Source organism: Ipomoea nil, unplaced genomic scaffold (genome assembly GCF_001879475.1).
Source record: "Ipomoea nil cultivar Tokyo-kokei standard unplaced genomic scaffold, Asagao_1.1 scaffold2165, whole genome shotgun sequence".
NCBI classification, from domain to species: domain Eukaryota; kingdom Viridiplantae; phylum Streptophyta; class Magnoliopsida; order Solanales; family Convolvulaceae; genus Ipomoea; species Ipomoea nil.
Window position 1 is genome coordinate 1,610,207 of NW_017618593.1, and position 72,089 is coordinate 1,682,295.

Consider the following 72,089-nt stretch of genomic DNA (forward strand, 5'->3'; position numbering starts at 1 on the left):
AAGATTGCAACACAAATCATAAAACCAAACATAAATATATTAAGAAATTAACGAACTAGGCACATAGGTTCATAAACAAATTCACCCAAAAATCCCTAAGGAATTTAGCCGAGCATGGCTAAATTATACATAGCAAATATGAATAAAGGATTACAAATCATCAGAAGAGTACAAGAATTAACCAAGCGATTCTCCCAAATCTCCCTGGCTTCCTCCTTGCTTCCAAAGACGACTTGAGCCTCTCGATTTCTCTCTTTCTTGTCTACAAAGAACTCTCAAAATCTCTCGGTGTCTCTTATTAGGGTTGAGGAAGGAGGGATTTTATAGTGGGTACAAAGTTGAGATGAAATAGGAATCTTGTACCAAATTGGACTCAAATTCTAATTCCTATATTTAAATAAAGAAATTGTCGTCTTTAATGATATTTAGAATTTGGAAGATTCCTTGAATTGCTAACTTTTAATATGGAGATATGAGCCTTGAAATCCGCGCAATTGATATTAGGAAAAGAGATCTCGCGCTTGTATTGAATTTTGCCCAGCTGCGCCACTTTAAGCGTCTGTTTTTTTTATCCGCGCCACTTTAGGCGTCTATTTTTATCCCAGAAACAGACGCATATTCGACGCGTCGAGAATTTTCTCGACGCGTCGAGACTTCCTGTGCGCGAATTAATTAGCTACTGGAAAATTTCGACGTGTCGAGCCCTTGGCTCGACGCGTCGAGTCCACTGGGCCCCGAACTCATCCAAAATTGCTCCAAACTCATCCTTGAACTCCCCTTGGTCATATCTTTGACCTAAAATGGTTCAAAAACACTAACAAACACCGTAAAATATTCAAAATAAGTGCGAACCATAATTAAATGATAATAGCAAGGAAAACATGTATTAAATAAGCAAAATTAAAGAGCTTAATTACTGTGATGATTCAAAATAACCATAAAAACAAGCACAGATGTGATAACATCAAATATGATGAAATTTAGCTCACATGCAATTTTGTTATATTTGTATGGTTAATCAGGATAAAAATACCAAACTATGATCATAATTTAGCCCACAGGCAATTATGCATCGGCATATAGTATTTGGTAGTTTTATCGTTGAGAATAGAAATTCAACCTTGTTCCCATCCCATTTCTATTCTAAAATTTTCTAAGGTCCCTTTTGCGTAAAAATTTAGCCCACAGGCAATTTTTATGGCATTTGGATCTTTGACATGCATCATATACATTGGTAATGTATGCGATTCAGTTAATTTTTATGCCTCAAAATTCTAATCCAAACATTTACCTTTACAGCATCTCAATCCGTTACTCATACTGATTTGAACATCGAAGTTCCCGAACTTAGGGGCGACAACTACAAAATTTGGAAAGAAAGGATTCTTCTAAGTTTAGGGTGGAGAGACTTGGACTTCGCTATCCATAATGTGCAACCACCGGTCCCCACTGAAAAGAGTACCCAAGATGACATTGCACTATATGAGCGATGGTATAAGTCCAATCGGCTCAGTACAATGTACATCAAGGCGAAAATATCTGATGGGATTCGGGGCTCCGTTAGTGAAACGGATGACGATGTCCAAGCATTGCTCAAGTCTATTGACGACCAGTTCATCACTTCAGAAAAGGCTTTAGCAAGCATCCTCATCATGAGATTCTCCTCTCTCCGTCTCACTTCTGTCAAAGGTGTGCGTGCGCACATCATGGAATTGCGGGACATTGTGGCTCAACTTAAGACTCTTGGGGTAGATATGTCGAATGACTTCATTTTGTACTATGCTTTGTACACCCTACCATCACCATATGGACCTTTTAAAATTTCTTATAGCACACATAAGGAAAAATGGTCCATAAATGATTTAATGACCATGTGTGTTCAAGAAGAAGGAAGATTGGTGATGGAAATGGGAGAAAGTGCCATGCTGGCTACGGCACACGAGAAGTCCAAGTCTGGCAAATCTCGAGGTTCCACTTCTAAGGCTAAGGGGAAAGGAAAGCTTTCGCCTCAAGCAGACATAAAGAAGGTGCATAAGTGTTTCTTCTGTAAAAAGAAGGGGCACATGAAGAAAGATTGCATCAAGTACAAAAAGTGGATCGAGAAGAAAGGTATTCTATACTCATTCGTTTGTTATGAATCTAATATGTCTGAAGTTAACACTAATACTTGGTGGATTGATTCTGGTTCAACAATCCACATTGCAAACTCTTTACAGGGAATGCAGGATCTAAGGAAGCCGGTGGGAAGTGAACGAACCATCTTATCAGGAAACAAGATGGGGTCACAAGTGGAAGCCATTGGAACATGCAAGCTTATTTTAAGTAGTGGCTTTGTTTTGATTTTGAATAAGACATTTTATGTACCAAGTTTCTCCCGAAACTTGATATCTGTTTCTAGACTTGTGCCGTTGGGTTTCTCTTTTAATTTCCAAGACAAGCATCTTGATATTTTCAATAAATCAACATGTGTTGGATACGGTACATTGTCTGATGGTCTTTATCGTTTAAATTTACAAAACAATGCCACTTATAGCTCATTGCATGTTCAATCCGGTTCCAAAAGATCGAGTGTTGGTGAGAACTCCTCTATGTTATGGCATCGGAGATTAGGTCATATCTCCCTTGAACGTATAAAGAGATTAGTGAATGATGGAGTACTTAGTACTCTTTATTATACTGATTTCGAGACTTGTATAGACTGCATTAAGGGAAAGCAGACGAACAAGTCTAAGAAAGGTGCCAAAAGGAGTTCAAGCATATTGGAAATCATACATACTGACATTTGCTGTCCAGATATGGATATGCCAGGTCAAAAGTATTTCATCACCTTCATTGATGATTACTCGCGATTTACCTATGTGTATTTGATTCATAATAAGAATGAAGCGTTGGATGCCTTCAAGTCTTTTAAGGCTGAAGTTGAGAACCAATGTGGGAAACGAATACAGATAGTAAGATCCGACAGAGGTGGTGAATACTATGGTAGGTACACTGAAAGTGGACAAGCACCTGGTCCGTTTGCTAAGTTTCTTCAAGAATATGGGATTGTTGCCCAATACACCATGCCTGGTTCTCTAGACCAAAATGGTGTTGCTGAAAGAAGAAACCGCACGCTTATTGATATGGTGCGGAGTATGCTTAGCAACTCAAAACTTCCTAAGTTTTTGTGGGCCGAAGCACTTAAGACGGCTACGTATATATTAAACCGTGTTCCAACCAAGGTTGTCCCAAAGACGCCATTTGAGTTATTTAAAGGTTGGAAACCGAGTTTGCAACATATGCGTGTTTGGGGATGCCCGTCTGAGGTGCGGATATATAACCCACAAGAAAAGAAGTTGGACCCGAGGACTATTAGTGGTTTCTTTATTAGATACGCACAGTCCTCCAAGGGATACAGATTTTATTGTCCATCTAATTCAACTAGGATTGTGGAACCAAGAAATGCTAAGTTTCTTGAAGATGACATGATTAGTGGGAGGGATCGGTTAAATGATTTGATTTCTAATCATGATCATATTGAATCATGTCCTTCTACGTCATCATATAGGTTGATAATAGTTTCAAACACCCCTCAAGTTGAAACGGGTATTGAACGACCTATTGAAGAAGTTCCACAAAATGCTGATATTATTCCAATTGATCAACCAATTCAGGAAATTCCTGAAGTGGTAATTGAACCGCTAACTTCTCAAGAAGACGGTAGTTCAACTTTAAGGCGATCTACTCGTGGGAAAAGACCAGCAATTCCTAGTGATTATATAGTGTATCTGTAAGAGTCTGATGTTGGAGCTGAGAATGATCTTGAAACGTTTTCACAAGCCATAAACTGTAAAGAATCAGATTTATGGTATGAAGCCATGAAGGAAGAAATGAGTTCCATGCGAAGCAATAGGGTTTGGGACCTTGTTGAGTTGCCTAATGGGGCCAAGGCCATTGGCTGTAAATGGTTCTATAAGACTAAAAAGGACTCATTAGGCAACATCGAGCGATACAAGGCTGGGCTCGTGGCTAAAGGAATTACTCAAAAGGAAGGAATCGACTACACGGAGACATTTTCTCCTGTGTCAAAGAAAGATTCACTTCGTATAACTCTGGCTTTGGTTGCACATTTCAATCTTGAACTGCAACAAATGGATGTGAAACATTAGAAGAAGAGGTTTATATGAAACAACCTGAAGGATTCTCTTCTAGTGAAGGTGAACATTTAGTTTGCAAGTTAAAAAAGTCCATCTATGGTTTAAAACAAGCTTCCCGCCAATGGTATATAAAGTTTAATTGGGTCATTTCTTCATATGGATTTATTGAAAGTCCCTTAGATCATTGCATATACCAAAAGACAAGTGGGAGTAAAATTTGTTTTCTTGTTTTATATGTGGATGATATTCTACTTGCAACTAATGATAAGGGAATGCTGCACGAGGTTAAGCAATTCCTTTCTAAGAACTTTGATATGAAAGATATGGGTGAGGCATCTTATGTCATTGGCATAAAGATCCATAGGGATAGATCCCGGGGTATTCTCGGACTATCGCAGGAAACCTATATCAACAAAGTCTTAGAAAGATTTCGGATGAAGGATTGTTCACCAAGTCCAGCTCCTATAGTGAGAGGAGATAAATTCAGTTTGGACCAATGTCCAAAGAATGATTTTGAAAGAGAATCCATGAAGAATATTCCTTATGCTTCAGTTGTCGGATGTCTCGGGTATGTTCAAGTCTGTACTAGGCCGGACATCGCCTTTGCTGTTGGAATGCTGGGACGATATCAAAGTGATCCGGGTTTAGACCACTGGAGAGCTGCAAAGAAGGTTTTAAGGTATCTCAAGGGTACCAAGGATTACAAGCTTGTGTTCAAACAGATGGATGTTTTGGACATTGTTGGATATTCTGACTCGGACTTTGTCGGTTGTGTTGATTCTCAGAAATCAACTTCGGGGAACATTTTTATCATGGCCGGTGGAGTTGTTTCATGGAGAAGTGTTAAACAAACTCTTGTCACCACTTCAACCATGGAAGCCGAGTTCGTTTCATGTTTTGAGGCTACATCTCATTTCGGGGCTTAGAGTTATGGACTCTATTTCTAAGCCATTAAAGGTTTATTGTGACAACTCAGCTGCAGTCTTCCTGGCTAAGAACAATAAATGTGGGAGTTGAAGTAAGCATATCGACACCAAGTACTTAGCTATCAGGGAGCGTGTTAAAGATAAGAAAGTGGTCATTGAGCATATAAGCACTGAGTTGATGATTGCTGATCCCTTAACAAAAGGCATGCCACCATTCAAGTTTAGGGATTTTGTTGAGAAAATGGGACTTGCGCCCACTTTGTAAAGTTTGTATACATACAATTATTTTTATGCAATTCTTAAAGCATTCAGATATTTTCTCATTATTATATTGTGCACATATTGTTGAGAAAATATATATCTTATGGACCTAGAATTAACATAAGGTTTATCCATTAAGTTTTGGTTAAAGCACATAAAGTACTTAGAGAACAAGTTACATTGTGATTATAGTAAATATTGCTCGTATTAAGAGGACATTTCTCTATGGTTCATGTATTTTGTTTCTTTTAAGTTTGTTCTTGCACCAAGTGGGAGAATGTAACATCTTACCATGATTGGTGCAAGATTTGTTATGGCCTTAATAGCCATTAAAGAGTGCTAATGGTAACAGTTGTAACGGTTACCGTTACAACTGTTACAAAGCCTATATTGATGGTTAGATAGGCTATATAAGTGAGGTCCTCCCACTACTCAAGTACTGTCAATATACTGACAAAATATACACCATCCTATTATACTTGAGACAAGTGGGAGTCACTCTGCCCAAATCACTGTAGAAATTCAACTAAGGCATTATACAACAACACAAAGGCAAAACAAGCAAACAACTATGGCTGGAGGTTAGTCCTTATTATCACATATACAATGTCATATAAATGTATATGTGCCTATTATTTCTTACATCTGACCCATCCATAGAACATCGCCTCACGGTTTCAATCCTCGACCACCTAGGACTTTCAAGCCAACGACCCCCCACCCCACGACTGGGACAGGACAACCCAACAGTTAAACAATCGCGATGGAAAACAAGGCTCAACCCTCAACGACGAGCGAGAGCCGCTCAAATGGCATTCCTCCGCGTGCAAGAATCACAAGGGGAGAAGCGTAATAGAGAAAGTTCTCTAGATAGTCTGCTAGAAAGTTGTGGTGAGACCCCCGACCTCCAGATGGAGACTAAGGGTAGAAAGGACCGCCCGGCCACTCGGTCTCCGCTGTCCACCAACCCGTTCACTATAGAAAATCAAGAATATCACGCACCAAGAGATTTTGAATGCCCTGCAATGCCCACGTTCGATGGGACGGGCAACCCCGATGACCACTTGATCGACTTTCGAACAGGAATGAGGATCATAGGAGCAGATGGTCCTATGTACTGCCATGCCTTCTTCTCAACACTAAGTGGGGTAGCGCAGCAATGGTCCACGTCACTACCACCCCAATTTATCAATTGTTTCGAGACCCTGGCAAAGCAATTTTTAACGCACTTCGCTGGAAACGTAAGAGACAAAAAATACTCTATGGCCTTAACTTCAGTACAACAAGAAGAGTCAGAGACATTGAAAAAATTTCTAAAGCGATGGCAAGAACAAATGCAGATAGCAGAGGACTTGGACGATCAAACAGCGCTAACATTGTTCATTGAAACATTAAGGTCCGGGGATCTACTCACTAGCCTGCGAAGAAAAAACCCGAGACCTATGCCCAAGCCATCCAGTGGGCCCATAAATACGCAGATGCAGAGGACGCCTTGCGATAGAAAAGGAAGAGGAAAGAAGAACGACCTTACGAAGATATAAGAACACATTTGGGTGATCGATCGTCAGAAAAGAAAAATAAATTAAGTGTCCACAAGGAACCTATCAACCACTGTTACAGAGCGGTCCCCGAACTAGGGTCCCGACCAGCGTACAATGCAAAATTACCTCGCCATACATCGGCCACGAACCAACCACTACCACCCCTCTCACAACCAATCCATTGGTCGCTGTATATGAAACCTGCCGCTAGAGGACCTAAATATTGTCGCTACCACCGGAAGGCAGGTCACACCACCGAAGAATGCACCACTCTACAAAAGGAAATCGGAAAGCTCATCCATAGAGGAAGACAGGCCACTTGCCCCAACCAGTGGTCACGACAACCGACAGAACCAGCCGAGGATCCCGTCCATAGAGAAAAACAGGCCACTCGCCCCAACCAGTGGTCACGACAACCGACGGAACCAGCCGAGGATCCCGTCCATAGAGAAAGACAGGCCACTCGCCCCAACTACTGGTCACGGTGACCCACGCAACCAGCTGAGGATCCCATCCATATAAGGAGACCGGTCACTCGCCCCAACCAATGGTCACTACTACCCACGCAACTAGCAGGGGACATTATCCCTACTGAACAAAAAATAGAACCCTCACCGGAAAGTCCCAGTTGGCCAGACGACGACTGTGAGGAACAGGAAGATCGAAATTGGAAACACAAGCCCATAATTCGCTAGGAAAGCAAGACTGACAAATTCAAACCAAGAAGACACATTTGGAATTCAAGGCGGTTCAAGAAACACCATCAATGGTTGGGAAAATAATCTCGCATAGTTAGTTACTATGTACAATAGACTACCATATCATAGAATTTTAATAAAGTCATCAGTTCGATCTGAAAGGATTCCCGCACCTACCCTTTACATGAAGTAAATGCATTCAAAAGCCACGACAAGGAGGAAGGATTGCTGGTCAGTCGCACCCTGGTAGTCCTGCCACTCTCTAGGACAAGCACCACATAAAGACAATAGGGAGCGTCACACGACGATGACCTCCAATATACATAAAATCATCCAGAGTAAAACAATCAAACTAATAGAGACAACCTACCTCAAATATCAACAAACCACCTCAAATGCCCTCTGAATTCTGGCAGTTAGTTTGGGCAAACTGCGCGGGTGGGTTGGTCACCAACTAGTCATCCTAGCTGGTCACCCCGACTGGTCATCTAGGCGAACCAGTCATCCTGACTGGTCATCCCACCACTCAATGGTCGACTGACCTTCCTACCTCCCAGTGGTCGACTCGTCTTCCCACCACTCATTGGTCGACTCGCCTTCCGACCACTCAGTGGTCGACGGACCTTCCCACTTCCTAGTGGACGACTCGTTTTCCCACTACTTAGTGGTCGGCTCGTCTTCCCACAACTCGGTAGTCGACGGACTTCCCACCCCTCAGTGGTTGTCATGCATGGAGTAGTAGTCAGATTATAGTGAAGCAAATGCATATAACTGCAGGAGTAAAGAACCTAACAATATCATATGACGGGGAATCTAATAGATAACAGGGAGTTACGGGTGAAGGGTTTACTGTAGAGTCTAAGGGTTATAGGAGAGAAGTCTAGTCGTATAGAGTCTAGGGCGGAGTCTAGGACACAGTAGGGTATAAAGCATGATCGACAAGAAGTGGTCAAAAGGAGTATGGGATATCATAAATCTGAGAACGGGAGACGTTCTCAGATAATATTTGGTGGATGGGAATACTAGCTGAGAACGGGAGACGATCTTAGATAATATTTGGCGGATAGGCATACTGGCTGAGAACGGGAGACGTTCTCAGGAAAGTCATTGGCGGAGTGGCATACTGCTGAGAACGGGAGACGTTCTTAGGAAAGTCATTGGCGGAGTGGCATACTGCAGAGGACGGGCGACGTTCTCAAAAATCTTTGGCGATTGGCGTACTGGCTAAGAACGGGTGACGTTCTCAAAAGCCATGGGCGGATGAAAATATTGACTGAGAATGGGAGACATTCTCAAAAATCTTTGGCATATGGGCATACTGGCTAAGAACGGGAGACGTTCTCAAAAATATTTGGCGGATAGGCATACTGGCTGAGAACGGGAGACGTTCTCAGGAAAGCCATTGGCGGAGTGGCATACTGGTATAGAACGGGCGACGCTCTCAAAAATCTTTGGCGGTTGGGCGTTCTGGATAAGAACGAGTGACGTTCTCAAAAGCCATGGGTGGATGAATATATTGACTGAGAACGGGAGACGTTCTCAAATATCTTTGACGTATGGGCATACGGGTTAAGAACGGGAGACGTTCTCAAAAATATTTGGCGGATAGGCATACTGGCTGAGAACGGGAGACGTTCACAGGAAAGCCATTGGCGGAGTGGCATACTGCTATAGAATGGGCGACGCTCTCAAAAATCTTCGGCGGTTAGGCGTTCTGGCTAAGAACGGGTGACGTTCTCAAAAGCCATGGGCGGATGAATATATTGACTGAAAACGGGGGACGTTCTCAAAAATCTTTGACGCGTGGGCATACTAGCTAATAACGGGTGACGTTCTTAGAAATATTTGGCGGACGGGCATACTGGCTAAGAATAGGAGACGTTCTGAAGAATCACTAAAGATCAGAACTATCAAACGCGCAACCATGAAATGCTAAGAACGAAGGCACAAAACAAATGAAGGAGCAAACAATGAACAGAAAAAATAGAATGAGCATGTTAGAAATCGTCATTACAACACCCAAGTGGTCCAGTTCAAAAAAAAATGTTACATATCATCTAGAAAGAAGAATCATAGTTGGAAGCATCCCTTTGTTCAGCTCCATCCTGACAACAAAGATCATCAGCTCTTGGACTTGCATCATCCATTTTCCCAAGGACACATCGATATTAGAAACATCAACCATCACATGAAGGTTGGCAGTCAAGTCCATATAATTATGGTCCAGAGGAACCTTTCATCGCTTATTCAAGCACTGCGACAATCCGGAACCTGAAAAAAGAAGGGTCAGAAGTAAGTTACGACTTAGAAAGAGGAGTAAATTGCCCTAGGCATAGGACTGCCTTGAAGAAAACAACAAAAAGATGAACGAGTGGGGAACTAACCACAAAATGACCAACGCAAGAGCCGCGGAACCACAACTCCACAAGCAAACCTGAAAGAGATAGCAAAACACATCAAATTGCACTGGCATATTCTCTCCCTCTCTCTCTCTCTCTCTCTCTCTCTATATATATATATATATATATATATATATATATATATATATATATATATATATATATATATATATATATATAAATTTACTGGACCCCATTCTTTATTGGAACGGCCCTGACCACAAGCAAACCTGAAAGAGATAGCAAAACACATCAAATTGCACTGGTATATTCTCAAAATATATATATATATATATATATATATATATATATATATATATATATATATATATTTAAATTTACATAAATATATTTCATATATATATAACAAAAAAAAAGGCCGAAACATTTTCCAGAATATATACATATATATAACATATTCAATAATAATAATAAATAAATAAAAAAAGAAAAAAAAAAAAAAAACAAAAAAAGACGTCGTGTTACAGCTGGATTTGGCCAGCTGTAAACAAGACCTGGTCGGTCGCAGCGACCTACTGGCGTTGTTACGGCTGGCTAAATTGGCTAGCCGCAAATAAGGCCTGGTCGGTCGCAACGACCGACAGGCATTGTTACGAACACCTCGGAGGAAAGGAGACGACGCACCGACCTATTTGGAGAAGAAGAGTCGCACGGGAAGTCTCCGTTGTCATTGCTAAGGTCGCGTTTTGCCGTCAAAAATGGAGGAGGAATGAGTTGAGAGATGCAGAATTACAAAGTACGGGTATGGAAGATGAAAATGGCTTTGGCCTGAACAGCAACTTGAAGAAAGAAGTAAGAAGATATGCCTTGCTTGCTTGCATCTATTTCTCAAACATATTTGGTGGATGGACTGGGTTCCTATCTTCCGTTCTAAGCAGATAGTGTGGAATGGGTTCCCTCCCTACTTTCTTGCATCTATTTCTTCTGCCAGAAACTGCCTTTGCGAGAGGGTGTTTGGATATATAGAGTACATAGGCGAAGACCATCGGTTACTTCACAGCTGCTATGTATGCATTTAATACTTTCTCTGCAGTCCTATATGTTTATTCTGTTATTAACAGTCTCATGTATGTCATTTGTCAGCACATGGAGAAGCACACATAATCTTCTAGTTAGTCTTTACACTTTGGATATACAGAGTACATGCAAGAACCAAGGGTTATTTCGCCGGTGCCGTGCACATGGAAGCACACATAACCCTCTAATTTGTCATATATATATATATATATATATATATATATATATATATATATATATATATATATAAAAGAAGAGTTACAGTAACGTGAACCTTCACATCCTTTCCTGTTCATAATTTTGCTATTGTCATATTATTATTATTATTAGCAATCAACCTCAACCTTGCGATCGAGGCTTGGTCGGCCGGAGGCATCAGATACGCAGAAAGGGAAGTGCGAAATTGTGCAATCATTTCCCCGTGCTCGTCCAAAATGCATGCTTCAGAACCCCCAAATCAAGCAGCAAAGGAATATAATCCAACAACAGCATATTGTTTTGGTTTCCGCAATATCAATTTTGTTTTCAAGAGGAGAGCTGTAACAACAAAGATTTAGGAAATAATTACAAAAGCTTATCGGACTGGAAGAATCACTTGAGATTCAGCCAAAAGGAGTTAATGGCATGAAAGAAGACTCTTTATAGTCCTAAAGATTGTACTCATAGTTGTACTCTTTTTTCCTTAGCTAAGTTTTTTCCCTACTGGGTTTTTCATAGTCTAAGGTTTTTAACGAGGCAACTACCGTAATCTGGACCCCCTACATTCAGCTTTGGCTTAGGGGATCACTATGGACTGCTCAGTTTAACGGTTGCATTCAAAATGACCACCACCTAGAAGACTTGACTTTTAGCAGCAGAGAACGGATCAGAGAATATTTTTTAGATACTTTCCTAAGACATCGACTTCGCGAAATCTCAAAAAAGTGAGGAACTAGATGATGGATGGTATACTAGGCCTGGGCCACATGGACCGGCCTATGAAAGCAAATGGATCAAAGAAGCCCAAGAAAGATATATGATACGAAACAACCCAAGAGTTTGTCAAAGATTAGGCCTGTTATTCCCAATATAATTAGAATTGGACTTATTATTTCTAGTATAATAGAATTAGGTTTTATTATGTAACTAAGACTCCCAATATGAGGCAGTCTAGAATTCTTATTCCTTGTAGGGCTCTAGGCCCAAAATATGTATAAATAGAACTCTCACACAGAGAGGAGGGGAGGACTATCATTATTCACCAGCAATACTCATCAATACAAAATTCCTATATTTTCTCCATATATTTTTCCTATATTTTGCTTACATTCTCGTTATTCTAGCGGTAATGTTGGTCTGCCGTTGACTACCCAAAAGTCATAAAACCAACACTATTAAATATTTAAAAGTGGATTCATGCACATCAACACCCTGTGGTGGGTGACATTTACGTTTATATATACGGAGTAATATATATGCTTAATCGGACCTTGATAATATGACACTCGGTTGTGGCATCAACTATTCACACCAATTTGTAGCACATTTTGGAAGACATTGTGATAAAGGACATTTGTTTTAGAGTTTAATACAAAATGCATACAAAAGGATTTCCAAATCTAATGCTTCTGGCTTACAAAATGGACAAAATATAGAGGGTTAATACTAATGAGTAATGATAGAGCAAAAGCATCAATTGGTAAAATTTGGAAATTGCAAAAAGATGCTAGAAAAATGAAAATACACCAATACAAAATGGGGATGAGATTATTGCAAACATACCCATACCCATTAAACAAGAATAATTTCTGCTTCTGCGAAGGCACGAGGAAAATGCAAAAGCTCTTGAATAATTTTAACCTCATCACATGTGAGAAATAACATTTGATGATGACGAACGATAACAACCTTTTCTAGTGCTGAAAAATTAGCAAGTAGCCCCTTAATGAAAAGGATTTCACACGGTAACCCTCTAAATGAGTCAAGCTTCAAGGTATGAAGCATCTCATTTGTTTGATTTGCATGAAGATATGACAAGAGCTCCGACAAGGCGTCTTCATGTTTCGGCATCTAAAGACAAGACAAGACAAGACAAACAACTAAAATATCAATGAATCAATAAAACAATGAACAGTTTATGCATGAAAATAAAGATTACCGGTAATAAATCGATATCAAGTTTGCATAACTTGGGACATTTTCGTAGCAAATGAACAAATGAGGAACTTGGGAAACACGACAGCTTAAGGTATTCCACATTTAGTTCTGGAAATTCCATCCTAGCAAATTCGTCAACAATTTTCTTGGAGATCAAATAGAAAGAAAGTCAGATTAATTCCTTAAAACAATATAATTATAAACCATTAAAAAAACAGGAAAAAAAGAGTTGGTAATATTACCCAGAGAGGACCTTCTAAATCAAGAGTACAAATAGATCTCAAGTTCAAGTTAATGGGGAGAAACTTGCCGTGCACATCAGACGAGCTAGATTTGATTGTTAAACTACACAGCTTTGGAGCAATAATGTTAAAATGACACATGTTTCGGCAGTTGAGAAATGACAAAGTCTCAAATAAGGGAACATTAGGAGCATAATCTTGAAGATTTGTAGCAACAAACTCAACAAACACTCAAAACAAAGTGAAAGAACATTTGGAAATATGCAACGATTGCGAGGGAAATTGATTTCATCAACAACGGCACCATAAAGATGCAATCTCTTGATTGTTGAACAAGAGAATATGCAACTTGGCAACTTTTTATAACCATTTAGCAAGAAACTAATGTAGATTTCAACAACACCTTTCTGTGTGGCTAAAAGTATCACTTGGTCAACGTCATGAGACTGGGGCCTATTTATATCCTTTGTGTTGGAGAAGAACTTTGTTAATTACATCAAAAGCCATAGATTCCTGGGACAAATGTTTCTTATTAAGATAATGAAAGAAGTGATAATCAAAGCTGAGTTGTGTAAGATTGGACCAAACATCTCTCCAGATGGTGGATAAAAGAGCAACTTTAGCAGCTTCTTCAATTCGAAAGAATCCCAATATGTGGTCAAGTATACTGGCGGGAAGCCGACTAATAATATCTCCCCCAGATGCCATAATCCAATAACCTTAACATATGCAAATTAAATAACAAATGAATCAAAAATTAAAATGAACTTGGGGATATCAATTAAATTGCAAGTGCTAAACACAGACATAGGAGTCTGCCAAGTAAGAACATGAACATCGTACCTGTAGTATGCAGAGTAAACAACGAACGATTCAAAACAAACAATCAACTTGCCCAACAAAAATTGAATCCACAAAATATATATGTCAGCCAATCGAGAGTGACAGGATAATAGGAGCTGGCACCCGACCCGGATCATAAGTGGGCATCTGACCCGGCGCCATATTTGACCCAACACCACATGGAGACCCAACGGGCAAAACTCCAACGGACAGAATTCCAACAGGTGTCACCTTTATTGCAATTGAAGCCACCATCGATGAGAGAGAATTAAAGGCTTGGCTCTCCATTTATGTCCCATCTTGTTACCGTTGGCACCTTTGTGTAAGTAGATGCTCCCTCAGCTTGAGGGGACACGTTGAATACTCTGGACAAAGACACGTTGTACTTTCTATACTAAGACACTAAGGCAATACAACTATTGTCACTCTTTCCCACAAAGTTATTCTAATATTATTATTATCGGTAACATTATTACCGTCATTGGTGCTTTCATTGAGAGCCTGAGTCCAACACCCAAGCAGGCGACTATACACACAACTCTTTTCCTCTTTCAACAGCAAGCTTGAAGGAATGGTGTCCCGCAGCTCCCACGGTTTTCACAACGTGAACAATGGCAGTGCCTCAAGTGACCTCCAGGACCAACTCACCAACAATCGCGGAGGGGACGTCCGAGAACAGCTCAACAACGGGAGGCCCGGGGACCTTCGAGACCAACTCAACAATGGAGGGGTGAACCAAGCCGTGAACCTCCAGGCGACCGCCGATGTCATTCAGCAAGCAGTGACGGCGGCGCTGAATCATGTGGCGATGGGACTGCAAGGCCAAGTGCCCCCGCGGCCCCAGGAAATAGGGGTGGAGACCCAAAGAAGTGGACCGGCCAGACGACAACCAGGCCCTTCCCAATCTGCACCAGAACGATTGGGACAGAGGGCGCCCGTGCGGCAAAGATTAGGATCACGGGCCGAGGGGTCCTCTACCAGAGGCCCTCGCCAACACGAAAACAGAGAAGCCGAGAGATCACCCGCAGAGGAGGTGGGCGAGTCTCGGGAGCCGACCCCACGCCAACACGTTGATGAGTCGGCTTTACGTCGACACTTTGAGGAGCGACGCGTCGAAGAGCCGGCTCCGCGTCGGCACTCGGCGGGGAAGCGACGCGTTGATGACCGGGTTCCACACCGATACTTGGAGGAACAGCAGCCGGCCCTGCGCCGGCACCCTGACGAGTCGGCCCTGGTCGAGAGGCTGCAGAGAAGAATCGAGGAGTTAGCAAGAAGGATGGAGGCACGGGAGCAGTCGCCGGAACCCGAGGTACGGATGACAGCACCATTCTCCCCAAGCATCATGGACGTACCTTTGTCGAGGGACTTTAGGTTTCCCGCCATCAAGGAGTACACGGGGGTCACTGACCCACGTGTCCACATGACGAGGTACAAGGCTGCTATGGTAATGATCGGGGCAGGGGACGCCATCATGTGCCGAGCGTTCTTGTCCACCCTGGATGGAGCGGCCCAAGACTGGTTCAACACCATCCCGGATGGGTCGATCCAAAACTTTTGGGAGTTGTCCAAGAGCTTCCTGACATACTTCTCCGGTAGCATACAGCGTAAGAAACCCTTCTCTCACCTCTGTGTAGTGAAGCAAGATAGAGGCGAGAGCCTCAAAGACTTCCTGATAAAATGGAAAAAGGAAGTTAATAATGTCTACGACTTCGACTCCAAGGCGGCGATCCCGATATTTATCCATGCCTTAAGATCAGGGTATTTCCACAAGCAGCTGAACGCCCACCACCCCCGCTCTTACGAAGATCTGATAAGGACGACTAGCCGCTATGCCGAAGCAGTGGACATCGACAGGAAGAAGAAGGACGAAGAGGATGGTAGGAAAGGTGGGAAGCCTGGGAAAGCGGGTCCGCCCAGCCAGGTACCACTCTCGAACCACCCGACCGCAGGGAAAGGCCGAGACCACGAACGACCTTGCCTGGCCCCCTTGCATAATTTAACTCCTCTTACCCATCCCGTCAGTGTCATTCTAAAGCAAGCTGAGGAGATGAGAATGGTAGAATTCCCCGAGGAGTGCATGAAGGTCTCCCCAAAGGCGGACCAAACAAAGTACTGCAGGTTTCATAGGCAAACCGGCCACGATACGGATGAGTGTCACGTTTTGAAGAGACAAATAGAAGAACTCATCCAGCAGGGCTACTTCTGACATTTCGTCAAGCGATCCAAGCAGCAGCAGCAACAGCCGCAACACAATCCACCAAAAAATGTCTGGAGGAATGAGGATGGCACAGAGCCGTCCACCTCGAACGCCAAAAAAAAGAGAACACGGCCAAATATCTGAGCAGAATGATAGCGAGAAAGAAATCTAGGTGGCGCCCAGACGACAAAAGAAGCACACCATACACTTTATCTACGGTGGGCCCGCAGGGGATGACATGCCCGCGGAAAGAAAGAAGTGGAGTCGGCAGCTATACGTGGGAGAAGTGGTGAGTCTTCCTAGAGAAGAGAAACAGAGACATGAGGCCATCACCTTCTCTAATGATGACCTCCCAGAGGGCCCGTTACCCCATCATGACACCCTGGTGATTGAGATGGACGTCAACAATGTCATTGTTCGCCGCATCTTAGTCAACACGGCAAACTCAGTCAATGTGATGTATAACAATGCCTTCACCAAGTTAGGGATACCTAGGAACCAGCTCAAAGAAGTACGTATCCCACTCTCGTGATTTACGGGTGATTCAGTGGAGACGGAGGGGTTAGTGGTCTTACCAGTACATACCCCACTCTCGCAAACTTGACGTGGAATTCATCGTGGTAAGACTCACTTGTGTGCACAACATCATTTTGGGGAGACCGGCGCTGGAGGACCTCAAGGCCATAGTGTCGGTGGAACACTTGTGTATGAAGTTCCCTACTCCGAGTGGGATAGGTGTCGTCAGAAGAGACCAGCGAGCAGCACGCAGTTGTTACGTAAAAGCATGCAAAAAGATTGGCGAAAAGGACCTACAAGTTCACAGCATATGCAAGGATGATCGATCGGGTATGGAACTCAGAACATTTAATTAGATAATATAGGTAATACTTTGTAGTCATGGTCCGCCCAGACCTGTAACACAATATTTTGTAATCATGGTCTGCCCAGGTTACTCAAATAAAAGGTTCTCATCACCACCTTCGATCAACCAAAAGCCGGCCGACGCCGCATTGTAAAAATAAAAATAAATAAATAAATAAATAAATAAACCAAGGCCGAGGCGCACGCCTCGGCCCAGCGCGGGCTGAGGCGACGCCTTGGCCCAAGGCACGACTGAGGAGGCGCCTCAAGCCGAGCCGCAAAAAGGCCTGAAGAGTGCGCCTCGGCCAGCGCCCACGGATGAGGCGACGCCTCGGCCAAACCCGGCTAAGGCGACGCCTCAGCTGAAAAAAAAAAAAAAAAAAAGGCCGCCAGGCTCACGATTCGGCCAACGACTGAGGCAGCACCTCGGCCGGTGGCCTGAGGCGCACGCCTCGGCCAGGCCGAGGCCCGCGTCTCGGCCACTGGCCGGGGCGGCACCTCAACTTGTCCGTAAAAAAAATATAAAAAAAAAAAAGAAAAAAAAAACCGGAGCTCGCCTCGGCCACGATCGATCGAGGCGACGCTTCGACCACGATCGGCCAAGGCGCACGCCTCGGCTACGATCGGCCGAGGTGCATGCCTCGGCCACGGTCGGTCGAGGCGACGCCTCAACCACGATCGGCCAAGGCGACGCCTCGGCCACTATCGACCGAGGCGCACGCCTCGGCCACGAACGATTGGCCGGGGTGCACGCCTCGGCCACGATCGGTCGAGGCGACGCCTCGGCCGCGATCGGCAGGAGGCACGCACCTCGGCCAGCCTAGGCCGCAGCCCGTCTCGGCCAGCATACAAATAAAAAAAAAAGGTCGAGGCGCATGCCTCGGCCAAATGCGCCTCGGCCAGATGGCTGAGGCGCATGCCTCAGCCATCTGGCCGAGGCACACGCCTCCACTGTGGCCGAAGCGCAATGCCTCGGCCACTGGGCGGGGCACTCGCCTCGGCTAGCTGTGGCGGTGCCCCAGCCCGAAGCCGGCCCACGCCGCAAAAAAAAAATGGAAAAAAATGATAACGATAAACCGCAGAAACCGATAGATGGTGACAAGAGCTGATAGAGAGGTGCTCAAACCGTTCGGGCAGGAACGGATTTGGAAAGCACAAATCATGAGGAATTTGGAAAACAGAATCGCATATCCTAAATCACTTAGGATTCTGCGCAGTCTCAAGATAGATTCAACCTTACTCCCAAGTCAACTCAAACACATCCGTAGACTCAGGAGTAGGGGGAACTAGTGACAGGATAATAGGGGCTGGCACCCAACCCGGATCATAAGTGGGCATCTGACCCGGCGTCATATTTGACCCGGCACCACATGGAGACCCAACGGGAAAAACTCAAACGGACAGAATTCCAACAGGTGTCACCTTTATTGCAATTGAAGCCACCATTGATGCCACCATTGATGAGAGAGAATTAAAGGCTTGGCTCCCCATTTATGTCCCATGTTGTTACCGTTGGCACCTTTGTATAGCTTGAGGGGACACGTTGAATACTCTGGACAAAGACACATTGTACTTTCTATGCTAAGACACTAAGGCAATACAACTATTGTCACTCTTTCACACAACGCTATTCTAATATTATTATTATCGGTAACATTATTACCGTCAGAGAGTATATATATTTACAAAAAGGAGTGCAAGACATGAGATAAACAAATGAGATGGAGAGAGGGAAACATGAAGATGGAGATAAACAAAAAATGGAACGGAGAATGCGAGAGGAGGAGATAAACAAAAATCTATGGGCGTCTGCGGTATCGTACAAGATGGAGAGAGGGAGTGTGGCAACGTCGAGTGTTTACCGAGAAACGGAAGAGAGATGGAATCAGAATTGAAATTACAAAATTAACCCTATATTTAACACTAACTTAACGGATTAACAAACGGAGGACGATAGTGAGTTAAAAAACAAAAGTCTAGGACTATATTAGGTCATCAAAGTCATTTAGGACGAAATTGAGAAAACCCACTATAGTCTAGGACTATTTTGGGTATTAACTTTGCATAATTAGACATCATTAATTAGTAGAAGGGAATTATGTATAATCATTACCTTGTGTAGTTAGTATAATTTGAGTAGGTTAATTATTATATGTACTAGTAATTTAGTATAAACTAGTGTTTTATCCGTGTGATGCATGAAAAAAAAAATTGTTATTATTAATCTATATTTATACTTCTATACTTATAATTAAAAAAAAATACTATTTACTTGATTTTCTGCCCAAACAATAATAAATAGTAAAGGTAAATTAAAAAGGAACGAAAATTAAAAAATGGATAGAAATATTTCACAATAATATTCTACATCATCAAATAAAAATGGAACAAAAATTAGGTAAATTGGAGAAGAAAATGAATATTAATAATTGACTGAAAATTAAAAATTAAAAAAAAAGAACGGAAATTAGGTTAATTGAAAAAGGAAATAAATATTAATAATTGGCTGAAAAAAATGATTCATAATTGACTAAAATGGAAAAGAAAATGGTCGATCATTGCTTTTTAAATTTTCACAACAATATTACATAGTAGAATAAATCAAATCACAATTATATCAAAAATCTATCACAATTTTAAATAATGAAAAGGAAATTAAAAATCTATACCATAATTAAAAACAAAATCCTATTTACTTGATTTCCCGCCCAAACAATTGTAAATAATATCGGGCCGTTTGATTGGAGGAAGCGAATTAGGTGGGAAAAGAATTGCAATTCCATGGGGGTGGAATAATGTGGGAATAAAGTGGTAATTTAAATTCCAGTGTTTGGTTTGCATGAATAGAACTACATGAAATTTCAATTCCCGTGTTTGGTATACATGGAATTGAAAGAGAATTAGTAGTATAAAGTTTAAAATGCGCATACTTATTATTATTATTATTATTATTATTATTATTATTATTATTATTATTATTATTATTATTATTATTATTATTATTATTATTATTATTATTGAGTTAATTCCAGCAATGGTCCTCTAACTATGTTGATTTTCCACAATTGGTCCTTGACTTTTAATTTGGACAATTTAGACACTTGACTTTCGAATTCTTTCCAATGTTAGTCCTTCCGTCAAATGAAGGTTAAGTGGATGTTAGTTTTAGGGGTAAAATAGTCATTTCACTTTGCTTACTTTATAATTATCTCTTTCAAGGCATTCTCTGATCTGCACGTCCTCCATGTTCAACTTCTCGAATTTGAGCATTTCCATCTGCTCGGAATAACAGTTTCCTTCCTTTTTGGGATATATATGAATCTTATGAAGCTAAGAATAGGTCTGTACCGACATTCTTTCCGGCGTTGTAAACAAGTCCAATCCGCAGGCAATCTCGGACGTCCATGGAAGTAACAGAGAAGAAGACGATGAGCATAATAATAGAGTGAGTGATTGGAGGGCTCTTGATAAGCTGGTTGCTTCCCAGTTGAACCACGACGATCGTAATGATGATCAAAGGAGATACAACGGGTCCGGCGAGCAAAGATTTAAAAATCAGAACGACCGCTTCTCCGGCATAAATTGAGTCCAAGGTTTCTTCCGCAGGAGAGTGTCGGAAGTGAGCACTCTTTTAAAATATTAATACACAGGCAAAGTGGGATCTCTATCTGTGATTTTCAAACTCATGGAATTCGCCACATCATTTATGTTCTTCATGAGAGCCACACTGGTTTTCTTGATGTACCTGAAACTCTTGCTAATATAAGAGTTCATGTTTATCTTACTGTCTGATCTCCCATGTGCTCTGTGCATTAGCTCCTTAACCATCCAGGAGTACCATGGTTAGTTGCTTCCCAGTCTGGAGATCACTCAGCTTGTTCCACATTCCCTTTTCGTTGCACTCTTTCACGATGAACTCCTTCCCCGTGTCCAGATTCTTTATCAAGAAAAAGGAATCAAAACACTCATATGTCATATTAGTCGTCTGGTCCCTCTCTTTTTGTGTTTCTTTCGTTTCTGTGCTCCCGATTCTCTCGACCTCATAAAACATGCAGATTTTCTTGTGTCTGCCTTTTTATTAATTTGAATATGCAATTCAGTTAAAATGAATACCCAGTTAAAAAGGCCACACACACACACACACACACACACACACACACACACACATATATATATATATATATATATATATATATGGCGCAAATGCACGGCACAGACCTATTCTTAGCTTCGATCATCATATTCATATATATCCCTAAAAGGAAGGAAGCTGTTATTCCGAGTAGATGAAAACGCTCAAATTTAAGAAATTGAACACGGGACGTGCAGATCAGAGAATGCCTTGAAAGAGATAATTATAAAGTAAGCAAAGTGAAATGACTATTTTACACCTAAAACTAACATCCATTTAACCTTCATTTGACGGAAGAACTAACATTGGAAAGAATTCGAAAGTCAAGTGTCTAAATTGTCTAAATTAAAAGTCAAGGACCAATTATGGAAAATCAACATAGTCGGAGGACCATTGCTGGAATTAACTCTATTATTATTATATAAATCCTAAATGGCCAAATTATAATTTTGCTTTTGAAATTTTATAAAACACGCTGTAAATAAACCCTCGAATTGCAACAAAAGCAATAAAAATAGATAAAAGTGTTTTGAGAAAACATATTTGATTGAGGTTTGACTACTAATTGACGTTCTGTGTTGAGAGTATAAGAAGAAGAAACGCTATAATCGAAAGAGTGATGTCAAACATCAATTTTAAATTAAAAATTAAAAGAGAGGAAGGGAACTGGGTGGGAAAAGAATTGCAATTCAATGGGAGAGAAATAATGTGGGAATAAAGTGTTAATTTAAATTCCAGTGTTTGGTTTGTAGGAATAGAATTACTGGGACCGTGTTTGGTATACATGGAACTTGAAAGGGAATAAACAGTATAAAGTCTAAAATGCTCATACTTATTATTATTATTATTATTATTATTATTATTATTATTATTATTATTATTATTATTATGTCACCCCTGTAATGCACATACTAAATATTTGAAATATTAAAATCATGTTATGTAATTAAAAATATTAATGTTATTAAATTGTATATTTAAAAAGAGCGAATATGAGATTTATTTTGTTAGACTATGACTTTATGTTTTACAGTAAAAGTAACATATTTTGAACTATTAATACAAACTAGTAATTTACCCGCGCGATGCACGGGGAAAAATTATGTTATTATAAATATAAATAAAAAAATAGAAAAAATAAAAATATTTTAAATTGTTTAATCTAATAATATTTTTGAGATTCCATTGGTCAAGTATTTATTATTTTTATAGAATACAAAATTATAATTATAATTTTGTATGGTTAATATAATCTCTATTCTCTAATTATGTACATATTCAAATAAACTTATAGAGAGAATTTACATAATTACATTGATTTATTCTTAATTGTATTTAATCTATATTATAATTTTCACAATATGAATAATAACTAAGATAATTACATTTAGAAAGCAAATTTCAAATTTTGTATGAGTAAATTTAAATTCTAATTGAACACATTTTTTTTATATGATTATATAATATATTCTTTATGCACATGGCATTCCATAAACTCAAATGTCATTTTATAAGTCCAAGACCACTTTTTGTAGAGATAATTCAAATATATTTTTTTTCTTTTAAAAGTCCTAAGTTTAGACATCCAGTCAAACATTAAAGACCCATAGGATATATACATTTATATATATTTAAATTTTTATTTATGGCTTAAATGATTTTTTTTTATTCTGAAGTCCAATAATTGACCCACGGCCCGCAACATTTGCTTTCTTCATCCCTTCTCGCTTCTGCCATTTCTTTGAAGAATTTGAGATGGAGAAAAATTATATGTAGAGGCTTGCATTAATTGCACTGTTTCAGATATCGAGTAGGCTTTCAACAAAAATTTAATTAATATTGTAATCCCAAGAACCACCATAAATAACAAAAGCATATCAAATATACTTTCATTTTTAAGCCAGAGATTTAATTAATATTGCATCGTTTCATATTTTCTATTAATCGGGAATCGGAATCCTTAATCCTAATATCATAACATTTAATAACTCCATTAATTCAATAAATGTAATCCTTTGTTATGGGCGAGGAAAAAAATAGCTATTTTATTTTTCATATGTTGTGCTTTTTTTTTTTTTAATAGTAAAAGATGTTGTGGCTAATTTAATTTATAGCTAGTAATAATAATAATGTTGGTAATTAATTGTAAAATCAATACTTTTTAGTGGATCTAGATGAACCCAAAACTAAAGATGCTTATGAAATAAGTATTTTCTTTAATAAAGTCGGTGGTATTAAAAAAAAATATATTTTCTTTAAAGCTTAGTCACTTGCACGCTGCACTAATAGGCATGATTGCGGTTCGGCTAGATTCGGTTCCGGTTTCGATTTCGAACTGCGGATTCGAACTTTTTTTTTTTTCTAAATTCTATTCCTTATTTTTAAAATAGTCCAAATTCAACAAATATTTTTATTTTTTAGAATTTTTTCATTCTTTTTTTTTAAAGGAATAATGTCAAATAGGCCATCGAACTACACAAGAAAATTCAATTAGGCTATTGAACTCAAAAAAATGCAATTGGATCCCTAAACAACACAAAATGATGCAATTGAACCAAAAATGACTTGTTTACTTGTTAACTTGCTGATGTGGAGGTTATCATGTTAAAATAATAATTTTTTTTTTTATTATAATAATTTAAAATAACAAAAAAATAAAAATAAATAAAACAGGTTCGCCGCTTCATATCGTGGCTGCCGGAGACGAAGAACCACTCTTCGTCTCCGGCATGGTCGTCTCCGGCTACGGACGAAGAGCTCTTCGTCCCCGGTCGGAGACGAAGAAGGATATATATATACATATATATATACATATATATATATATATATATATATATATATATATATATATATATATATATATATATATATATATATATATCCGGACGAAGAGCTCTTCGTCCCCGGTCGGAGACGAAGAATATATATATATATATATATATATATATATATATATATGTTACTATAATATAGTTATGTAAAGATATATATTTAAAAATGAAAAATGGACTTTCAAAAAATAAAAAAAAAAATGAAAAATGGAATAGAATCATTTTAGTATCCGCAATTTATAAGGAAAATTTTGTAATTAAAGATAGAAAATGTTTTGCAATACGAGATGGAAATATAAGGTTTAGTTGAGATGGAAAGAATATTAATCGATATGGAAATTAATAATTTTTACACCAAATGTTATTTTATACTAAAACTATAAGGATTGTGTAATTATAAGGTTTAGCCGAGTATGTAAAAAAGTAAAGGTTTAGTCGAGATGGAAAAAATATTAAATCTCAGTTATATATTTTATAAAATGTAAAGTGAATGGAGAATTTTTTTTAAAAATTGTATATATTGTTGGTACCGTTGGTAGAAAAACAAATAATAATCAAATAAAATTGACTATTATTTTCTGGAAAGGAGGGAAGAAAAGATGAAGAAATTTGGCTAGTGTTTGGTGTTGGGTTTTTGCAAGAGTCAAGTGAGCACTCTTTCCTTAAAACCTTATTTGCCACCTCCCAAAGATGCTAGGAGCGTTGTGGCCTAGGCTTCCCAGGATAAAACTTGCTATGGTTCAATGTTTGAGTATTCACACAAAGAATCCGGCGAGCAAGACAATGGCTATGAACACAATATAGCTAAAGAAGGAGTAGAAGCAGAGAGGTTTTGAAGCTGGAAAAATATAATTTCGTGTTGTGTAATTCAATGTGTAAAACTCTACTGCCCAAATCCTCTTTATATAGGGGTGAAGGATTTAATAGCTTTTAATTAGGCACTTAAGGGAACCCCTTCCACCTTCCTGTAACAGCACCATTAACATGGCCTTCAATTCAAAATTAAAAATTGGAATTAACTCAAAGAATTAATTCCGTAACAGTAGAATTGAACAGCCAACGGTCACAAAACTGCACAGGTTCAGCGTAGGCCGAAACTTCCAGTTTCGACCCCAGGCCGAAACTTCCAGTTTCGACCTTAGTGCCTTTTATCGTCTCGGCCTCTCGGGCCGAGAGCACAGTTTCGGCGAAACTACAAGTTTCGGCCAAGTGTAGCCGAAACTTACATGGAAGTGTTGGAAAACAATTCCAAAGTTTGGCATAACTTATGCCCGCAAGGCCAACCAATTTCCTGGACGACATTCGTGCCCGCAGGTGCCGGCGCATACGAGCTCAAGCAGGCTTGATTGCTAGTTGGAATTTGATTTGCACCCACCCCCCCTCCCCCCGCGCGAGAGAGCCTCTATGCTATACAATTCTACAAGCTTCAAAAGAGCTCTTGTATATATGGGGGGAAAATCTTCATTCCAAAGCAATGTGGGACAAAAGCCACTTTTTCCCTTCATTTTCCAACTCAAATGGGTCTACTTTGAGAATCAATATCTCATTCACCCATTATCCGTTTTGAGCGTACAATATATCGATCTCTTCGTCTCACTACGAAGAATTCGAATCCACTTTGACCCGACCCAAATCGGAAGTGGACCCCACTGATAATTGTACCACAAAATAGCCACTTAACATGCCATTTTATGCCATTTTAAGCTATTTTTTTTTCCAACAATCCCCCACATGAATGAAAAATTGATTTTCGGGGTATTTTGAAATTGGAAACAACTGTGTTCAAACGGTCGATCCCTGCATAGGATAGGTAGGGAGTCACTATACCCTTTGAACCTTCCCTAGTGAAGACATGTTTACTCTACTGGCTGTACGGTAGAACGCGATGTCTTTGAACCGACTGCCGTTTGTGTAGACGATGACATATCTCACACAGGAATCTCCCAACCATGCTCTTGTTCTCATGAGTGTGCCCGTTTTGGTCGTGGGTCACCGTTCCTGGTTCTGCGAGAGTTTCTAAAGAATTGTGCCCAACAATTCTCCTTTGAAGCGACCCTCACTTCTCTCTAACATAAGTGATTCTTTCTCGAGTATCCCGCATACTCAAGAATCATTAAAGCATTAACATGCTAGCCTCTTGCGGGAGTCACTGTTTTAACGAGGAGTGGTAGGGAGTCCGAGACCCCCACAGTGACGCGCTCCGTTCCATAATTTAGTTGTCCCATTGAACCTAGGTGCCAGCTAGGTTGGGTATCCACTATAGAACATTTTAGTCCAAGGGCTTAGACCCATTCCTCGTGTCAACTTCTCCACAACTTCTCTTTCTAACCCTTTGGTTAGCGGATCCGCTATATTGTCTTTTGACTTTACGTAGTCAATCGAGACAACACCAGTTGTGAGTAGTTGTCTAATGGTATTATGTCTACGACGCACATGTCTAGACTTACCATTATACATATGACTCTGTACTCTCCCGATTGTGGCTTGACTATCGCAATGCACACATATTGGAGGTACCGGTCTTTCCCAATTAGGAATATCCTCTATAAAATGGCGTAGCCATTCAGCCTCTTCACAACCTTTGTCCAAGGCTATTAGCTCAGATTCCATCGTGGATCTAGCTATCACAGTTTGCTTAGAGGATTTCCACGGAACGGCTACACCGGCTAGTGTAAACACGTAGCCACTCGTAGACTTAGAATCCTTAATGTCAGATATCCAATTCGCGTCACTATACCCTTCAAGTACAGCGGGATATCTCCCGTAGTGCAGTCCAAGATCACGAGTATACCTCAAGTATCTCATAACCTTTACTATTGCCTTCCAGTGCATAGCACCGGGGTTACTCGTATATCTACTGAGTTTACTAACCGCATAGGCAATATCCGACCTAGTACAGCTCATAAGATACATCAAACTACCAATAACCCGAGCATATTCCACTTGTGAAATACCTTCTCCGTGGTTCTTGGTTAGATGAATATTTGTATCAAATGGTGTCCTAGCCACTTGACTATCATCCTTGTTAAATTTCTCAAGGATTTTGTAAATATAATGTGATTGGCTCAACACGAGTCCATCAGGTCTTCTAATGATTCTAATCCTGAGGATTAAATCAGCCAAACCCATATCCTTCATGTCAAATCTCGCATTTAACATGTTCTTGGTAGACTTGATCATCCGATCATTACTACCAACGATGAGAATATCATCGACATATAAACAAAGAATGACGTAGCCATCTATCGTTTCCTTAACGTAGACACATTTGTCACTTTCGTTTATTTTAAACCCGTTAGTTAACATCGCATGGTCAAATTTTTCATGCCACTGCTTAGGCGCTTGTTTTAAACCATAGAGCGATATAACCAATTTACACACTTTCCTTTCTTGGCTCGGAACCACGAACCCTTCGGGTTGTTCCATATATATTTCCTCATCTAATTCGCCATTTAGGAAAGCAGTTTTTACATCCATTTGATGAACTTCCAAGTTCCGCAGCGCGGCTATGGCAAGTATCATCCTAATGGAGTTTATTCTCGTCACGGGAGAATACGTGTCGAAGTAATTAAGGCCCTCGCGTTGCCTGTAACCCTTGATTACAAGCCTAGCCTTATACTTCTCGATGGAACCATCCGGTTTCATCTTCCTTTTAAAGACCCACTTGGATCCTATGGGTCTACTACCCGTAGGAAGATCAACGAGTTCCCAAGTGTGATTATGTAGGATAGAATCCACTTCACTTTTTATAGCCTCTTTCCACATTGGTCCTTCCGTAGAAGTCACGGCTTCTACATACGTTCGAGGCTCGTTCTCTATCAAACAAGATAGAAAATCGGGTTCATTTTCTAATAAACAAGTTAGAGTACCCGAATCGTACTCTAACAAGTAAGTTAGAAAATCAGGACCGAATGATTTTCCAACTCTCGCCCGCTTACTGCGTCTCGGCTCGAGCTCGGGTTCTTTCTCAGATTCCCCACTATCATTATCCATAGTTTCGTCAAATGTTCATTTTGACGTACTTGGTCCCTCGTTGGACCTACAAGGAAATATATTCTCGAAGAAATATGCATTCCTTGATTCTATTATCGTGTTCTCGTGTACATCCAGATTATTGGACTCGTGTACTAAGAACCGATAAGCACTACTATTCTGTGCATAGCCAATAAAGATACAGTCCACCGTCTTAGGACCTATCTTTACTTTCTTAGGTGTTGGCACCAAGACTTTGGCAAGACACCCCCACACTTTCAGGTACTGGTAGGAAGGTTTCCTACCTTTCCACAGCTCATAAGGAGTCTTATCGAGCTTTTTGCGGGGTACCTTATTCAAAAGGTAATTACTTGTCAAAATCGCCTCACCCCACGCATCTTGAGGTAGGCCCGAACTTATAAGCATCGCATTCATCATATCTTTCAATGTACGATTTTTTCATTCGACAACACCGTTCGATTGAGGTGAGTAAGGTGTCGTACGTTCGTGTATTATACCTACACTTGCACAGAAGTCACCAATAGGTGCTTCGTACTCACCACCTCTATCGCTTCTAACCTTCTTAATTCTCCGATTAAGTTGGTTTTCCACTTCATTCTTATAAAGAACGAATTTATCAACGGCTTCATCTTTGCTTTTAAGCAAATACACATAGCAGTATTGTGTGCTATCGTCGATAAATGTGATAAAATACTTATTACCACCTCTCGTTTGTATCGATCTAAAATCGCACAAATCACTATGGATTAATTCTAGTGGTTCAGTTTCCCTTTCAACCGATTTGAAAGGTACTTTCGTTAGTTTTGCCTCAACACAGATTTCACACTTGTTATTTGTGTCAATTTGAAAGTTAGGAATATGGTCCATGCTAATTAATCTATGCATAGAATTAAAATTAACATGACCTAGTCTACCATGCCACAAACTGGAAGACTCAAGCAAGTAACAGAATTAACTTTGCTTTTATTGATAACAGGAATTACATTGAGCTTAAAGAGCCCATCAGTTACATATCATTTACCAACAAACATCCCTAACTTGGACAAAACTACTTTGTCGGACTCGAACACCATGCGAAAGCCATGCTTGTTCAACAGAGAGCCAGACACAAGATTCTTCCTCAGCTCAGGAACATACAGCACGTTGTTCAACGTCAGTTCCTTCTCGGAAGTCATCTTCAGAACCACCTTGCCCATGCCTTCCACAGCAGACTGAGCAGAGTTTCCCATCCACACCTTTTCACCCTCAATGGTCTCAAAGGTGTTGAACATCTCTCGGTTGCAACACAAGTGCCTGGTTGCACCGGTATCAATGAACCATTCACGAGGGTTTGAGCCCACGAGGTTCACCTTGGTCACCATAGCCGAAAGGCTAATCTCGACCTCCTTCTGACTGCTATCTCCAACAATATTGGCTTCAGAACTCCTGTTCTTCTTCCTTGGAGCTTGCATTCAGATGCTCTGTGGCCATGCTTGCCACAATTGTAGCATTCACCAGGAAACTTGTTCTTGGTAACGCCACCTTTTGGACCTAGCTTTCGCTTGTCCTTCTTGTTCCTCTTGGAGCTCTTACCGTGCTCCACAACATTGGCTTTAGCGCCAACAACGATAGGAACCTTCCTATCATTCGTCCTGTTCCCTTCCTCAATCCTGAGTCGCTGGATCAGGTCCTCCAGATTCATCTCCTTTCGCTTATGCTTAAGGTAGTTCTTGAAGTCCTTCCAACCTGGAGGCAACAAATGGATCACAGATCCCACTTGGAAGGCTTCACTTAGCACCATGCCCTCGTCACGGATCTCATCAAAGATTAATTGCAAATATTCTACCTTACTTAGCACGGTCTTTGAGTAAACCATTTTGAAGTCGAGGAATCGGCCAACCACAAGTTTCTTTGAGCCGGCATCCTCACTTCGGTATTTATGATCCAAAGCTTCCCACAACGCTTTTGATGTGCTTATCTTTCGATATACATCATATAGCGTGTCACACAATCCATTTAGGATGTAGTTTCGGCAAAGGAAGTCCGAATCCTTCCAATAGCTAACCGCCATCACGGATTGTGCATCTTGTTCCTTCAACTCGGGAACCTTCTCGGACAAGAACCTCGCCAAGCCGAGAGTTGCTAGGTAGAACAACATTTTCTGTTGCCACCTCTTGAAGTTCGAACCAACACTGGTGAACTTCTCCGGCTTTTCAGCCGAACCACTCAGTACCGAAGGTACCCGAGACATGGGAATATAACCCTTAGTGCTCCCACCATCTTGTGAACCAATGTTCACTGGTGTAGCTTGGGAATTAGCAACATTGTTTCCATTTCCTCCACTATTATCCGCAACAACATTATTGTTGCCGTTTCTTCCATTGTTGTCCACAACAACATTATCCTCCCCATCGATTGGCAGTACGGGATGCTCCATTTTTCTTCAAGGAAATTCGGAGAAGACCACCAACGGAAAAACAAATAATAAGGTTTTAAGACTGTTGGTACCGTTGGTAGAAAAACAAATAATAATCAAATAAAATTGACTATTATTTTCTGGAAAGAAGGGAAGAAAATATGAAGAAATTTGGCTAGTGTTTGGTGTTGGGTTTTTGCAAGAGTCAAGTGAGCACTCTTTCCTTAAAACCTTATTTGCCACCTCCCAAAGATGCTAGGAGTGTTGTGGCCTAGGCTTCCCAGGATAAAACTTGCTATGATTCAATGTTTGAGCATTCAAACAAAGAATCCGGCGAGCAAGACAATGGCTATGAACACAATATAGCTAAAGAAGGAGTAGAAGCAGAGAGGTTTTGAAGCTGGAAAAATATACTTTCGTGTTGTGTAATTCTATGTGTAAAACTCTACTGCCCAACTCCTCTTTATATAGGGGTGAAGGATTTAATAGCTTTTAATTAGGCACTTAAGAGCACCCCTTCCACCTTCCTGTAACAGCACCATTAACATGGCCTTCAATTCAAAATTAAAAATTGGAATTAACTCAAAGAATTAATTCCGTATCAGTAGAATTGAACAACCAACGGCCACAAAACTGCACAGGTTCAGCGTAGGCCGAAACTTCCAGTTTCGACCCCAGGCCGAAGAGTTTCGGCCTTAGTGCATTTTCTCGTCTCGGCCTCTCGGGCCGAGAGCACAGTTTCGGCCCACTTGGCCGAAACTTACATGGCAGTGTGGCCGAAACTATTCCAGTTTCGGCCACATCCAGTGGCATGTGTTAGAAAACAATTCCGAAGTTTGGCATAACTTAGCCCGCAAGGCCAGCCAATTTCCAGACTACATTCGTGCCCGCAGGTGCCACATCCAGTGGCATGTGTTGGAAAACAATTTCGAAGTTTGGCCAGGCCTTGCGGGCACACGAGCTCGGGCTTGAATCAAGCCTTTTTCAATCTCTGCTAGTTGGAATTTGATTTGCACCACCCCCCCCCCCCCCCCCCGCGAGAGAGCCTCTATGCTATACACTCTTGTATATAAGGGGGGAAAATCTTCATTCCAAAGCTATGTGGGACAAAAGCCACTTTTTCCCTTCATTTTCCAACTCAAATGGGTTTACTTTGAGAATCAATATCTCATTCACCTATTATCCGTTTTGAGCGTACAATATATCGATCTCTTCGTCTCACTACAAAGAATCCGAATCCACTTTGACCTGACCCAAATCGGAAGTGGACCCCACTGATAATTGTACCACAAAATAGCCACTTAAAATGTCATTTTAAGCTATTTTTTTCCAACATATATATATATATATATATATATATATATATATATATATATATATATATATATATATATATATATATATATATATATATATATATATATATATATATATATCTGGAAATATAGTTATGTAAAGATATATATATATACAAATGGAAAAATGAATAGAATCGTTAAGTATCCACAATTTATAAGAAAATTTGTGTAATTAAAGATGGAAATGTGCTTGCAATACGTATGAATGATTCAAAAGAAATTAATTATGACTGCTTTTGTAGCACATCTTTATTCAAAATTATGGGACCTCATTACAATACTGTTGGGTTGGGCTTCCCTCCTATGTGGTAAATAGCTCATGTTTGGACCAAGCCAATTTGTATCCACTATATTTTGGTTGGACCTCTATTCATCTTGAGCCTTAATTATTATTATTATTATTATTATTATTATTATTATTATTATTATTATTATTATTATTATATATATATATATTATATATATATATATATATATATATATATATATATATAAACATTGGCAGAGGGCTAAAACCTATGGTGACAAAAAGCGGCGAAACCTTTTTTGCTTCAATTCGGCAGCGCTACTTTGTCGTGAGGTGTGCTGGTTCTTGGGTATTTTCTTCATCAAATATTTAAAGAGGTCAGCTTGTTTGTTCCAGGCATCTTTTTGGGTAATCTCATAATGTTTGTATTCTTTTCATCTCTTGTAGTGATTGAATACTTTGAGTATGAGATATTATTCCTTTTAGGCCGGTGAACGTGATAGAATGTATTTGGCCTAGAATTGTTGTATTTGATGATTGTTGGATGTTTGGCTCGTGTGGTAGCCTGAAACTTTGTACCCAAGATTTATTATAGTGGATTATTTGGTTGGTGGTGGTTCCGTGGTTTTTTCCCCGATTTGGGGTTTTCCACGTAAATCTTCTGTCCCTTGTATTCATATTTATTTTTGGCTGTTTTGTATCCTCTCGTATTTGTGCACTATGTCGGGTCTGTGAGTTTTCATTGTCACAGGATGTGGGATTTCCCAACAAAGTGGTATTAGAGCCCTGGTTGTTGATTGGGTACATTTGACATGGAGACAAATATGAGTAATATGGTACGATTGAATGGTAGAAATTATCACATTTGGAAGGCCAAGATGAAGGATCTTCTATTTGTGAAGAAATTACATCTACCTGTGTTTGCAACTGCAAAGCCAGAAAGCATGTCAAACGAAGAGTGAGACTTTGAGCACCAACAAGTTTGTGGTTATATTCGCCAATGGGTTGAAGATAATGTTATGAATCACATTATCAACGAGACACATGCCAGAAGCCTGTGGGATAAACTTGAGACCCTGTATGCTTCCAAGACAGGAAATAACAAATTGTTTTTGCTAAAACAATTGATGAATCTAAGATTCAGGGAAGGTACATTGATCAATGATCATGTCAATGATTTTCAGGGTGTTCTTGATCAGTTGTCTAGCATGGGCATTAAATTTGAGGATGAGGTACTTGGTCTCTGGTTGCGTAACACTCTACCTGATTCTTGGGAAACACTTCGGGTTTCTTTGACCAATTCTGCTCCGAATGGTGTTGTGACCATGGAGTATGTCAAGAGTGGTATCTTGAATGAAGAGTCAAGAAGAAGATCTCAAGACATCTCCACTTCTCAGTCAAATATTTTGGTTACAAATGATAGGGGGAGAAACAAACAAAGGGGTCAGAAGGGTAGAGATAAAAGCAGAAGTAAGTCAAGGTCATGGCACAAGGATGTTGAATGTTATCATTGTGGCAAGAAGGGTCACATCAAGAAAAATTGCTTCAAGTTGAAAAGGGAACAGAAGCAAGACAAGAAAGATGATCACACAGAGAACCAGGTTGCAATAGTTAGAGCAGATTTACTTCTTTCTTGTGATGAGAACGTCGTCAACGTTGCATGCCATGAGACAACTTGGATTGTAGATTCAGGCGCATCTTTCCATGTTACACCAAGGAAGGAATTCTTTACTTCATATACTCCAGGTGACTTTGGAGAGGTAAGAATGGGTGATGATGGTCAGGTGAAGGTGATTGGTACCGGTACAGTTTGTCTTCAGACCAGCAATGGCACAAAGCTGGAACTTAAAAATGTAAAGCATGCACCGGGTATCAGACTGAATCTCATTTCTACAGGAAAACTCGATGATGATGGTTTCTGTTGTTTCTTTGCTGATGGACATTGGAAAATCACTAAAGGCTCGCTGGTTATTGCACAAGGTAACAAGTCTTCTAACTTGTACTCTTTACAAAGCTCTATTTCTGGTGATTCAGTGAATGTAGCAGCAAAAGAATGTGCATCAGAATTGTGGCATAAACGACTTGGCCACATGAGTGTGAAGGGGATTGATTACCTTGCCAAGAAGAAGAAGCTTTCAGGAGTAAAGGAAGCTAGATTGGACAAATGTGTTCATTGCCTGGCAGGGAAACAGAAAAGAGTTTCTTTTATGAGCAATTCTCTTTCGAAGAAGCCGGAGCCACTTGAGTTGATACATTCTGATGTGTGTGGACCAATGAAGGTTAGATCACTTGGAGGTGCATCTTACTTTGTGACCTTCATTGATGATTATTCTAGGAAACTCTGGGTTTACACTTTGAAGCACAAAAGTGATGTGCTTTGTGTGTTTAAAGAGTTTCATGCCCTTGTTGAGAGACAGACTGGGAAGAAATTGAAGTGCATCCGTACTGATAATGGCGGTGAGTACCGTGGCCCATTTGATGAGTATTGCAGAATGCACGGTATTAAACATCAGAATACTCCTCCTAAAACTCCTCAATTAAATGGCTTAGCAGAGAGGATGAACCGGAAAATTATGGAGAGAGTCAGATGTATGCTTGATGACGCAAAGTTGCCTAGTTCTTTTTGGGCAGAGGCAGTTTCCGTAGCTGTTCATGTTATCAACTTATCTCCCGTTATTGGTTTGAATAATGAAGTTCCTGATAAGGTTTGGTGTGGAAAGGAAGTTTCTTATGATCACCTCAGAGTCTTCGGTTGTAAGGCATTTGTGCATGTCCCAAGAGATGAAAGATCTAAGTTGGATTCGAAGACTAGACAGTGCATTTTCATTGGTTATGGTCTTGATGAATTTGGCTACAAGCTGTATGATCCAGTTGAGAAGAAGCTTGTGAGAAGCCGTGATGTAGTGTTCTTTGAAGATCAAACCATTGAAGATGTTGACAAAGTGAGAAAGCCAGAATCTCAAGACAGCGGAAGTTTGGTTGACTGTGAGCCAGTTTCCAGCAAAGATACACATGATGCTGATGAGGTTCAAGAGAATGGCCAGAACGGTGATCTTGTACCAGACAATCAGGATGATACAGCTGATGTGGATGGTCATGTTGATGATGTTGTGCACCAGGAACAAGAAGTTCCTTCGCAGGTTCCAGTTGATCATCCTAGAAGGTCTAACAGGGACCGGAGACCATCTACTCGTTACTCTTCCAGTCAGTATGTGCTATTGACTGATGGGGGAGAACCTGAGTTCTATGAAGAAGCTATGGAGAGTGAGCAAAAGAGACAATGGCTTGAGGCTATGCAGGATGAGATGAATTCCCTATATGCAAATGATACCTTTGAGTTGGTAAGGGCACCAAAGAACAGGAAAGCTTTGAAGAACAGGTGGGTCTACAGATTGAAACATGAAGAGGGCACTTCAGTTCCATGATTCAAAGCTCGACTGGTGGTGAAAGGTTTTAGCTAGAAGAAAGGTATTGATTTTGATGAAATTTTCTCTCCTGTTGTGAAATTTTCATCCATTAGAGTTGTGTTGGGTCTAGCAGCTCGTTTGGATTTAGAAATTGAGCAGATGGATGTAAAGACAGCTTTTCTCCATGGTGATTTGGATGAGGAGATATATATGGAGCAACCTGAGGGATTCGAAGTCAAAGGGAAAGAGGATTATGTTTGCAGGTTAAAGAAGAGTTTGTATGGATTGAAGCAAGCTCCGAGGCAGTGGTATAAAAAGTTTACTTCCGTTATGAGTAAGCATGGGTACAAGAAGACTTCTTCAGACCACAGTGTTTTTGTAAACAGATTCTCTGATGATGACTTTGTTATATTGTTGCTTTATGTTGATGATATGTTGATTGTTGGTCGCAATGTTTCAAGAATTCAACAGTTGAAACAAGAGTTGAGTAAGTCATTTTCTATGAAGGACATGGGACCAGCAAAGCAAATTCTTGGGATGAAGATCATTCGTGACAGGCAAAACAAGAAGTTGTGGTTATCTCAAGAGAAGTATATAGAGAAAGTACTTGAGAGATTTAGTATGGATAAAGCTAAGCCAGTGAATACACCTCTTGGTATGCATTTCAAGTTAAGTAAGAAGCAATGCGCCTCTAGTGAGAAAGAGAATGAAGAAATGCAAAGAGTTCCAGATTCTTCAGCTGTTGGTAGTTTATAGAAAATCTACATTTTTAAAAATATCTACGTGAGATCACTCTCCAATCCAATGGGATTAGAGAATGTATTTAATTCCATCAGTTCCCCATATGGAACATTGAGCCCACGAACCCATACATATTCTCTAGGTATTTATTTCGAAGGAAAAAGAACGAAAGGTCATCAGACCTTATATATATAGCACATATACAGCACAAACTTATTTAACAGAAAGCTACTTAATAAATTTCAATCTCTATATACACTGGCCTCTCTCATTCTTCTTCCCTACAACAAGATGTTTATCCTTGCTAGCCAAATATCTCCAATGAACACCAGGCAGGCTCTTAGGCTACGGGTGGTGAGAGCATATCAGATTCCTGAGAGAAGTGATCCATCGAAGATTAGATCAAAAGAAATCATTTTTCATGATGATGAGGTAAGTGCTATTTAAAAATATATTCAAATAGATAGAGATTATGCAGTGCAGTTTAGGGTTTAGTACACAGGTTTTTATTTTTACAGTTCCTATTTTTGTTATCTATACATATTTATGAGATATATTTATACAATTCCTATTTATGTTATTTACACATACACAGGGTTCCTTCCTGCATGCTCATGTACCCAAAGAATATGTGGAAAAGTACCTAAGTTGTTTTATTGAAGGTTCAGTATACGCTATAAAGAATTTTTGTGTGATCAACAATTTTTACTCATACAAAACCAGCCCACAGAAGTACATGATAAACTTTAACTATCAGACTATGGTAAAGGATTTAAAGAATGCGAAATTTCCTATGAAAATGTATCGTCTGAAGTCCTTTAGAGAGATCAAGTCTAATGAAGGCCTTGATGAGAAACACCTATTTGGTAATCAATTGCTCTCTTTCAATCTAATCTTCTAATTAATTGATATTGTTACTACTATTTTATATTCTAATGCACTATTTTGTAGATGTGATTGGTCGAGTTATTGAAATACATTGCCCACAGGAGAAATTAATTAATGGGAAGAACTCCAGGCTGATTGACTTCACCATTGAAGACACTGAGTATTTTTTTTATTCGGTTCCTTTCTATTTCTATTATATTTTTAAATTTTCTGTTCTTCTAATCTCTTATCTAACATTTTGTAGTGGAATACAATTGATGTGTACTTTGTGGGATGAACACGTAAGCAAGATCGAGGCATTCTACAATTCTACTTCACAAGAGCCATTATTGGTGTTGATACAATTTTGTAGGGCTAGGGTGTGTTTAAAAAGTAAGTGGATTAAAAATGTTAGTTTGTGCGTAACTTATATTACCAATTCCATATTTACCAATAATGGTTTGTCTAATGTGTACTACCATCATGTCTAAAGGTGAGGATGTTAAGATTTGTAGTTCCTATGATGTAACACAACTGCTGTTCAACCAGGAATCTCCACCATTTGAGGAGTTCAGAAAAAGGTTAGTCAATGCTTATTCTTGCACTACCTATGTCAATTGTTTCCTAATTCTTAGTGTATTTTTAATTTCACAGTATCAGCCATGAACAGACTCCAGTGCGCAGTATTATTTCGCAATCAAGTTTTAAGGAATGTAGCTCCTATTCAGCTTCCCTATCTGGTGATATGGAAATCCGTACTATCAATGAAATCTACAGAGACAAGGAGGTAATATATAGTTAAAACCTATTAGGTATTACCTTAGGAGATATACTGTGATCTCTACAGCAATAATCTTGTGAGATATCAATGCCAACTGCTTGATTTGTAATCTGCAGTTAATAATATGCATGAGATTTGAAATAAATATAATATTTTACACATTAAAAGGTAATAGACTAATACTGTGAAGTCTACCGTACCATTGAATGCTTACTTGATTGAGTAAATAATGTTGTGAGATATCAATGTCAACTGCTTGATTTGTAATCTGCAGTTAATAATATGCATGAGATTTGAAACAAATATAATATTTTACACATTAAAAGGTAATAGACTAATACTGTGAAGTCTACCATTGGATGCTTACCTGATTGAGTAAATATATAGTCTTTAAATCTATATTTTTTTTTGAATGCCTTTAAATCTATATAATTGTCCATTATTATATGTTTGTGCAACCCATGCTCTGTAGGCATCTCAAACCTACACAATGAGAGGTAATATAGAACTTAGCAGGCCTATATAACTCATTAAAAGTTAATAGAGTAAGAAATTAGAGAGACTGTTAGTGGGTGCTTATCTCAGTGGGTAAATAACATTGTAGTCACTAACTGTGAGATTTGTGTGAGTATGATTATGCAACCCATAATCTGTTTTTGACCCAAAACTGCACAAACAGCTCAAAGCTGCACAATGAGTGCCAACCCATATGCATCTGTGTTTTGTGGTTATTATTATGCAACCCATACTCTGTGTTTGACCCAAACCTGCACACACAACTTATTCTTTGTTAGTTATATAATCATAGTATGTGTTCTTTTCTGTTAGCAAAAATAGAGCAACTGATACATAGTATGCATCTCAAACCTTCACAATGAACAGAATATTTTTTACATTTATACTCACACAGGTAGGGATTGGGGCTCATAATGTACCTTGCTAATTGTCTATGTGTGTGTGCAGTTTGGAGATTTTTGGGTGGCAGCAAGGATTGTGTTCATTGATGACCCTGAGTGGTACTATGCTTCGTGTAGAACAAAGGGTTGCAACAAAAAGCTGAAACTGAAAGGAAAGTGGCTGTGGTGTAGTACGTGTGACAGGAATTGGGGTGATGGAACCCTGAGGTACAAGGTTAAAGTTAGGGTGGTGGACTTGGATTGGAATGCTCCTTTCCTTCTATGGGACAGGGAGTGCCTTGATCTACTTGGTATTAGCGCAGATGATTTGAAGGATACCCATACTAAGGTACTAAAGGGTATTTAATTCTTAACTATTATATTAACTTAGGAATAGTACCTAAGGTAATAAAGTATATATAATTGTTAACTAATATACCAATTGTATAAATTTCCTATGTACACAAAGTTTAAAAAATAAATGAATTACGTGCAGGGCCGAAAGGGGCTACCTAAGGAGCTTGAGACTCTCATTGGATTGAATCTGCTATTTCGAATTGCTGTTCGCAAAGAACAGTTCCAAAACTATCTTAATGCTTTCCCTGTTATGAGGATCATCACTGATGAAAAGATTGTAGAAAAGCATGCAGCAGAGCTAATTCAAGTTAGGGACAGGGATCTTAGTTCAAAGTTGAAGTTGGAGCTTACAGATGAGGATCTATGGGATCTAGAGGTATAATTGGGGATACCGAGTATCATATTATACCAATTACTTTATAAATGCAGATTACTTAGTACTTTTTCAACTTATGATTTTGTAGGAAAATGACCAAGCAAATGAAGCTGAAAGTCCTCTACAAGTTGTTGCACAGAGGCTGAGTGCAGAGAACAACATTGAGAATGGAACAGTAAAGAGATCACTGATTGACGAATTTTCCAGCACACAAAGTTCTAAAAAAAGCAAGGAAGTTGTGGTCAAAATTGAGAAATAAGCAGATGTGTAATGAGTTAAATGACTGGGATGTGCTCTATTGAACTTTTTTTTTTTTTTTTTTTTTTTGTTATGAATGCTTTTATGAGGACAAACTTGCGGTTTTCCTAAAACATATTGACATAACATTTTGGATACTCATGGTGGATTTAATTGGTTTCAATTGGTTTTTAAATCATGTTATTAGTAAGGAAAATGTGATATCCCTTCTGCAAAATGGATTTTTTTTTTTTTTTTTTTTGTAGGTACTAAAGAAGACAGTGATGCCACATAAAGGGGAAGAAGATGAACATCACATGATGGAAAAAGAGCATGCAAATAGTATATGTTAGCATACAGATATAGTTTCAATTGTAATTTGTTAAGGTAAAACATTAGATGGACGATTAATGTAAGTTTTTTTTTTTTTTTTTTTTTTTTGAAAACAAGATTAATGTAAGCTAAATCTTAGTGATTACATATAATTTTACCTGCTCTATTCCTAATAATGTAAACATTGTAAATATTTTTTATATTTTTTTGATCTAATCCTAAAAGCACTTATCCATTACTTCTATTAAGATTACATCCTATCAATAACTCTACACTGATTACTAAACTATAGATAAAAAGATTACAAAACTGTATTATTTAGTAAAAGAGATATCTCACCCTATCTATTGGTTACTGTCAATCACTTCTCCAGTTTGGTAATCACTAACAGCAAAGCATGTTGGCATCCAATTTTGACCACCCTAAATAATGTAAACAGGATATTAACATTGTACTTAATATAAGGTAGCAAAATTATTATGAAACTAACTTATACATTATAATGTAGGCAGAATAGAAAATGTTGTTATACATCAAGTTTCAAATGTAAATAATCAGGTATCTTCAGAGTTTACAATGTACAAGGCCGGATTTTAGGCTGTGCAAGCAGGGCTACCGCACAGGGACCCCAGTTTTAGAGGGGCCCCAAATTTTAGAGGTCCAATATTTAATATTTACTGATCTAGTTTTGATATAAAAATTAAAAGTTTTCAATTAAACTTAAAAGGTTCTATGAAGAGATGATAGTAATGTGTATTCATTGTATTTTTACTGGGAGGTTAAAGGTTCGAAACTTGCATATTAAAAATTATGATTTTGGAAGGCCTCAGTTATTTACCAGAACAGGGCCCCAAAAACCTAAAATCCGGCCCTGACAATGTATTAGGATTCAAACAAAACGGCTTAACATCTTTGTTACTCAAAACTGTTTTAAGTTTGATCAAGTAACACACTTAATTCTACTTTAGAATGGAGTCAAAAACACAATTGTGAGTAAAACTGTAATCTAACTTAATCATAGAGGTATTTCAAATAAGTGTAACATAACAAAAAAAAAAATCAAAGGCACATGTTGAGCTGCTTAATATTTTCAGTAAACTTGAATGTCTAAACATGAGTAGACTAATACTCGATTAAGTAAAACGATACTTCAATTAGTTTTCAATTACTATATGAAAATAAAAAGACAAGGCGAATTCAGGTGAGTTCAGCAAGAATAGGATAATGCCGATCAAAATGCGAACCTGAAATATTATATATAGTACATTACGAACAATGAAATAATATAGAATGAGTAGCAAACACATGTGTAATGAAGTATAGTGATAGCTAATTATGGAATTAAAACTTATCTTTGATAATGCAAGTACAACTGAAATTCCCAACGTGCATAATTAGATGTCATTATGGACACCGACATGTTGACAACAATTTACAATATAAGCTCTCTTCAATATCCTTTGAACCATCATAGATTGTGTAGCAGCTTGCCTTCAGTTTAGTCAATAATTATTAAATTAAGATACGACTGGCAGGCAAATGATGCTTATAATAAGCACGGGATTAGAAAGTACATGATTAGGGACTTAGTACTGATTAGGGACTTACCATGTGTTGACACCAACTTTGTACTTAAGAAGCCTCTTCAAATGCTTTAAGAACTATACAGATTGTCATACAGATTCCACAAGCAAATTATCTGGATGAAGGGAGTATAAAAACAATATATTTTAGAAACAATGAAATAATATTATTATGGGTAACTAACAATGTATATCACAGTAGATTCTACACTATTTAGCGTCTTAAAACTTATCTTTGAGCCTTGCTAAGCAACTGTAAGTACCAAAATCTATAACATTGGTACTTACTTAGCTAAAACATGTCACAACATGTTCACAACCACAGCTCTTTTCATATTCAGGCTACCTGTAAAACAACATAGTAGCTTAATCAGAAACCTTATTATATTTCAGACTAATTTGATAAATCGATGTAATTATGAGAAGGAAATAGTAATAATATGCAACTAGCACGTATATTGATATCACTATGCATTAAGTAGCACAACTAAAACTTTTAATATTCCAACTTGAATTATAATCACCATTTTCCAATGTTGTCTCCCAATCTTGGTTGGGAATGCTCTACTACTATATAATCAACACAGAGATATTCTTAATCTCTCTGAAGCACCACCTAAACAAAATTGGAATTTAGCCAATTCATCTCCCGACGAACACATGAAGAAAATTACATCTTCAACCACCATTGGTTCGAAGCGGAAGCATCCCAGCAACAACCAAGGTAATACTATATACTGTTAAAGTAATTATACTATTCTGTGTTAGAGTATAGACCTAAAGACTATCTCAAACCATATAAACTATGTGTATGTGTTCTTGGCCCAAAAAATTAATGGCACAAATTAAATTTCAGTATATAGATGTTGTGATAAACAAAATCCACATGCATGTGTTCTATAGTAAGATGAGTTCTAAAAATTAGTTCTATAAGCTAGCTGCCATTTTAGATAGATATATATACACCATACTTAGATCTGAAAACGTAGTAGAGATAGGGTTAGAAATCCTTACCCAACTTGGTATAAATCCTAGAAATCGTGTAAGAGAACACCCATTTCTGCCTTGGTCCACCGTTGATCATCACACACATTTATTACTACCAAGCTTCGATCTCTGTTTACCCATGACCTCTGGCGAAGTATAGTGTTCATCTTTAGAGGACGATAGACCCGGTGATAACTCCGACTCGGGGTTTTGACTATGGAGTGAACACTCAGATTGGGAGTATTGTGGATACGTATGCGTCAGTTGATACTTCACAGAAACATCATCTTCATCGTGAATCCATAGTATAGAGGGTTCGAGACTGACAAATCGAACCCTAACCGGAGTAATCAACTCCATTTGTAGTGAGAGAACCCACAATAGGATGAGTGAAATGAGCTCAGAATGGAGCCTTCTAGGTGTGTTGGAAAGGGAAGGCCAACTGTAAACATCACCGTCTCAGGCCAGCTGTGAACATCACCGCAATTATAATAATAATTATTATTAATATTGATATTAAAGTACATGTACTGTTATTTAGTCATAAAATTGTTTAATTGTGCATCGCATAAATATTATTATTATTTAGTCATAACATCACCGCATCGCATTGCGCATAAATATTATTATTATTATTCATTTTATAGTTTAATTGTTTATGTATTACAACTTCATGTACTAAATTGTTTATTATAATTGTTGGTAATTAATATTAATTTTACTTATTACTATATTTTTATTATTTTTTTATTCTTATAGTAATATTAGTATTGTTATTATTTGATAATAATATTAATCATTATTATTTGTATCATTACACTTTTAAATGTTATTATTAATATTTAGGCAATTATGAAAGTAATATTATTAACGTTCTACTAAAAAATGAGATTAAGCTGTGTAAAGATTTTTAATGTTATTATGATTATGATATGATTATATTATATTATGATACGATATAATAATATTATGACTAAATATTAAAGTATTAGTATTACTTTAACATTATAATTGTGATTATACAATATAATAACGTCATTATTGACAACCTATTATTGAATAATTAAAGTAGATCTCGGTATGAGTAACAAAAATGGGTATACCAAAAAATACATGTGTAGTGATAACATTGTTTTTTTTTTTTTTTTTTTTGTACAGAGAATGAAAATATCACTGTCAATGGTTCAACGTACATGCCGTCCTTTGAATCTACCAAGAATACAAAAATGGGTACACCGCTAATTGGTGTTTTCCAAAGTTCGCTAAGTACGCCTTTAAGTATTCATACAAATGGTAAGTGTTTTCTTTTGGAACAATTCACTCCCTTAATGAATTGTTGTTAATATTAGTTGTCACTGCAATCGACAGGTGAACCTGCGGTTCGGACGACAATACGGACTACCCCAATGCAAGATTTTAGTAGCAGAATGCCATTAAGCAACATATCAAATAGTATGAAGCTCAACCAATATTATAATAATATTTGTATAAATTCTCTAACAATCAAATGGGATAATTAATATTATAACGTGTGTTTTGTACGCCTGTTCTATAATTAAAGCAAATTTCGCTCGAGCTACCGGGGACCGTGATAAATCACCGAGAACCAAGCGCCATAATCATTCGTTCGACTTAAATAGATCACCAGTCTCGCAAGGTAATAATTTATAGTCATATGTGTTTACTGTTACTTGATAATAATCTTTGTTACTGTAATTCACAGCTTCTTCTCCGGTACGAACGACAATACAGACTACCTCAACGCAAGATTTTTGTAGCAGAATGCCATTTAGCAACATATCAAATAGTAATAATCTCAACAAGTATATTGTAATAAGATTACTATAAATTTATATATGTAGTCAAATGGAATACTTAATAGTCTAACAAGTCTTTGTATAATATCTTTTTAATTAAAGCAAATTGTGATACAGTTAATGGGGACCGCGACAGACCAACTACATCCAACTACCAGAATCGTTGCTTCGACTTAAATCGAACCCCAGATTCGCAACTAGGTATAAATATATTACGAGGACGAGTTGCTTATTGCATAGTCAATAGTAAATTATAATGTTTAAGTAAATATTTAATAATCATGTAATATATTTTGTAATCGTTTGTGTAGGATTTGAAAGTAATTGTTGTATTACAAATGACAATAACCGGCAAATAGTCGTGGTAGAGCCGGAGACTAAACCCATCGAGCATTGTCGAAATTTGATGTCAGATTTTCAGGAAGTTGTTGAACAATTACATGACAATATGCCCTCAAAAAATGGTGAGTTCATATTAAATGTTGTCGGACGAATACATACTATCTTTGGACGACAATGAACTATATTATTTTGTTAAATATGAACTAATATTAATTTTTTTTTCTTTTTAGACTATTATTTTGATAGTGGTAATCCAGAGTATGTTTGCGAGCATTGTAATTCATTTTTTTGGTACAATGAACGGTCAAGCAATTCAAGGTCATGTGACGGGCCTAAATACTCCGCATGTTGTGTGAATGGTAAGATAAAGTTGCCATTCATGACAAAGCCTCCTCAAAAGTTGTATGATCTATTCTTTATATCAAGTGATAAAAACAAATGTTTTTTGAAGAATATAAGGTCCTATAACAACATGTTTTGCTTCACGTCGATGGGTGGAAAAATTGATAGAACTATTAACAACGGAACATCGCCGCCTATATTCCGTATAAATGGTCAAAATTTCCATCGCATTGGAAGTTTATTGCCTTCACTTGGCACTCAACCTAAATTTTCACAATTATACATTCATGATACAGAGAATGAGATAGAAAATCGCTTCAACTCTTTGAGGTATAATATTCTGTGTTAGTAAACTCTTTTGGGCCTCTCATTGGTTAATACTTAAAATCTTATATTATATATTCTTATTTTTTTAGGGCGGAAAACAATGGTTCTACATTGCATCTTGATGTAGTTCATGACATTAAGCAAAACCCAGATGAGCACAATGTTTTGGTTAAGTCATTCCGAATGGCCAAGTCATTTATGGAATCTAATCCTAAAAGTGAAATTAGAATGAGATTAATAGGGAAGAGGTCTAAAGATGCCAGAACGTATGCGCTACCAACTACTTCCGAGGTTGCTGCTCTCATTGTTGGAGATTTAGACCCTTGCATGGGTGAACGTGATATTGTGGTCGAGTCTAAATCTGGAATCCTGAAACGAATAAGTGAATTAAACCCAGCGTATCTACCATTGCAATACCCAATTTTATTTCTATATGGAGAGTATGGTTTTAGGGAAGATATACACTTTGCAACACATTGTACTAAACAAAATTTTGCACGAAAGAGTGTTTCACAAAGAAAGTACTTCGCGTTCCGTATTCACGAAAGATCAAATGAGATCTCAACTATAATGTACCCTAAAAGGTTATTCCAACAATTCTTGGTTGATGCGTATACTATGGTTGAATCTTAGAGGTTACTATATACTAGGTCAAATCAAAAAGCTTTGAGGTGTGAGGCGTACAAAGGTCTCTCTGATGCGTTGACACGAGGTGAAGTTCAACCTAGCTCTCAAGGTAAAAGAATAATATTACCTTCAAGTTTCACGGGAGGAGCAAGATACTTGATACAAAACTACCAAGACGCCATGGCAACTCCAATTTGCAGATTTATAGGTTATCCAAATCTGTTTATTACTTTTACATGTAATCCTAAATGGCCCGAGATTCAACGCTTTTTGGAGAAAAGAAATTTGAAAGCTGAAGATCGACCGGACATTGTTTGCCGAGTTTTCAAGATGAAGCTAGACTGCTTAATAAAAGAAATAAAAAAATGGGAAACTGTTTGGTGCGGTAAGGGCAGGTGCGCTCCGCATTTCCTTATAACTGCCGTTTTTCATAAAATACTTAAGAATACGAATCTTAGAACTCACATCATCTAATTGTTTTTTGGACAGTAATATACACAATTGAGTTTCAGAAACGAGGTCTTGCATATGCTCACATATTACTGTTCCTACAAGGGACGAGCTGCTTTGCCAATCCTACTTTTATGGACACGATCATTTCTGCCGAGATCCCAGACAAGCTGAGGGACATTGAGTATACAAAGCTGTCGAAGAATTCATGTTGCACGGCCCGTGTGGTGTTGCCAGGAGTAATTCACCGTGCACGGTAAATGGCAAGTGTTCGAAGTATTTTCCAAAAAGATACATTGATGCATCCCATTTTGACTAGGATGGTTACCCGTTGTATCGAAGAAGGGATGATAAGAGGACAATAAAAAAAAATGGAATAGAGTTGGACAATAGGTATGTTGTACCACATAATCGGTACTTGCTCTTGAAATACAAAGTAGCCCACATTAATGTAGAGTGGTGTAACCAATCTAGGTCAATCAAGTACCTATTCAAGTATGTCAACAAGGGTAACGACCGTGTAACGGCTGAGCTTTATAAGACTACGATGGATGAAGCTGGTAATGAGATGGTGGATGAAATAAACATGTACTATGACTGCAGATACATCTCTGCATGCGAGGCAGCTTGGAGGTTGTTTAGTTTTGAAGTCCAGTACAGAACTCTACCGGTTGAGCGAGTAAGCTTTCACTTGCCTGACTGCCAATCAGTTGTTTTCCAAGACGATGATACGATTGATCATGTCCTCAATAGAGAGACCGTTGGGCAAAGTATGTTTAATGCATGGTTTGTAGCCAACCAGAAGTTTAAAGAAGCGAGCTTATTAACTTACATTGAAATGCCTACCAAATTTGTGTGGAAAAAGGACATCCGTGAATGGCATCCAAGAAAGAAGGGTTTCTCAATTGGTCGAATATTCTATGTACCACCAGCTTCAGGAGAAATTTATTATTTAAGGTGTCTATTGAACATAATCTGTGGTCCAAAAGGTTTCCAAGATATTAGGACAGTTAATGGTGTTGAGTACTTGACCTTTAGAGATGCATGTTATGCTCATGGATTGTTAGACGATGATAAAGAATACATTGATGCTATAAATGAAGCAAGCTACTGGTCAACTGCACATTCATTGAGGAAGCTATTTGTTGTCTTACTAACATCCTCCTCAATTATTAGGCCCGAAAATGTTTGGAATCAAGTGTGGCAACATTTGTGTGAAGATGCTCAACACTATCAAAGAAGAATATTAAAACAACAAGGTAATGTAAATTTTTTATGATATAATAATCTTTCATCAAATTTCTTAGGTTATATTTATAACTATCTGGCTGTTGGCATCGTAATAGATTTGGTCTTAACAGAGGAAGAGAAAAAGAACTTTGCATTGTTGGAATTGGAAAACCTTTTGGGGCAACAAAATAAGTCTTTAAAAGACTACCCTCCGATGCCAATACCAAGTACTGATAATTCAAGGTTGTTTCAAAATCGGTTGGTTTTTGAAGAGTTATGTTACAATCGTGAACAGTTGAAAGAAGATGCTGAACTGCTATGTGCCAAACTAACTGAAGAACAGAGTCTCATCTATGATACGGTTATACAAGACATTGCAGACGGTAAAGGTGGCTTATTTTTTGTTTATGGATACGGTGGAACAGGAAAGACTTTCTTGTGGAGAGTGTTGTCAGCTGCAGTCTGATGCAAATGTCAGATCGTTTTAAATGTCGCATCAAGTGGCATGGCTTCTTTGTTGTTACCAGGTGGCCGAATTGCACACTCAAGATCTGCAATACCTATTGCAATAAACGAAGACTCGACCTGTAACATTAAACAAGGTAGCGACCTGGCTGAATTGTTGATAAAGACGAGATTGATAATATGGGATGAAGCTCCCATGATGCACAAACATTGCTTTGAAGCCTTAGATCGAACTATGCGGGATTTGTTGCGTTTTGTAGACCCGTGTAGTGAAATGAAGACGTTTGGTGGTAAAAAGTTGTTTTGGGTGGAGATTTCCGCCAAATTCTCCCAATAGTTCCAAAAGGTACACGGCAAGATATTGTTTCTTCAGCCATCAATTCATCATATCTATGGGATAGTTGCAAAATTTTAAGGTTGACTAAAAACCTCAGACTAAGTTCGGTACCAAACGTAGGAAACCGGCAGGCATTACAAGAATTTGTCGATTGGATTGCTAATGTCGGTGATGGAAAGCTGGGTGGGCGGAATGATGGTTTCGCAGAGGTTGAAATACCAAAACACATGTTACTGTCATCCGAAAGGGACGATATTAAAACAATTGTGCACAATACATTTCCTATGTTTGCAAATGGAAACACCGACCCCGAGCATCTGCTAGGTCGTGCTATATTAGCTCCAACGCTCGATGTGGTCAACACAGTCAATGACTATATGACTGAGTTGCATAATGCCGAAAGTAGGTCATACTATAGTTCAGACGCAGTATGCAAAGCCGATGGCGACAACGGCATATTTGGAGATGTACACACACCGGAATTTCTAAACAGCATTAGGGTTTCAGGTCTACGAAATCATACACTGACTTTGAAAATCGGTTCACTGGTAATGTTAATAAGAAATATTGACCATTCTCTTGGTTTGTGCAATGGAACTCGGTTGATAATCACAAAGCTAGCAGACCATGTTATTGAAGGCGAGATTCTGACTGGACCTAACAAAGGTACAAAAGTGTTGATCCCCCGAATGTCAATGTCACCCTCTGATCCAAGATTGCCGTTCAAGTTTCAACGAAGGCAATTTCCATTAATGCTTTCATATGCAATGACCATAAACAAAAGTCAAGGACAAACGTTGACTCATGTTGGTTTAATACTAAAGAAACCAGTTTTTGTACACGGTCAGTTGTACGTAGCTGCATCTCGGGTTAACAATCCAGACGATCTCAAAATATTGATAGTCAAAGACCCAAGTTCAACTACTACATCAACCACTAATGTTGTATATCATGAAGTTTTCAATAATTTGTAATTTTGTAAAGTTCTCTTTTCTTAGTACCATCACCTTGCAACTATTTGTAATATACCGTTTTCATATTGTTTTTGTTGAATTCCCAAACATATTTCATTTATATGTTATAAATTTTAACCGCATTAGTTCACACAAATTGTAACATAACATACACACAATTACCACAATTACCAACATACACACCCGTGCGCCTTTTCCAGTGTTTGGTTGACAGGAATAGAATTACTGGGAATTTCAATTCCAATGTTTGGTATACATGGGAATTGAAAGGGAATAAGTAGTATAAAGTCAAAAATGTCCATTATTGTTGTTAGACATTAATTTTAGGATAAAAAAAGGCATGAGTAATTTTGACTCATCACTATCTTTTTTTCCCAGGAATTAAAATACCAGGGGGGGACATGGGATTTTAATTCCATGAAAATGGGGGAATTGCAATTCCATGGAATTGCAATTCCCTCCAACCAAACTACGGAATTTAATGGTCTTCGGAATTAGGTGAGAATTAAGTGGGAAGGGAATTTAAAATCCCTCCAACCAAACGCCCTGTTAATACTTTTTAATTTACATATCGTGAAGCGCACGGGTCAAATACTAGTAGAGTCATAATAGCGCAAAAGGCGCTGTTTCTAAAGAAATCAATGTGCCGAATTTAATTACCAAATCAATTTAGAGGATCGCTGACTTCAAGGCTCTTTCTCCAAATTAAAAGGAAGGAATCTTCCAAATCTAATTATCAAAGGCGGTAATTCCGAATTAAAATAAGAGATTCCTTTTTCGCCCCCCTACTATAAAATTCCACATTCCTCAACCCTAATTCAGAATTTAGAGATCTTTGGAGACAAGACCGGGAGAAATCAAGAGCCACAAGTTGTCTTAGAAAGCAAGAAGAAAACTAGAGAGATTCGAGAGAATCGTCTGGTTCATTCTTGTACTTTTTTGATAATTTGTATTTTCTTTATTAATATTTGCTATGTATAATTTAGCCATGCTTGACTAAATTCTTTAGAGATTCTTGGGTAAAAGTGTTTATGAACCTATGTGCCTGAGCCTTTAGATTCTTTAATATATTATTATTTGGGTTTAATGTTTGTGTTGCAATTGTGATTTTATTGTTTGATGCTTGTAATTAGTGGTCATAGTTACTTGTTTCGTTTGCTATCTTTGTGTCACAACAAGAGTTTGGCATAATTTAAGGCATACACAATTGCACCTAACTGTTGCACCTTGAGAAAGGTAATTTTGTTAGGGAGTTTAATTCTTGATTATTGCGCATCGAGAGATGGTAGTAGTTAGGAGTTTATGATGTTTGATCTTGTTTTATTGGGTGTGTAAGCCACGAGAGTGGAAATTTACTAGTGTTAGTGACTACGAGAGTAGCTCTATACCAACTTGCATCCTCACACTTGTTAAACCCAGATTTTAATATTCTCCTTAAGATTTGGCACTAAGTGATTAAATACTTGAATCCCAAGAATATCATCTTCTCTCTAATTGTTTTCAAAATCCTGAATCTCTGCTTTATTTATTTTATGCAAATCAATCATTTAAACAATTGTTAGGATTAGCTCTAATGAATAAATTAGTAACTAATGCTTGCGTAGTATATTTGTAAACAAATAATACTTACATCACAACATGCATCTTGCGGTGGAGTTTTTGAGGTGCCAAGTATGAGAGATGATAAGGAAAGAGAATGAAGAATTTTAAAGTTAAAAAAAAAAAATGAAAAGAGGTTTTTGGCGCAAGAAAAAAAAAAGAATAATCAATTGTTATCTTTGTTGTGCATTGGGACCACAAAAAACTCATTCTTTGCAATAAGAACTCTAATTTTCTCTCTCTCTCTCTCTCTCTCTCTCTCTCTCTCTCTCTACCTTCTCTCATCCACATCACCAAAGTTATTCTAAAAAATTGTACAAAATGCACTAATGAGAATGCTCTTATAAGTCAAACAAAAGAGAGTACAAGTAGAAATAAATAGACCAATTGTAAATGGCAAATTATGCCGTGCATCCGTATGCACCATGCATGGTGCATACGGATGCAAAAACGACGTCGTTTTATTAAAAACGTACGTCTCCCCTTTAAAAAAAAAAAATCAGGTTCGGTTCCCAGCAACAACATATGAACTAAAAATCCAGAATCGATAAATTATAATTCCAGAATCGATGAACTATAATTCCAGAATCTATAAACTAAAATTCCAGAATCTAATCTATGAACTAAAAATTCCAAAATGAATGAACTAAAATTCAAGAATCTATGAACTAAAATTTCAGAATCGATGAACTACAATTCCAGAATTGATGAACTATAATTCCAGAATCAATGAACTAAAATTCCATAATCTATGAACTAAAATTCCAGAATGAATGAACAACATAATGTTGTTGCTGGGAATCGAACCTGCTTTTTTTTTTTAAAAGGGAGACGCGCGTTTTTAATAAAACGACGTCGTTTTTTTTTATTTTTTATTTTTGTGTTTGGTATTCAAAGAAAATTAAATTAAAGAAAAATATTCATTATGGTAGTCAATGGAAAAAATGTCCAATTCAACATAAAATAATGCATGTCTTCTTAGATTTTGTATGAAGAGTACTTGAAATTGAATGATATAAACCAAAAAAAGAGTTGTGCTAGTACATTCAGAAATTGGTAAGGATTCTCACAAACCATTACAGACTAGCTACTAAACTTAAGTGCACCATTAACACTATTATGCATAAACAATTACACCTTTTGAAGATGCACTAGGGAAACATAAAAGTTCCTGCATAACTTTTAATTCCTCATTGTGGTAAAAAAATAAGACTTCGCTTAATGACAACCTTCTCAATTCTTGAAAAGCAAGGAATTAACACCTTGATGGATTGCATTTCAGACCTCGGCCGATAAAATTAGCTAAATTAGCTTCAAAGTGCGAAACATTTTTTGTGTTTGTGCCACTGTACTAAAATCCTCCAAAAGTACAAAATCCTCTCGATTTAGCTTCAAAAACTAATAACAAATAAGCATAAATAATCGATCAATTAATAATTAACACAAAAAATTTCATTAAGAAATGCAACAATAATGGAATTAACTAGAATTTTACTGAATAGTTCAACCATATATATATATATAATGAAGATTACCTCTAGACACAGTATTTCAAGTTCATATCATTTTTGACATATTCGCAGCAAATGTATGAACTCAGGAACATTTATATAATCTTTGCCTTCTTTGCCTTTAACCTTTTTTGAAAATTTACTGTAACAACCTGATGGATCTCGGCGTTGCACTATGCTTACTTCCCAGGGGGTCACCCATCCCAGAATTGTCGGAAGTCAAGATCATTGCCCATCAATGGTGTATCATTACACCTCCCTGGAACGTATAGAAATGTAATCAATGCATATATGGTTGTGGTAGCTAGAAGCTAATTATAAGTTGCCAAATTTTTGCAAGGCAAGGATATAGAATTTTTTTTCCTAGCTAGGTTGGTCAATAAATATTACTCCCTCCCTCCTATGAGACGTAACTCATCATTTACAATTGAAAAAAATAATTAAATACGTATTAGATGATATAAAACAATCCTAAAGGGCTTTTATGTAATTCCCTTGTTATGGGCAGTTATAATTGCCAAGAGGCTTACGTCCACAGTATATATGTTGCTATTGCTCCCTGTTGACTCAGCAGATAATAAATCTTCTTCTTCCTGCTTTCGTTCACTTCTTCTCTCTTACCTTCCATGTGTTAGACAATCCGATATGGTATCAGAGCTGCGGCGTAACTACGCCGCCGTCCTTACCGGCGTTGGCGACACCAGCAATGTTGCTACGCCGATCAACCAGCCTCCAGCTCAGCCGGCTCCTGAATTGAGCCCTCAACATCACAGAAGCTATAACGCAGTAGATCTAGAGGATCCTTTGTACTTGAATGCCAACGATAGTCCGTCGGCCATTCTCGTGGCTCCGCCGTTGATCGGCAGTGCTAACTAAGGCACTTGGAATGTCTCTATTCAAATTGCGTTGGAGGTAAAGAATAAATGGACTTTGGTGGATGGGAGCACAACACCACCAGGCAGAGATCAGCAACATTATCCAGCATGGAGGAGGTGCAACTTGATGATCTGCTCCTGGATCTTCAAGTCGCTACATCCTTCGATAGTCCAGAGCGTAATGCACTTTGATCATGCGAGAGATATCTAGGAGGATCTGAGGAAGCGCTACTCACAGAGGGATGCACAGCGGATTTCGAGTTTACAGAGTGAGATCCACAATCTAAGACAAGGAAATCACTCTGTTAGTGATTATTACACTAAGAGCAGAACCCTATGGGAGCAGATGAACAACGTAACCTAAGGCCAATTTTCTTATGCAAATGCAATCCGAAATACTCTTGTGATCTTGTTGAAGTCATCAGAAGTGAGAGGGAAACTAATTAGGTAATTTTGTTTCTCCAAGGCTTAAATGATGATTATGATAGTTTAAAATCAAGTGTCCTGGTTTTAGATCCCTTGCCAGAGGTGTATAAGGTTTTTGTTATGGCTGAGAAACTTGAAAGGCAGATCAGTTTGAGAAATCTGAACTTAGGAAACTTGGACATTGCTCAATCTAATGTTGTCCAAAACACTCTGAATGAAGAAACAGTGGTTGCACCTTCCTTTAACAATAATAGAAGAAACAATGGTGTTGCTAAGGCAAAATGCTCATACTGTGGCATGACTGGCCATACAGTGGAGAGATGTTACAAAAAACATGGATTTTCTCCTGGTTGGATCCAAGGCTATAAGGCGAAGAATAGACAAAAAACTGCAGCAGCTGTTTTGGATAATAGAGATCTAGGGATAACACATGAACAATTGCATAAACTCATTTCAATCCTGCAGAATTCTTCTGCTCAACCATCCGCATCCACTGCCAATTTAACTGCTGCAACAACCTTGACTTCCAACTTCAAAGAGTTGCATACAATTGGTGAAGGCAAGCTCTCTATTAACACTCTCTATTTAACTGCTTCTACTTGGATTCTTGACTCGGGGGCCACTAATCACATTGTGTGTTCCCTCGACTGTTTCATCAATTATCGTGTGGTTAATAATGTTGAGGTGAATCTTCCCACTGGCCAGTGCATAACAGTTCAACATATAGGAGAGGCAAGACTTAATGGCAGTTTATACTTAAAGGAAGCATTGCATATTCCCACTTTCAAGTTCAATATTGTTTCTGTGAGCAGACTCATACAAGATACTACTTACAGACTAACTTTTATGGCCAAACAGTGTGTGATCTAGGGGACTCATGGGCAGATAATTGGTATAGCTAAGGAAAGAGGAAGCCTCTATGTGATGAAGGAATCAAACATGCAGAATAAACACCTTGTTGCGCAGTGCAACAACTTGGAGTTATGGCATCAAAGGTTAGGACATTTTCCAACCAACAAAATCCACCTTCTATGTGATATAGATACTTCTAAGGGAAACACTTTAGCTTGTGATGTCTGCCACCGAGCTAAACATAAATGTTCTCCCTTTCCTTTGAGTACCACTAGCTCTACTACTTGCTTTGATTTGAAACATGTTGATATTTGGGGGCCTTTCCCGGTTTGTTCCATGAATGGAGAATATTATTTTCTTACCATAGTTGATGATTATTCCCGTTTTACATGGATCCATTTGATGAAATCTAAAGCTCAAACACGGCAGTTTATCAAAAACTTCCAGGCTTATGTAGTTACTCAGTTTGGGAAACTGATTAAAACCATTAGGAGTGATAATGGTATGGAATTTCGAATGGATGAATTTTTTTTGGAAAAAAGGCATACTGCATCAACGCTCATGTGTGAATACTCCCCAACAAAATGCCGTTGTGGAACGAAAACATCAACATATTCTCAATGTTGCTAGATCTCTACACTTTCAAGCTCATTTACCTTTGAAATTTTGGGGCCATTGTGTGATGCATGCTGTTTTTCTCATTAATAGACTCCCATCTCCCACTATTGGTGTGTCAACTCTCTATCAACGTTTATATGGCAGTCCACCTGACCTTCACAGTCTTAGAGTTTTTGGTTGTTTATGTTATGCTGCTACGATTTCTAAGGCAAGACACAAAATGGCACCAAGAGGAAAGAAATATATTTTTATTGGCATTCCAACCGGAATCAAAGGGTATTTTCTATATGATTTGGAAGATGAAAATGTTATTGTGTCTCGGGATGTTACGTTCTATGAGTCTCAATTCCCCATGGCAGCTAAGACAGTCCAGAATCAGCCCTCTGATGAGCCTTCTCTTCCAAATGTTCCCACTACCATGGACCTTGATTGGCATGAAGATAATGGCCAGCCTGATGCTCAGCTCTGGTCTGGGAATAATAGTCAGTCCAGTCAAGCACATCCTAATAATACACATGCATATGACAACATTCCACATGAAGATGTATGTGCAGATTATAGTATTCCACATGAGAATGATCAGCCAATACATGATGAACCTGACAGTAACACTTCAGACTCTATGACTGATACACAGATTCCGGATCCAGCCTCTGTTGATGCACCTCCTCGACGTTCTGATAGAAACCGTTACATTCCAAGCAAACTGTTAGATTATTATTGTGATGCAACTACTTCACAAGGCACTTCTCCTCACAAGCTATCAAAAGTTATCTCTTACAACCATCTTCTCATGCCACATATGAAGTTTGCTATGGCAATCACTTCCATCAAAGAACCAAGAACTTATAATCAGGCCATACGTGATAATTGTTGGAAGGAGGCTATGACTAATGAAATTAAAGCTCTGGAAGACAACCACACATGGACCTTGGTCGATCTTCCACCTGGGAAAGTTCCAATTGGTTGCAAGTGGGTTTACAAAGTGAAGCTTAAAGCGGATGGATCGGTGGAACGATATAAGGCCAGATTGGTAGCCAAGGGATACACCCAACAGCTGGGAATTGACTACCTAGAAACCTTCTCCCCCGTAGCAAGGATCACCACCATCCGCACCTTCTTAGCTGTAGCAGCTTCTCAAGCTTGGCATATTCATCAACTAGATATTAACAACGCTTTCCTCCATGGGGATTTAGATGAGGAGGTCTACATGGTGTTTCCACCTGGCTTCCAAGAGCAGCACCCTGGTCAAGTATACAAGCTTCTTCGATCACTTTATGGCTTGAAGCAAGCTAGCCGACAATGGAATGCTAAGTTGAGTGCCACATTAATTCACAAAGGATTTCAGCCATCAAAATGTGATCCTTCTCTATTTACTAAAACCTGTGATGCATCATTCATAGCCATTCTTATATACGTGGATGATATTCTAGTCACCAGTTCCAGCCTATCCCTTATTCAAGACCTTAAATCCTTTCTTGACAGTGAATTCAAGATCAAGGACTTAGGAAGCTTGGGGTATTTTCTGGGCATTGAAGCTCATATGAAGGATAATGGTTTGAATATTTGCCAGAGGGAATATGCTCTGGATATCTTAGAAGTGTTAGACATATATTTTATATATCTTTTATTGTATAGTTTATAATAATGTTGTTATTGACTTACTGAGAGATCTAGTCTTTAGCCTAGTTGTTAGCTCTCTCTCTTAAGTCTATATTTGTATTCTCCCGTTCTGTTATGAATTGATTGAAACTGTTCCACTCTCATCTGGTATCAGTTAGCCAATAAGAATCCTAGAATCTTATTCTCTCTCCTCCCCTTTTTTCGACCATGTCGCAGAGTTCAGAGAGAACCATCACCACCACCTCCGTTTCCTCCCCTAATCCCCCGAATTCCTTACCGAGTGCACACCATTTTGTGTCACTCAAATTAACCCACACAAATTACCTATACTGGCGTACCCAAATCATCCCGTTCCTCCGTGGGCAGCGTTTGCTCGGGTTCATCGACGGCTCCCGTCCGTGCCCGTCACCGGTGATCGACACTTCCACCGGCGAAGCTGCGATAGACACTGCGTCTGTGACTCCTAATCCGGCCTATGAGGCGTGGCTGGAGCAAGATACCTCAATTCTCTCCCTTCTCATCTCTTCCATCTCCGAGGAGGTAATGTACCTAACGCTCGGGCAGACCAGGTCGCGTGGCGTATGGCTGGCGGCGGAGACGGCGCTCGGATCCTCATCGCAGGTGCGCTGTCTGAACCTCATGGGGCAATTTCAGGCGTTGAGGCAGGGAGACATGTCCATGCCGGAATATTTGGGCCGTGCGCAACACCTCGTGGAGGATCTAGCGCTCGCCGGCCGTCCCATGACCCTCTCGGAACAGAATCTATATGTGTTCCGGGGGTTACGCCCGGAATTCTGATCCATGGCTGCTTCCTTGGCAGTCAACGGCACACCCATGACGATTCCCCAGCTTGCGGACTGTCTACAGGCGCAACAGTTTATTCATGCCGATGATTTTCCCACTCCGGCGACCGGCGATCCAGTGGCGATGTATGCAGGCTCTGGCCGCCGGAATCATGGAGATGGGAACCAGCGTGATGGCCAGCACGGCGGCGGCAGTCGCGGAGCAGGAGGCCGCGGCGGAGGCAATGGCCGAGGTGGCCGTGGACGCGGAAATGGTCGTGGTCCCGTTCGCTGCCAGATATGCCGAGCCCAAGGCCATTCGGCGGCTTATTGTCATCGCCGCTACTCGGAGCCACCTCCATCGCAGGCACACATGGCAGTCACGGCGGATGGCGGTTCCCACAATCAAGCCACGCGCGTGGCTACCGGATACTGGGGCCACAACTCACGCCACACCAGATCCCGGGCTGCTTTCGCAATCTGAAGATTATCACGGAGATGATGTGTTAAGAATGAGCAATGGCGCAGGTTTGGATATCTCCAGTGTGGGTCATGCAGTAATTCCATCGAGTTCTAAATCTTTAAAATTATCCAGTGTCTTACATGTCCCCGAATTATCTGTGTCATTATTATCTGTTAACAAATTTACAAAAGATAATAATTGTTATTTTGAGTTTCACCCCACATTTTTTCTTGTGAAGGATTGCGTCACACAGGCGGTACTGCTTAAAGGTCCAAGCTCGGGGGGCTTGTATTCGTTGTCGGTTCCAAAGTCAAACTATGCGTTCGTCTCGGCTCGTGCCTCATCAGCTGTATGGCACCAGCGTCTCGGTCACCCACATAATCAAGCCTTGAGTCGTGTCTTACGGGATTGCCCGGTTGTACCCACAAATAATATCATGCCAAACTAATGTACTTCATGTCAACTTGGGAAATCATCCCGATTTCCTTTAGATAGGGTTCATAGTTCTAGTCATGGTGTTTTAGATTTAATTTACACTGATATCTGGGGCCCCGCACCTATTCTTTCTGCGAATGGCTCGCGCTATTTTGTACTGTTCGTAGATGATAATACCCGCTATTGTTGGTTTTATCCTCTACGATTGAAAACCGATATATATATAAAGTTTTTGATGTGTTTAGGGCGATGGTAGAACGTACGTTTTCACGTTCTATCAAGTCCATTCAGTCCGATCTGGGGGGGGAATACCAAAAATTACACAAATTGTTCACTACCTTGGGAATTGTACACAGACAGTCTTGTGTGTATACACACGAGCAAAATGGCCGTGTTGAGCGTCGAAATCGACACATTGTCGAGACTGGTCTGGCTCTAATGGCCTAGGCGTCTGTTCCACAACGCTATTGGGATCATGCCTTTGAAACTGCAACCTTCTTAATTAACAGATTACCGTCATCCTCACTACAGTTTGATACACCGTTTTATCGCCTATATAAGCAACCACCCAACTATACATACTTACGAGTATTTGGGTGCCTTTGCTTTCCTTATCTTCGGCCTTATAACCGTCACAAAATTGAGTTTCGCTCGAGTCCATGCGTCTTCTTAGGTTACCCACCTTCCTTTAGGGGTTACCGCTGCATAGACTTAAACACTGGGAAAACCTATACCTGTCGTCATGTTCGTTTTGACGAGACTGTTTTCCCTTTTGCAGTTAATTCCGTGGCAATAAGCTCCAAGGCGTCTACATCAGAAGTGCCATGGGCCTCCTGTCCTGTGGCCCATCAACCTAGCCCGGTCCCTCCAGTCCTACCTCCACCGCCAGTGGCTGCACCGCAGCCACCGAAGGCACAACCGAGGAAATGGGGAAGGCGGGTTCAGGTCCTACAAGACCGGTCACACACTATGCGGCTCCGGCGCATGACTCAGGAGTCCGAGGAACAGTTACATGCCCTCGTTGCAGCAACTGATGATCCAACCTGCTACTCACAGGCGGTTGGACATCCGCAATGGCGGGATGCTATGGACCAGGAGTTTAATGCACTATTGCATAACAGTACTTGGCAATTAGTTCCGGCCTCTCCAGACATGAACATTGTGGGTTGCAAGTGGGTTTTCCGCACAAAGCGGAAGGTCGATGGTTCAATAGAGCGCTACAAAGCCCGGCTAGTAGCCAAGGGCTTTAATCAGGTGGCCGGGGAAGACTTTTTCGAGACGTTTAGTCCGGTGGTCAAGCCCACTACGGTCAGGATACTTTTATCTTTTGCAGTATCTCGACGGTGGACGCTACGTCAGTTAGATGTCCATAACGCCTTCTTGAATGGGCATCTAGCCGAGAAGGTCTATATGCGACAGCCGCCGGGTTATGAAGACCCAGATCGGCCCGATTATGTATGTCACTTACAGCGGTCCCTCTATGGGTTGAAGCAAGCCCCGAGGGCCTGGTTCAAGCGTTTGCATGATTTCTTGCTTATCACGGGGTTCGTTGCCTCGAAGACGGATGTATCCCTTTTCCATTACTCTGCAGGGAACTCAAGAGTCTTTTTGCTCGTATACGTGGATGATATCATTATGCTTGGGAATGCACCATCCCTAGTTGACACGTTACTCGGTAAATTAGCGGCAGCGTTCAAGATTCGTGATCTTGGAACTCCCACGTTCTTCCTAGGCATTGAAACCTTAAGTGTTCCCGGAGGGCTAGTTCTTTCTCAGCGCCGCTATATGCGTGACATCCTACAACGGGCTGGTATGACCGAGTGTAAAACGCTTGCAACTCCCGCTTCTGTTTCTCAGCCAGTTAGTCAGTCCATGGAGTCGTTTGACAACCCGACTCTTTATCGACGTCTCGCCGGTGCGCTGCAGTATCTCACCATCACACGCCCGGATCTATCCTATTCGGTGAACCGTCTGTGTCAGTTCATGCATTCACCCACAGAAGAACATTGGGGGCTCCTTAAACGTGTGTTACGTTATGTTCGTGGTACTTTGGACTACGGGTTGCAGATTTCTGCGTCTGCGTCCGCCGACATTCATGCGTACTCTGATTCCGACTGGGCTGGGTGCCCAGTTGACAGGAAGTCTACTAGTGGCTATGCCGTATTCTTGGGGTCGAATCTAATATCCTGGGTGTCCCGAAAGCAACGTACAGTTGCACGATCGTCCACTGAGGCTGAGTACAAGGGATTGGCAGATGCGTGTGCAGAGGTTACTTGGGTTGTTTCATTGCTTAATGAGCTTGGTCTAGGCTCATTGACGGCTCCGACGTTATGGTGCGACAATCTTGGAGCCACATATCTCTGCGCCAATCCAGTCTTTCACGCTCGTACGAAGCACGTTGAGGTCGACTATCACTTTATTCGGGACAAAGTCTCTGCAGGACAGCTTCAGGTTCACTTCGTTTCTACCAAAGATCAGCTAGCGGATATCTTCACCAAACCGCTACCAGCAGCTCGGTTTGGAGCGTTGCGTGACAAGCTCAATGTGGTGTCTCACTCACCTTGTGCTTGAGGGGGAGTGTTAGACATATATTTTATATATCTTTTATTGTATAGTTTATAATAATGTTGTTATTGACTTACTGAGAGATCTAGTCTTTAGCCTAGTTGTTAGCTCTCTCTCTTAAGTCTATATTTGTATTCTCCCGTTCTGTTATGAGTTGATTGAAACTGTTCCACTCTCATCAGAAGAGCCCGGTTTTCTCGACTGCAAACCGGTTACCACTCCCATAGTCCCTGGACAACGATTGACAAAAGAAACTGGTTCCTCTCTTACTGATGCAGCTCCATACAAACAACTGGTTGGTCGCTTATTGTACCTAATGGCTACAAGGCTGGATCTTGCTTATGCCACACAACAACTGAGCCAGTTTGTGGGCTCTCCAACATCAGAACACATGAGTGCTGCTCACCAAGTTCTTCGTTACATCAAAGGAGCTCCTGGGCAAGGCTTACTATATCCTCGAAACACTGCAGTCCAGTTGAACGTGTTTGCAGATTCTGACTGGGCTTCCAGAAACTCGTAAGTCCATCACAGGATTCTGTGTTTTCCTAGGCTCTGCTCTCATCTCATGGCGCTCAAAGAAGCAAATGACGGTTTCACGTTCTTCCTCAGAGGCAGAGTACCGTGCTCTTGCTTCAACTGTCTGCGAGACACAATGGATAACTTCTTTGCTCAGCGATTTACATTGTAAACTAAACAAGCTTGCTGCCGTGTTTTGTGATAACAGATCGGCCATTGCAATCGCCGAGAATCACGTGTTTCACGAACGGACAAAACATATCGACATAGACTGTCATGTTGTGCGTGAAACACTCAATCAAGACCTCATCAAATTACTATCTGTTCGCTCTTCTTCACAAATTGCGGATGGCCTTACTAAGGCTCTGCCCTCCACTGCTTTCCAGGCTTTCAAGTCTAAACTGGGCATCGAGGACCTCCATGCGCCAGTTTAGGGGAGTATTAGATGATATAAAACAATCCTAAAGGGCTTTTATGTAATTCCCTTGTTATGGGCAGTTATAACTGCCAAGAGGCTTACGTCCACAGTATATATGTTGCTAATGCTCCTGGTTGACTCACCAGATAATAAATCTTCTTCTTCCTGCTTTCGTTCACTTCTTCTCTCTTACCTTCCATGTGTTAGACAATCCGATAATACGCTCCCAAACTTTATACGAGAAGTCAATTAGGTCTATTAACTTTTAAAAGTACAATTATACTTATTAACTTGCAATTTTCGTGCATTTAAGTCAAGAACCGATTAATTCTAGGAAACCATCAACGGCGGATCCACACAATATATATAAATGAGATGAGGGGTTGGGCAGCTGGTAATAATATCATACGTAGCAGCTGACATAACATTTTAAAAATAAAATAACAAAAAATATTAACATTAAATTTAAAATATATTGACGGAGAGGTTCAAGAGTGAAACCTAAAGTGTTGAAGTGAGTTGTTCATTGGATTTCAGAATGAAAAGTTTACAGAGAAGAAGGTGATACAGCCATGCTAAATACACGAAGGGGAAACGGTTGTAACCACCCATTATTATTAAAAGACTCTACTGCACCTCCTTATACATTTATCTCAGCAGACTTAGTAACTTTGGTTGCTTCTCTCTTCTCCAATCTTTGGTGTGCTGCTCTCCAAAATATATATATATATATATATATATATATATATATATATATAAATAATAAGCCATGGTTGTCATCTTCTTCTTCCCTCCTTCGTCTCCAGATTTGGAGATGTAGGAGGGAAGAAGGGAAACAATTTTTTGTTTTGTTTAAAAAAAAAAAAAAAAAAAAGAGGAGGTTGAAGGCAGCTAGGAGAAACGAAAGCAGAAAATGGTTGCCATCTATATATGTTTGTTTTTTCTTAAAAAATTTTAACATTATTATTTTATTTTAAAAATGTCACATCATCTGTCACATAACTACATACGATGTTACTAGCAATTACCAATAATTAATCAGGGAAAATGCTTCTTACCCTTCTTGAATTTTCTCTTTTAGATTTTCCTTTTGATGTGGCTTTCACTTATTGGGTGTCATGAATTGGCTAACTTACCACCAATTAACTAATGATATATACATCATGAGGAATGGATTGGAAGCAATATAATGTACACTAAAACTTTTCATGTACATGTCTTTGCATTTTCTTATATTGCATTCTACACAATTCATCTGGGAGGAATGATGCCATTATCTCATTATTGAAAATAAAAATTCTTATATTTTTATAAAGCACAACAAAATAGCATCATTATATTCCCGACCCTTTAGCATATTTGTCGATAACTAGCTAGCAACGTAAGATTAATTCAAAACCAAAAAAGGGTTGTGTGCTAGAAGATTCAACTAGCTAGTAAGGATACTTGAGCTAATCATTAGGGCATTACATAATATTGAACTTATTATATTCAATTCAACAAAAGTATAATAAGATGCTTAGATGTAAACGATTTTTGCTTTCTTTGATGCACGATGAAAATTTAAAAGCTTTTGCATAATTTTAAACTCCTTATTGAAGTCAAACTTCACTGAGCGAATAATGACAATCATCTCAAGTGTTGAAAAGCAAGTAAGTAGCATCTTGATGAATCGTAATTCAAATCGCGACCCATTGAATGATCTAAGCTTGAAAGTGTGAAGCATTTTAAGCATTTTAGCCGCACTTTGAAGCCCCTCCCAAAGTATAGATTTAGAGGTAGAGAATCATGCATAAAACTTCAAAAAAAAAAAAAAACAAAACAAAACAAAACAAAAAACAAAAAAAAAAAACAAAAAACAAAACAAAAAAAAACAAAAAACAAAAAAGCCCCAAACAATTCATCTTTTACACTAGTATAACATTGTATTAAGTAATGCAAAACAATAATAAAACAACTAGAATTTCATTAAATAATTTATCAATGAAAATGAAGATTACCAATACAGTCATTATATTGAGGTTGCGTAATTTTGAGCATATTCGTAATGAATGAATAAATGAAGAAAAGAGTTCATCATCTTGAAAATTGACATATGATAACTCCAGGATTCCACATTTAGTATAGGTCCCCTCTAGTAAGGTCGCTGAGGACAAAATGCTTGGAAATTTTTAAAAAAAAAAATTATATATATATATATATATATATATATATATATATATATATATATATATAGGATGAAGAAGTACTGTGGCTAATGTACCGTGAAATTAAAATCCAAACAAAGAGTATGATGAATAAATGACAAATCCAAGTTAACCGGAAGAATAGGATCATAAACGGTGGTATCGTCATCAATGCAATAATTCTGGAGTGTTATACTGCCAAGCCTTGGAGCCTTAATGTTGAAATATGATGTAGTATTATCACATCTGCTAACTGAGAAAGTCTCAAGCATAGGAACATCTATAGCACAATCCAAATTAATAGCACCAAAGACAACATCGTCAAAACTAAGTGAAGTGACATTCGGAAATATGCAAGGCACATTTATTGTTGGTGCAACTAATACTCTGCTGAGATCCAACCTCTTGAGAGTTAAGCAAGAAAATATACAATTTGGGAGCCTGAAGCATTTGTTTGGTTCAAAAATTATTGGAAGTGGAAAAGTAATGTTCATTTCTTCAATACCTTTTTGAATGATAAAAATGAACCATTGATCAAAGTCAAACTTTCAAGAATTAGGCCCATCACCTATGATTGATAAGTCACCATAAAAATCCAAAGACAAATTTCCGAATAGGTCCATGGTGCTGCATGAGAACTTTATTGATTACATACATACAGGCTGATGTGCTATTATAACTGTCAGAATATTGTCCCAACAAAAGAATCGAACTGATAATCAAAGTTGAGCTGTGTGAGACTGGGCCAACAATCTCTCCAAATGGTGGACAAAACGGCAGTTCTAGCGACTTCTACAATCGGCAAAAATCCCAAAATATTGTCAAGTATTTCTGTCGGAAGTTGACTGATTCTATCTCTTCCCGACATCATTAACATAACTTCAACATATGCAATTTGAGGAACATAGCAACAAATGTGTAGATTTGACATGAATGAGACAAAAATGTGTTGATTCAAAACCCTAGACAAAAATGTGTAAAATACTAATGTCATTACCTTCTTTTCAAAACCCTATTTGAAAAGAAGGTAATTGGACTACCTTCTTCTTTTTTTTTTTTTTTTTTTTTTTTTTTTTTTTTGCTTTGGCCGAAAATGCCACAAACTTTTCACATTCTTTTTTTAAAAGTTTTTTACTATTTTGCCCTTGCTTCTTTTTATAATTTCAAATGTATCATTTATTTGCTTTGTATGTAATTTTTTATTTTGTTAAATACTTATATTTAAAGTTTGTATTATTAAATATAAATTATGTTGGCCCCGATAGAGTGTAGTGAGAGTTTAGAGAGGGGGGGGAGGGGGGGGGGGGGGGTGAATAGACTCTTTTCGTGTTTTACCCCAAAACCACCTTTCGGTGTTTTAGCGCAGCGGATAATTCAGATTTGATTATTTGCTTTGCACGAGATTACGATTAAAAGAGAACTTTCGGTAACGATGATAAGGAAAATATGATGCAGAAATGAAATGCGTAAGTAAAGAGATAAAGAGACAAGAGTTTTTATAGTGGTTCGGCTAACGTTGCCTACTCCACTCTTCTTCCACAACTTATGGAAGGATTGCACTATCACTCGTTAGTACAATTACACAAAGACTTCCTTGATCACTAAGCCGGACAGCCTTCGTAGGTTTTTCAACTCCTCGAGTTTACTCCGCCTCTATCAACTTCTTCTTCAGAGTTGAGGTTGGTAGAAAATGATTTCTGATTTCTCCAACTTGATGAAGTCTTGATTGTATGAGATGGTTTCTTCGTGCAAATGGCAAGACTTCCTTAAGGTGATAGATGATGATCAATGAACTTCTCCAAAAATCTTATCACCTTAACACTGGTTCACAAAAACTTGAGAGAGCTGAGAGCGTTTAAGAGCTTTTGCAAGTAAATAGATCGAGTGAAAGTTGAACCAGCACCTTCTTAGTTGATGAAGGTGGGTTTATATAGGTGATGAAAATTCATCCGTTGGAGGGAGATGAAATGTTCGAACCTTTTATCCAGTGGATAAGGACCGGGGAGCTCCATGCATTAAATGCTCCATTAATGAGGTTGTACCATGTAGCCGTTGAAGGTATGGGAAGCATTAGGGTTTTGTCCTTTAGCTCCAGGAGATGGTACATCTTCATTTAATGCTCCTTGGTAAACGTGTCCCCATTAGATGAGATCCTTATGTTCCTAGGATGTTGTCAAATCAGACAGATAAAACATTCGATCTTTTCGTTGTTGAGGAGAAAGAATGCTTGAAGAGAATCTTCTTTAATAAAGTTGTCCTTTCGAGGTAGTTGACAACTCCTCTTAAATTCTTGTTGCTGTTCATCTTGTCTCGTGTCTTCTTTCGTCTTGTAGACCCTATCAACTAGACATAACTCATTTTCCTGTGTTTGTCTAACTTAACACGAATTACATGGGAGTTATGGCAACTCTCGTCTAGGACGAAAGTAGCGATTGAAAAAGCAAACAGTTAGGGGTCTACTTTCTACATTACATTGGTATCATCAAAATCCTAATACAAGGTTCCTAACAAATTATACCATATTAAATATCTCATTGAGACTATCGAAAAAAGACTAATATTGAATATATATTAATTAAAATTTCAAATACATCAAACATTACTAGAACATAATAAAAATTAAAATACATACTACATAGTATTGATATTAGAAAATACAACACAATTTTCAAAAATATTGTGAAATTCATTTTTAAAAATAATTAATGTTATAAATAATTAATTAATGTTAATAAAAATTACTCTCGCCGTCAAAATTTGTTTTGTTTTCGATTAATTATTGGTTACTCCGTATTAGTTTTAATTGATAAATTTGTGGTCAAAAATTTTTCGTAATTTGATAAACTAATTATGAACGTTCAAAATTTCTTCGATGAATTGATTTTAAATGGGTTATGAAAGCTAAATTGGTGGTGAGCATTCTTATCGAAAAAAAAAAAAAAAAGACGAAATCGATAACCGATATCAAATGGATCGAATTTTTTTTTTTGTTTTCAATCATTTATCGTTACTCCGTATTAGTTTTAATTGATAAATTTGTGGTAAAATATAAATAAATAAAATTACCAAAAAAATTTGTTAAAAATAAATAAATAAATAAGCCTTCATCCGATGTATTTGAAATTTTAATTAATATATATTCAATATTAGTCCTGTTTTGATCGTCCCAATAAGATATTTAAAATGGTATAATTTATATTTAATAATATAAATTTTAAATATACGTATTTAACAAAATAAAAAAAATTACATATAATTGAGTTGAGAGAAGAAGGTATTCTTAATACCTTCTTCTCTTTCTTTTACGCTTGTCAAGTTTTCTATTTTTTATGTGTTTTTTTTTTTTTTTTGTTAAAGAAGGTAACCTGATTACCGTCTTCTCCTAAACCTTAATAAGAAGAAGGTAATCAGATTAGTACTTTACATATTTTAGTTCACCTTTTTCTTTCTACCTATTTTTGTCTCTTCCTTGTCAAATCTGCACAAAAAAAAGTCAACAACTCTGCAATTTGAAGAAGAAACAAATTAAAATTGGAACAAAATCCTATATTGTGCACTTGGTGATAGTAATTAAATTGGAATACAAAAGGATCAGTGCACCCAATTGCAGAGTAGAAAACACAAATAAATCATATATCGAAATCGCTTTATTCAATTTCAATAGCACTATATATGAACATCTATCGAACATTAATCCCTAAAGAGTAAAGATTGTATGACAGTATGAAGTTAGTGTCTGGGATTGAAAGGAAAGGCAGAAGAATGTATACATACACAAAGTGGAACGCAGCAGATTGGGTTTGAGAAGAAGCTGTGATCGGTACAGTGAAACGGAGAGAGGCGTCAATATCGAATGAAATCAGATATTCAATTTCAATAGCACTATATATTGAACATTAATCCCTAAAGATTGAATCGGCTGGTGCTTGGTCATTTCATGCATTAAGCAGTGGAAGAGCTGCTTGGTCATTTCATGCATGTACATTGGCAGTGGATTTATTGTGTCCGCAAAATTTTGATTAATGTTTTTTTTTTTTTTAGAACAATTAATGTTTGAATTAATCTTTGAGACTTGGCTGTATATTTTCAGCATCAAAACGATGTCATTTTGATGGTGTATCTATATATATTATTTTTTGGAGTAAGGGTCAAATAGGTCATAACGACACATGATAATGCAATTAGGTCACTGAATTTTTAAAAAATTACAATTGAATCCCTAAACTAATTCATTTCATGCAATTCGTCCAATTTGCATGTTTTTTCAGCTTTCTAACCAGTCATCCCAAATTTAAAATATTTTTAAAAAATAATTATTTAATTTTTTTTTAAAGAAAACATAGCTGAAGGTATCCTCGTCTCCGCCGGAGACGAAGAAGGTATCTTCTCTTTTCATCTTTGCATAGCGAATCGCAGAAGGTCTCTTCTTGTACTCCGATTCTTTTCGATGTTATGAGGTAAGAATTCTTCATCTCGTCGACTAAATTTGTTTTCCTGGATTTGTAATTTGATTTGTTATTCAATTTCTGGGTTTAAAAAAAAATAACGTTTTCAGCTTTAGGATTTAGGATCTAGGTTTATTCCATGGCCGGAGATGAAGGCGGAGACAAGACGAAGGTCTATTTTAAAATTTTAAAAAAAAAAAGAATTTTTTTTAAAATATTTAAAATTTAGGGTTGCATGTTAAAAGTTAAAACTTGAAAAACCTACAAATTGAACTAATTGCATAATATGGGTTAGTTTAGAGATTCAATTCTAATTTTTTAAGTTCAATGGTCTAATTACATTACTGTGTGCAGTTTAATGGCATATTTGACCATTATTCATATTTTTTTTTCTTGGCATAATTGAAGTCTAATGATACAGAGAGGAAATTTACCATCCTATCAAGTTTATTTATGAATAAAACCCCTACCCAATTTTCCATGTCAGCCAATGTATGTATTTAATTTACAAATATATAACGTTCAAAAATATTAATTTACCATCCTATCAATAAAAAACCCCTGCCCAGTTTTCCTTGACAGCCAATGTATAACCAGTTTTCCTTGTCAGCCAATGTATAGACTATAGAGCAATGATATAAACTCTTTTATATCTGAATGTGACATTATTTCATTGGTAGTTAAATTTATTTTTTTAATTAGTAGTAGGGTCAAGTAATTCATTGACAACCTATGAATAAAAACGGCATTAGGAGGTAAATGTTTGGAGGAGAAATACAGGAAGGAAAAAGATCATTTTCCCAATGTATATATTTAATTTACAAATATAAAACGTTCAAAAATATTAATTTACCATCCTATCAATAAAAATCCCCCTACCCAGTTTTCCATGTCAGCCAATGTATAGAGCAATGCTATAAACCTCTTCTTTATTTCCCCTAATAACTTTTCCATCCTGATGAGAAATTATCTTATTGGTAGTTAAATTTACTTTTAAATTAGTAGTAGGATCAACCAATTCATTGACAACCAATGAATAAAAATCACATCAGGAAGTAAATGTTTGAAGGAGAAATACCAAGAGCTCCTGCGGGCATAACTCCAGTAGAGTCCTTTTTGCAGTAACGTTTCTCACTAACAATGACAACCTTTTCAAGCGTTGAAAAACTAGCAAGTAGGTCCTTAATGAAAAGCGTTTCAGAATGTGACCTATAACTTTGAGATAAACTTCAAAGCATGGAGCATCTGATTTGTTTGAGCCACCGCATGAAGTTCCAACAAGGTGTCCATACATTTTTCTGTGTGTGTAAAAATCTGCTTCTCAACAACAACTTATATAGGAGTTGAAGAATTCAATAGCATTCAACAATGACATTAAAATTGATAGTAGATCAATCAAAATAACCCCTGTAATAGCTGACCATTAACCTGAGAATTAATCCTATAATTTAAAATTAGAATTAATTCCTTAACATCTGAATTAATCCTCCAAATGACTGATTGGAATTAATTCTGTAACATCTGAATTAATCCTCCAAACGACGGTCAGTGAAAGGGTACAACTTCGGAAGGAATCAAAATAACCCTTGTAACAGCTAACCATTAACCTTGAAATTAATTCCATAACACATATGAAACGACGATCACTGAAAGGGTACAACGTTGGAAGGAAACAGTGAAACGGTACAGGCAAAACTTTGGAAGGAAACAGTGAAACGGTACAGACGACGGTCAGTGAAAGGGTACAACTTCAGAAGGAATCAAAATAACCCCTGTAACAGTTGACCATTAACCTACGACAGATTGGAATTAATTTTGTAACATCTGAATTAATCCTCCAAATGACGGTCAATGAAAGGGTACAACTTCGGAAGGAATCAAACTAACCCCTGTAACAGCTGATCATTAACCTTGGAATTAATTCCATAACACATATGAAATGACGATCACATAAAGGGTAGAACTTTGGAAGGGAACAGTGAAAAGATACAGGCAAAATTGTGGAAGGAAACAGTACAGACGACGGTTAGTGAAAGGGTACAACTTCGGAAGGAATCAAAATAACCCCTGTAACAGTTGACCATTAACCTACGACGGATGATCACTGAAAGGGTACAACTTTGGAAGGAAACAATGAAACGATACAGGCAACCTATCAAGCCTTTCCAGGGTCACTTTGGGATTTGATTTGCACCCCTGCGCACGATAGAGAGCCTCTATGCTATACAAGTCAATATGCTTTAGAAAGGCTCTTGTATAAATAGTGGTGCAAACCCACTTCCCAAACCAATATGGACAAAAGGTACTTTAAAGCCTTTTTCTTTCATTTTTCAGCTCAAATGGGTGTACTTTGAAAATCAATTTCTCATTCACCCATTATCCATTTTGAACGTGCAATATATCAACCTCTTCGTCTCACTACGAAGAAATAGAATCCACAATGACCCGACCCAAATTGGAAGTGGGCCCCACTAATAATTGTACCACAAAATAACCACTTAAAATGCCATTTTATGTTATTTTTCCAACAAAAAAAAAAAATCATTCAATACATAAAACGCGGGTTCTCGTAAGAACCGACGTTCTATGTATTATTTTTAAAAAATATTAATGCTATACAACGTCGGTTTTGGTAAAAAAAAAAAAAAAAAAACCATTCTAAATAATATATATTATTTTATTTTATTTTATTGACAAATTACGTCGGTTATGAAAAATCGACGTAACTCCTGTGCCGTAATATCTCTTTTTTAGTAATGGAGACAGGCAAAATGTGAAAAATAAAATAAACGCATTAAAGGCATCCTCAATAGTGAGGATTTCAGTATTATTTTTTAGGAGTTTTTATGGGTGTAATTAGGAAAGAGAAAATGGGGAGGGAAATAAAAAAATAAAAAGAAAAACAAAACTATAAATTCTGACAAAACTAAATATATATATATATATATATATATATATATATATATATATATATGTATATATATATATATATATACATATATATATATATATATATATATATATATATATATAACTTTGTTCAGGGTGGCCGCCAACTGGCGACC

General features: G+C 38.4%; 3 protein-coding genes and 1 long non-coding RNA gene across 4 annotated transcripts; 3 read left to right on the forward strand and 1 right to left on the reverse strand.

The window, feature by feature from the left end:
• Nucleotides 1-12,705: 12,705 nt before the first annotated feature.
• Nucleotides 12,706-13,178, reverse strand: LOC109149947. The gene is made up of 2 exons (XR_002049045.1): nucleotides 13,137-13,178; nucleotides 12,706-13,048 (listed from the first exon to the last, which is right to left on the reverse strand). It is a non-coding gene; the product is annotated as an uncharacterized LOC109149947 (long non-coding RNA).
• A 23,525-nt stretch (nucleotides 13,179-36,703) lies between these two features.
• Nucleotides 36,704-39,918, forward strand: LOC109149929. The gene is made up of 9 exons (XM_019297922.1): nucleotides 36,704-36,814; nucleotides 36,978-37,248; nucleotides 37,334-37,430; nucleotides 37,515-37,642; nucleotides 37,743-37,830; nucleotides 37,904-38,036; nucleotides 38,994-39,275; nucleotides 39,423-39,659; nucleotides 39,748-39,918. Exons 1-9 carry the CDS (start codon nucleotides 36,704-36,706, stop codon nucleotides 39,916-39,918), a joined length of 1,518 nt encoding a protein of 505 aa, XP_019153467.1.
• A 7,333-nt stretch (nucleotides 39,919-47,251) lies between these two features.
• Nucleotides 47,252-49,710, forward strand: LOC109149930. Its single transcript, XM_019297923.1, has 3 exons — nucleotides 47,252-47,963; nucleotides 48,051-48,317; nucleotides 48,857-49,710. Exons 1-3 carry the CDS (start codon nucleotides 47,252-47,254, stop codon nucleotides 49,708-49,710), a joined length of 1,833 nt encoding a protein of 610 aa, XP_019153468.1.
• Nucleotides 49,711-57,421: 7,711 nt separating this feature from the next.
• On the forward strand, nucleotides 57,422-58,012 carry LOC109149931. The gene has a single exon (XM_019297924.1). The coding sequence runs from the start codon at nucleotides 57,422-57,424 to the stop codon at nucleotides 58,010-58,012; it is 591 nt and encodes a 196-aa protein (XP_019153469.1).
• Nucleotides 58,013-72,089: the final 14,077 nt, after the last annotated feature.

What these genes read in the sequence shown, in the direction of transcription:
- LOC109149931 (XM_019297924.1), top strand. Translation starts at nt 57,422, where the DNA reads ATGTCGCAGAGTTCAGAGAGAACCATCACCACCACCTCCGTTTCCTCC.
- LOC109149930 (XM_019297923.1), top strand. Translation starts at nt 47,252, where the DNA reads ATGGATGAAGCTGGTAATGAGATGGTGGATGAAATAAACATGTACTAT. An exon ending in AAGAATATTAAAACAACAAG is followed by an intron (nt 47,964 to 48,050) that starts GTAATGTAAATT and finishes GCATCGTAATAG; the next exon opens with ATTTGGTCTTAACAGAGGAA. An exon ending in TATACAAGACATTGCAGACG is followed by an intron (nt 48,318 to 48,856) that starts GTAAAGGTGGCT and finishes TACCAAACGTAG; the next exon opens with GAAACCGGCAGGCATTACAA.
- LOC109149929 (XM_019297922.1), top strand. Translation starts at nt 36,704, where the DNA reads ATGAACACCAGGCAGGCTCTTAGGCTACGGGTGGTGAGAGCATATCAG. An exon ending in TCATTTTTCATGATGATGAG is followed by an intron (nt 36,815 to 36,977) that starts GTAAGTGCTATT and finishes ACACATACACAG; the next exon opens with GGTTCCTTCCTGCATGCTCA. An exon ending in TGATGAGAAACACCTATTTG is followed by an intron (nt 37,249 to 37,333) that starts GTAATCAATTGC and finishes ACTATTTTGTAG; the next exon opens with ATGTGATTGGTCGAGTTATT.